The sequence below is a fragment of the Pipistrellus hanaki genome, assembly GCF_964339955.1.
Source record: "Pipistrellus hanaki genome assembly, chromosome: 8".
Lineage (NCBI taxonomy): Eukaryota > Metazoa > Chordata > Mammalia > Chiroptera > Vespertilionidae > Pipistrellus > Pipistrellus hanaki.
Window position 1 is genome coordinate 78,386,430 of NC_140510.1, and position 51,817 is coordinate 78,438,246.

The 51,817-nt window shown below is 43.9% G+C and overlaps 2 protein-coding genes across 4 annotated transcripts; one reads left to right on the plus strand and one right to left on the minus strand.

Moving 5' to 3' along the window:
- Positions 1-286: 286 nt before the first annotated feature.
- CCNYL1 (cyclin Y like 1) lies at positions 287-38,450 on the plus strand. Of its 3 annotated transcripts, XR_014795801.1 has the most exons (11): positions 290-712; positions 8,082-8,156; positions 9,648-9,682; positions 13,660-13,760; positions 16,779-16,814; positions 19,580-19,631; positions 20,700-20,819; positions 23,275-23,441; positions 27,126-27,288; positions 28,423-31,472; positions 32,748-38,450. XR_014795801.1 is itself a non-coding variant. In XM_084892974.1 (10 exons), exons 1-10 carry the CDS (start codon positions 487-489, stop codon positions 28,531-28,533), a joined length of 1,086 nt encoding a protein of 361 aa, XP_084749100.1. In that variant the 5' UTR covers positions 290-486; the 3' UTR covers positions 28,534-38,450. The 3 variants fall into 3 exon arrangements, 2 of the variants coding, with proteins under 2 accessions (XP_084749101.1, XP_084749100.1); XM_084892974.1 differs by having other exon boundaries at positions 28,423-38,450; XM_084892975.1 differs by lacking the exons at positions 13,660-13,760; positions 19,580-19,631 and having other exon boundaries at positions 287-712; positions 28,423-38,450.
- Positions 38,451-39,019: 569 nt separating this feature from the next.
- Positions 39,020-40,950, minus strand: FZD5 (frizzled class receptor 5; the record flags this gene model as incomplete). The annotated part of the gene is made up of 1 exon (XM_084892970.1): positions 39,020-40,950. The coding sequence occupies one exon, from the start codon at positions 40,948-40,950 to the stop codon at positions 39,157-39,159; it is 1,794 nt and encodes a 597-aa protein (XP_084749096.1). The 3' UTR covers positions 39,020-39,156.
- Positions 40,951-51,817: the final 10,867 nt, after the last annotated feature.

Here is a 51,817-nt window from a genome sequence, read left to right on the forward strand (position 1 = left end):
GCCGGGCCTTCTGAGCCACGCCTCCTCCGGGAGGCGGGCCGCGCGGAGAGGACTCCGGGCGCGATTGGCCCCTCGCCACCACGTGGCCGCAGGGCGCGTTCCGGTTGGCCGGCGCGGGCTCGGACAACGGCTTTCCGCGGAGAGGCGGTTGGGCGGAGGAGGAGCCTGCGCCGCGCTCTCCGCTCGCAGTGGTTGTCGCGGGGACGCCGGCCGGTCCCCACCCCTTTTAAATAAGCCGGGCCGGGCGCGCCCGCACACACTCGGCGGCTCGGGGCGGCGCGAGCGGCGCGGCGGCGGGGGTGCGGCCGGGCCCGGAGCCCTGCCCGGGGCCCGGCGGCCCGGCGGCGGCGGCGGCGGCGGCCGGCGGACGGAGCGGGCGCGGCCGAGCCTGCCCGCCCGCCTGCCTGCGCGGCGCCCGGGGTGCCGGCGGCGCCGGCCGCGCCATTGTTGGGGGAGGGGGCCCGCGGCGGCGCGGAGGCGGACCCCATGGGGAACGCGCTGACCTGTTGCGGGAAGCCCGAAGCCAGCCCCCACGTGGGCCGGCGCTCGGGGCCGGCCGAGCCCGGCTACGAGTCTGAGGTGTACGCGGCGGCGGCCGGGGACGCGGTGGCGGTGGCGCCCTCGCCGGCCGCCCTGGAGCCCGCCGAGCGGGACGTGGGCACGGGCGAGGGCCACCACCTGCAGCACATCAGCGACCGGGAGATGCCGGACGGTAAGGCGGCGGGGCGCGCCGGGTCCCCCGGGGGGAGCCGCGCCCCGGGCTCCTTCCTGCGCGGAGCCCGGCGTCCCCGGGGCGGGCGGCGGGCGGCGGGCACCGGGGCGGCGGGCCGGCCGTGCCCGGCGTCCCCGCCCCTCCTGCCGTCCCGGTCCTGCCGGGCCCATCGCCCTCCGGACGGCCCGCGCTCGGTCCTTTCCCGGTTCCCATGCCCGGCCCAGGGCGCCTGGGACCCGTCGGTGCTCCGTCCCGCCGGCTGATGGCTGTGTCTGGTGCCTGGAGGGACTTTGTAAGGACGTTTTGGGTGTATTTTCTCTCTCTCTGCTCAGTGGAAACGGCGATGCCGCAACGTGGGGGTGTCCATCCGATCTCCCCGGGCTGTACCCGCCGGGCCCGGCGGCGCCCCCGGCCTCCCGGCCTCCCGCCCTCGGAGGTCCTGGTGCCTCGGGGCAGTTCGGGCGCCAGCATTGTAGGGCTGGTGGTTGAAGTTCAGAATGGAGACTGGCACCGGAGGGTCTGTGTGCGTCAAGCACGCAGTTTTCAGCAAATAGAAGCTGCTTTATTTTTTCCAGCTGTACTTTGGATACAGAAGGCGAGAAGATGTGGGAGAGGGAACTTAAAAGGGACTGAAGGGTGTGAAATGTTAACTGCCAGTGCTGTAGAGAATATGCCCTCCCCCCTCCCCCCAATAAAGTAAAATAAAATAAAATGAAATAAAAAAGGAGGACCCAGGGCGTCTGATCACTTTAAATTCCCACTTGGATACAAATGTGCCTTGTCTCACCCCAGGGACTGTACAAGCTTCACTTTCACATTGTCTGCGCTAAGGGAGAGGGGAGAGATGGCGGGGTTCATGAGACTGTTGGTCAACGTCTCAAGAGAGAAAAAGCAAACTTAAATTCAGACTTACACTGGTGACATCAGGAAAGGGTTGGGAGTTGAGATGCCAGTTCCTGCGCAGGAGTGCTGCCTCCATGGTCCTCTCCCCTTCCTCTCCCCTCCGGCCCACAGCTCCCGTTCACCTTTCAGAATGTTGAGTATAAGTTGTCAAGATCAAACAGCTGGGTAGGGTGGAGGGCTCAGAGAGGAAATGTCTGTTTTAAAATAATTCTGGGTGGCAACAGGGCTCATAGAGACTGCTGTTTGAAGTAGAAAACAATGAGGTAAAGGAGATGTTAAAGGCCCGTTTGTGTCATTTAAATGCCAGAGGTTATTTTATTTCATAGAGAAAATGTTTTATAGATCTTACTCGGTTTAAACTTCAGTTGAGCTTTTAATTTCTTTAAAAGTTAGGATAGTAAGCCTGTGGATTTACCCTAATTTTAGTGGATTTGGGTTTGTAACTGGGAAGTACTTCCTTTTCAGAATATTCAGATGTTGTGGGGGGAAAAACCCCACAAATTATGTGAATGAATTGTACCTTTAAACACTTGTGAAAACTTCTGCTCTTAGGTGCCGTAAGGTTACGAACCAGTTGGTAGAGGGGTAGTGTTGGGTGAGAGACCAAAATAGGACCTTTATGTATTCTTTTAAGATGTATAATACAATTTCATGTATATCTCATTTGTCCCTTCTAACTGCAAATAAGACCCATGCATATGTTCTCCCTATATTACCAGTGAGGAAAGCAAGACTTAAGAGATCTGAAATGAGCCTGGCTGTGGTGGCTCCATGTTTGAGCATTGACCTGTGAACCAAGAGGTCAAGGTTCGATTCCCAGTCAGGGCACAGGCCCAGGTTGTGGGCTTGGTGCAGGAGGCTCTCTGTCCCTCTCCCTTCTTCTCTGAAATCAATAAAAATATGTTTCAAAAAAGAGATCTGAAATGACTGTGTAACACAACTACTGGACAGAAAGGCTGACATGGAGGTGAGAGATACACCAAGTTCAGTTCTTGTGGTGCTTAAAAACCTCTTTAGAATGCAGCTTATCATCATCCTATCTAATAAAAGAGTAGAATTCAGCTAGTATTCTTTATTATAATTTAACTAGAGGCCTGGTGCATGAGTCAAGGGGACAGTTTGCATATTATCCTTTTATTATATAGGATTAGGATGTCATTTTGTAGTTAAGGGATTTTAACATTAAATGTTCTTACCCCAAATTAAAGTAACCATTGATTTTCACTGGACATTAAACCCCTTTTAGGTTTTTGTGGTTCTTATGTCTTTAATTCTGAATAACGACTACTCTAAGATATGAAAGTAATGCTGATCTTAGAGGATAGCATTTGATGAAACTATAGAAGATATAGGAAAATTGGGAGAGACTTGATTGGTTTTAGGTGCACTGAAGTGGTTAGATGTCTGTTGGGCACCATTCCTGATATAGGACAAACAGTATTATACAAGACAAGCCCCTACTTAGGTCCTTACAGTCCAGAGGAGCCGCGGGGCAGACTACATGAACAGACAAGAAAGTCAGGGTGGCTAAAGACAGCGGCTCTCCTTAAGTGACATCAAGAGGGGGCCATGTGAGGATGGAGGTGAGGTTTCCATGCTGAGTTCCTCCGATGGCAATACACCCTTGTGCAGGCAAAAGGACATAAGGACATGGGGATGGCTGCAGCAGAGGCTCACCCTGATGACAGAGATGGGCACCCTGTCTTGGTCTGGCGCCCCCGCTCACCTGCTCCACCATCCTGCCGTGGCCAACGCCCGCTATGTTCCACTCTCTGCCGCCTGCTGCTGACACCCGCCATGTTCCATGTGCACCCTCTGGTGGTCAGCACACGTCATAGCAACTGGTTGTTTGGTTGTTCTGCCGTTTGGTCTATTTACATATTAGCCTTTTGTTGTATATGATAGGATTATATAGATTGTGCTTACATTTCATTTGATTCTCACAATGGTTTAGTATAGGAATTATATTCGTTTTTCATTTGAGAAGACAGGTTTTGAATTGTATAAGTTTGAGTTGTCCAAGTTTTGAAAAATGATGCTGGCTAGAGCAGGAATGTTAATTCCAGATTCATGGCACATAGGAATAGAATTTATATATCGGCACATCATGTGAGCAGCTTTGGGGATACTACCTTTTTTCTCACTCCCTTTTAAAATTTTATTAAAGTAATTAAACTGTAGGGTTACAATAGTAACATTGCATAATGTGAAATAAAATTGAGGTAAATTGCAACTCATAAATAAAGCCTGCGACACTAAGCAAAGTGCTTTTTAGACATACAAAAAAAAAAAAAAAAGAAAGATGCACTTCTCTATATGAAGTGTCACATCTTGGTCACTAAAACATGGATTGATGATTATAACAAAGTAAGACTGAGAACCAAGGTAGAGGCAGCTAAAGAAGTTGTTTGGAAGCCAGAGTTAGGGTTGTCAGAGGCTAGAAAATCAGAAGCAAGATTCAAAGAGGGGTAGACTGGGGGGGCCCAGGAGTGTGCTATATGCCCTTTTGTGCATCAGGCCAGTTCAAGCCATTGAGTGGCCATTAACCGACTGAGGTGAGAAGTGTGGATTCGATTAAAATCACCAATATCTATGATCATTGTTAGACCCCAAATTTTGTGTTTGGGCCATGAAACTAATATAATGGATAGTAAATGCAATGTGTAGTATAGGGATGATAGAGCACTTCAATAAATGCAGAAAGCCTTAAGTAAACAGGTGTCAGCTGTAGGCCCAGAAATTGCTGACATTTCTATTTAATTGGAATACATTGACATCACAGTCTTTCTGAAATATGCTGCCTCTGTCAAGTAATTCCTTGGTCACCATCCTCATATTTTGAAAAGGAAAAACAATTAATTGACAGTTAACAATTGCAAAACTTTAGTACTGTTAGCCTTTAGTAATGCATTTTATTTATTTTAAGGTTGCTTAAATCTTCATATTTTTAACATCTGTGCAATTGAAATGGATCTTAAAATTGATAGAATCTTAGGTTAAGGGGGAAAGCAGTATGCGATGTCAGTGGGGTTTTACATATTTCTTTCTTTTGGGAATATTTACATTGAGAACTTAATTTAATGTTTTAAAGTCATACTTTCCCTACATCAACCTATTATGTTGTCAAATTAAGTTGTGATTTAAATTGATAGGGTTTTAGAATTTTAATCACAACCCCTAATCATGAGTCAATAATATTTCTTCGAAAACATTCTTAGAAGTGTCTAAATAAATAATTTTGGCAAGGAGTCACAAGTAAGAGGCACAGTAATTTCTTGTGTGTGCATGCTGAGGGGGCAGTCATGATTTGCTTAATAGTTTTCAGACTTATCTTTGTGATAGTGAAAACAGTATAGTTTTGTTTATCAGTCTCCTTAGGCTTCAGGGAAAACAGTTAATGGAGAATACAGAAATACTGTGTGTGTATGAGTTTCTGTCTAAGGCTTAAATATCCTTTCTATCGAATAGTGATGCAGTATTTGTTATTAGCAAAAAGTACAAGTTATATACAAACATTGTTTTAGGCTATAAACAAAATACTTCAGAAAAGTCTCATGCGAATTGACAACATTAGGTCCCTAGTGGGTACAATACATACAGTACCAGTACATATAAATGATAGGCAACTCACCAAAGTGGAAATAGCTCTGTTAACTGTGGCCAAACTGTAATCAAAGAAATGCAGATTAGAGAGAGCCTGAGGTTCCTCATTCACGTCACTAGGATTTTTTTTTTTTTTTTTCACGTATCCAATGCTGGAGTGGGACTAAAACTGGTATGATTGGTGGCATACTCCAATATGCCGCCACCCTTTTTAGAAAGCAGCTTAGTGTTATATATTGAGCCATGAAACTGATCTAATCTTTTGGTCTAGTCATCTTATTTTGAAGGTCTCAGTTGTCACATTGACTGTGGCGGTGTCACTGTGCTGTGTTCAAGTCACCTTATTATAATTGTCTGATTTTATTATTGTTGATCTCTTACTATGGCTAATTTGTAAATTAGATGATCGTAGGTATGTATGTATAGGAAAAACATCGTGCATGAGAGAGAGAGAGAGAGAGAGAGAGAGAGAGAGAGAGAGAGAGAGTGTGTGTGTGTGTGTGTGTGTGTGTGTGTGTGTGTTTAAGCCTCCTCCTTTGATTATGGTACTTTTCCTGGACTTCCCATTAAAAATTTTAGGCCTTGGCCAGGTAGCTCAGTATCATCCCAATATATGCCAAGGTTACCAGTGTTCAATCCCCAGTCAGGGCACATACAAAAATTAAACAAAGAATGCATAAATAAGTGGAACAACAAATTGAGGTCATTGACTTCTCTCTCTCTCTCTCTCTCTCTCTCTCTCTCTCTCTCTCTCTCTCTCTCTTTCTCTCTTTCCCCCTTCTCCCCCTCCCTTCTCTTTCTTTCTCCCTTTTTTTATCCCTCTCCTCCTTCTCTTGCTCTAAAATCAATCAATCACTAAATTATTTTTTAAAATATATTTTTACTGATTTCAGAGAGGAAGGGAGAGGGAGAGATAGGAACATCCATGATGAGAGAGAATCATAGATCGCCTGCCTTCTGCACATCCCACATTAGGGATCTAGCCTGCAACCGGGGCAAGTGCCCAACCAGGAATTGAACCTGGGACCCTTTAGTCCAAGGGCCGATGCTCTATCTACCTAGCCACACTGGTTAGGGCAATCAGTCATGCAATAGGCACTGATACATGATGTGGCTACTTCCGCAAACATTTCTGCTTATTTTTTAGATTGAGATGCAATATATTTGCTTTATTTTTGGTAGGAATTAGTCTTGAATCCTTTCAGAAGCCTGAGGTTAGAGGCAGCTGTGGAATTCTCTGCCTGTCACTTTGTCAACTGAATAATTTATTTTCCAAGTAGCTAGCATTGTCTCATTTTTTAAATATGTGAAAAAAAGCCTTTAAAATAACTTTATGGGCCTTTTACAGAAAAATGTTGAATAGAAGTTCCAGAAGCAGTTTAATAAACTTGAAGGAATTTCCTTAAAAAACAAAGCAGTTGGTTTTAGCTCTATAAATTTCCAGTTTGGCAATACCAATAAAATGGATGGTTCAGATTCCTGTTAAACCAGGAAGTCCCAAATTACGTTTGTGCAAGATTATAACTGTATTCCTTGGAGGGTGAAGGGGTTCTAGTTACTAGGTAAATTGTGAAATGCTGTTAGACATTATTGGACTGATTAGTTTTTAACATAGCAATTGAATTTTGATTCCCTCAGTAACAGGGTTATAGTGTATTTAGATTTGACCACCAAACATCCTTTTAAAAAGTAGAACCGTTACTATGTGGTTAGAGAAATAGTGCCTTATCCATTCCTCTTACCAGGATGTTGGTCCACTTTCTTATAAGATTGGTTAAGTGGATGGACATTATTGAGTACCGTAGGGATTTATTTTTTGTTTGTTTTAATGATAACTTTATTATTTTGTATGGTGGCAAACTTTGTTTAATGGAAATATAAGTACCTTTTTTATATTCTTGCTGAAATAGATTATCCCACCTTGGTGCAAGGTGGACTGCAGGCAGACCTACACTTACATAGGAACAGCACAGTTTTTTTTTTTACAAGCGCCCAATGACCAGCTCCAGAAAGCATTCGTATTGAAGCCCCAAGTAATTATGTGGCATAGAAGGAAGAAGTAAAACTTTTTAGCTTTGGAAATTGAGGGCAAAATGTTTAAAAATCATTTTATAAAAGTATTAAAAATCACTATCATGAAAGTGTTCCTATTAATTAGAACATTGAACTTTTATGCTTTCCTTTTAAATCTGCCATAATGAACAGCCGCAAATAAACCCCAGCTAACTAAATAAGTTCCTTTGTTGAATAGAGTTAGAATTAGCGTAAATGTCTAACAAATATTTGCCCAAAACAACTCACTTGGTTTTAGCATATTTAACATATTAGTTGGTATCTGTAACTAGCCACAGCGTGATTTGCTTCTTGAGACTGACTGTTCCTGGAATGTGCTAGCGATATTAGCGTAAATGAGAGGACTATGTATTTTTAATGGAAGAAAGCACATATGTGTAGGAAGAAAGCACATGTGTGTAGGAAGAAAGCACATATGTGTAGGAAGAAAGCACATATATGTAGGAAGAAAGCACATATGTGTAGGAAGAAAGCACATATGTGTAGGAAGAAAGTACATATGTGTAGGAAGAAAGCACATATGATTCACGTAAAAGTTGCATAAATTATTTAGGTGCAAGTTTTTTAAAAAGTCTAAGACATAGCCTGGTTTTATTCCAATGTATAAGGAGATTCTATAATTTTGCATTTTTTCAGTAGAATTTTCATATTGTTGCCTTTACTAAAATTGGCTTGTTATCATCACTAACACTGTTAAAAGTGATTAATACTGATGTATAGCTCTTTTTAAAATCGTATGTTTTTCTACTCAACTAAATTATCATGTTTTTTTTCTCTTCTTTTTATACAGAGTTAGCTTTGGAATCAAACCCTTCTGACCATCCAAGGGCAAGCACAATTTTCTTGAATAAATCTCAAACGGATGGTAAGACAGTATTTTTTTCCTCTGAGAAGTTTGAAACTGTTTTTGTTTGCATATTAGAGAAAGTTCAGGGAGGAGAACTGGTAGGCTGTCTGTTTACACATTTGCCACCTCTTTATCAACACAGTCAATTGGCCACATGATTTAGATGTGGTCTGTTTCTCCAAACAGCTATGTCCTTTCCCCTTGCTCCAAAAGGCATGCATTTTAAAGATGAGTGATAGGATTTAGGTCCCAGTTAGGTTTTCATTTTGAACAAATGAAAAAAATCAGCTTATATATGAAGATTGAATTTGTGATTTTTGCCCTGCTTTATATAGGGCTCAACCAAATGATGCTATCTCACATCCAGATTCATGCTACTAAGAACTTTTAAGTTATTCAGAATTTTCTCATCATAATGTAATATTGTGCCAAAGTACAGCAGGGCAAACATAGCCCTCTAGGGTTGCCCAGAAGGTTAGCCTCCTCAGCAAGGGTATCCTACTAATTTTTGGATGATCAGAACTGTAGGATTTTAACACTCCTGCTTGCTTGATTATACTCCTTTTATGTTATGTTAAATCTAGTTTACTTGCTTAAAAAGCCACTTAAGACCAGTTTTTTAGTTGACTCCCACAGCAGAAGTACAATAAATGAGGTTTCTATTTTGTTTGAAGTGATACAGCACAATGAAATATGGGGGTTTCTAACCTGCCTTTTCATGGTGTGTGTGTACTTTGCCTGCCTTGAGCCAATGATTTTTGGTTAGAATTGCTGTATTTCTCAATTTCTTCCAGAGCCATGGGTTGCTCACATGAGAGAAAGTGGCAATAGTGAAGGAAAAACGATCCCATGCCCCTCTCTTCAGTCCGCAGAAGTGTGTGTCTGTGATACCCGCTCTCCAGTAAAGAAGTGGCCTTGGTTAGAGCAAATCCGTAGATTGTGGGTGTTGTAGATATGATCAGTTAGGTTAGTACACATTTTTAAATTTAAGTTTAAATAGGTTACTTCCCAACTGAGCCATGACATTTATTTTCAGTAAGGTGTTTTAATGGACTACGAATGAATGGTCCAGAACGCTCGGGGAGTGCTGGTGCAAATAGGGATTGGTGCCTGGCCAGAACTGCTTCTCAGAGCTGCCACTGTAGATCCTAGGGATTCAGGAAGGTGGGGATAAGTGTAGAATTAGAACCACTACTGGGCAGTTGTTCAGACATGTAACAAGTAAGACTTATTAGCTAACTTTCTCACCTGGCCTGATTTGCTTTGCCTATTCTTCGGTACATGGCAAGTCTCTCGTTTGTACCTAATATAGAGTATCTGTTAGGTCAGAAAATGTGGAGCTCATCTTGCCAGGTGATTTAAATTATTATTTTTGTTAAAAGTTATTTTTAAAATGGAATGGAATTTTGTCTCATTTTGTATATTGGTAATCTGTCACATAATCAGCAACTTTTATTTTCCTATGGTATTTGTATCAGAATTGATCAGTTAATTTTTTTTTATTCTTAGTGCGAGAAAAGAAGAAGAACAACTATGTAAACCATGTAAGTAAACAGTTGAAAAGTTAAGTAAGAAACTAACAGTTTGGAATAAAAATTGTGATGATTTCTAGAAAATATAATGGACCCAGTACCGTTAGTATGGACATCTCTTTGTAGATTTTATAAGTCTCTTTTGTTTTCATAATTATCAAATATGTAGCCAGGAAGTCTTTAGCTTAGTAACACTCATTTTTAAAGGGTTCTGGCATTTAACTTAAGTTTAACTTAAGTTTCAATAACATGGTTGTGGTTTAAATTTTTTGGCCTTAATTTTTAAATCTTTTTTTTTTTTAAAGTAACAAAAGTATAATAGCTAAGTTAATTTTTAGCACTATTTATTGACTTCCTGCCATAGCTTTCTCCACCATGATCTTATTTCCCTCTCTGTTCCCTCAGCATGTTACACTATTTTTATTAAACCAAAGAATCAGTGTTTACATTATTATGACTATACAAATATTTTTTTTTTTTACTATCGAGCTTTATAATTCTCTGGCTGTGCCACTTACTTTAATACCCTTCATTCTTTTTCTCAAGTATAACTGAAATCTAAGCACTTTTATACTTATCCAGGATAATCTAACCCCCCTCTTCCTAGCCAAGATTTCACATAGCCAAATGCAGTAAGTAGGCTGGATTTCCTGCTGCAAAAAAAGAAAGAAACAAAACAAAATATCCCCCCCCCCATATTTTTTGTAGCAGTTTGACAAAGATGACCATCAGACAGATATACTACATTTATGCTACATTATCTTAATACTTACTCATTTCTGTGTGTGTGGAATTAGTTTCCTGACTATATTCTCTTGCCTGTTTTCTAACAATGATTTTTCCTCCAAATGTTGTGACATTTGTCACCTACCTATCAAAAATATTTTCCATCTGTTTTACTTTTTCTTGGAAACAACCTTCCTTAGCTTTTATCATCCCACTCTAGTATAAACTGGTTTTCCCTAGACCCGCTCTGTGCCTGTCTTCCTGGCATATCTCCTTGAAGTCATCTGAGATCTCACATAACTGCAGTCTTGAGTTGAATCCCTATGTCCTAGATCTGTGTTTCCCTTTGTCTTGTTATACTCCCTTGTTTTCTGGAGCACATTTCCATGGAAAGAGTACATGGGCAGTTGTTAGAGATCTGGCCTTTCTGACATGCCTCCTATTTGAAGTATAGAAGTCTAGGTTGCAACTAATTTTTGCAGTGCCAGACCATTTCTACTGTTATTTGTGGAATTGCTCTTAAATCTGTTGACATTATGTGATACATTGCTTTTATAATTTTAATCATTTCCCCCCATTCTTTTGGAAGCTTTTATTTTTTAAAATATATATTTTATTGATTTTTTACAGAGAGGAAGAGAGAGGGATAGAGAGTTAGAAACATGGAAGAGAGAGAAACATCCATCAACTGCCTCCTGCACACCCCCTACTGGGGACGTGCCCACACCAAGGTAAATGCCGGAATTGAACCTGGGACCTTTCAGTCCACAGGCCAACGTTCTTTTCACTGAGCCAAACTGGTCAGAGCTTTTTGGAAGCTTTTAGTACCTTCTCTGTTCCTGGAATTTTGAAACTTTATAGTGGTTTGATATATACCTTTTCATTTTTTTTTAAAAAGTCCATTAAACCTGCAGATCTTCACTTAGAGCAGTGAATTTAAAAAATACATATTTTCTGTATTTTTTCTAATATTTGGAACTGAAAATACTGGTCTAAGAGTTCCAACTCAGAAGTTCATCCAGTATTCCTGCATGAATTTCTAACTTTCCCTCCTATTTTCCATTTCTTCTTCTTCTACTTCCTAGAGATTTGTTTGACTTCATACTCCAACCTTTCTATTGAATTCTTTGTTTTGTCTTTTTTACTTTATTGAGTTCTATTCTGTCATTTTTCTTATAGCATCAGTTTTTCCACCAATACAATATTTTGTCTTTCTGAGGTTAAGAATTTTTTTTTTAAAGTTTTCATTTGCTCCTTTATTTTGTCACTTCCATTAATTTCCTTCTTCCTGTTTTGATCTCTCTTGCTTGTTTGCTTTCTTCAGATGTGTGGTGGCCCCTGGCTGTATGTTAAGATGTAATTGGAAGCTCCAGGAGTGAGCAGGACTTCTGTTAACTGATAGTCCTTATTGCAGGATTTTGGGATCAAGCCTCTGAATTTGGAATGGGCCTTTGGTTCTGTCAGATACACCGGCTCTCTTATTCCTGTCCCAGCCACTCTATAAGCACCAAGTTTGTGCTTCTGTCATGTCATTTATCACTCCTTTATCTAGTCTTCAGCTTTAAAACATTAAAAATTACATGCTTTTCGACCTATATTGTGTATAACCTTTTTTTATGCCTTTAATTCTAATGAGAATCTTTGAAAGGAAGGGGGAGAGGAAATAGATTTGTTGTCAGTCCATCATGTTGAACTTAGATTTACACTTTAAATATAAGTTCTAGCCTGGCCGGTGTAAATCGGTGATTGAGTGTCAATCCATGAACCAGAAGGTTACCAGTTCAATTCATTGTCAGGACACATGCCTGGATTGTGGGTTTGATCCCCAGTAAGGAGTGTGCAGGAGACAGCCGATCGATGTTTATCCATCATCAATGTTTCTACCTCTATCCCTCTCATTTCCTTTCTTGCTAAAAAAAAAAAAAAAAAAAAAAATTACTAAAAACATTTAAAAAATATAGATTCTAAGTTTAAAGTTAAAGTTTTAACTCAATATAATGATATTCAGAATATGTTTTTCCTTTTTAAAAAATTTTCTTTATTGATTAAGCTATTACATATTTGACCTCATCCCCCCATTCCCATCCTAAATCCCTCCCCACACATGCCCCACCCCCCTGTTGTCTGTTAGGCTCATAGGCACGCACACAAGTCCTTTGGTTGATCTCTCCCCCTTATTCCCCACCCTCCCCTACCTTCCCTCTGAGGTCCGACAGTCTGATCAATACTTCCTGTCTCCGGGTCTGTTCTTGTCCATCAGTCTGTGTTGTTCATCATTTTCCCTAGATGAGTGAGCTCATGTGAGACTCATATGAACCGAAAAGGAGACAAGCAATAATGGTTGTGCTGAGAGGCAAATGAATCAGTCTGTAGTGAGTTTCTTTCTGGGCCAGCAGTTCTTTTGAGTCCCAGTTTCAATGTCAAACAGTTCCTTATATGTACATGTCAGCCATGATATTTCAGTTCTGGATGGTGGACAAATGGGGTAATGAAGGTCCGACCTACTGTGGTTTGGTCCTTGGCAACCTGCAGTGATACACAACTGCTGACTGCTAGTATAACAAGGTGTCGTCAGCGTCTTCCATCTCAGCAAATAGGGCAGCATGATAAAACTATTTTATATTGATACAAAGAAGGAAGGCTCATCTGAATTCGTTTTTTAAAATACAATAAAACCAAGAGAATTATAATTGTCACTGTTCTGTAATAGTAGGAATGCTACTTTTACTTTCAACGACTTAATAATGCCTGGGATTAGTTATTGGCTTTAAGGAAGAGAATAGTCTAACATAGTATAACCTATTTCAGTATTTGATTATTGCTCTATTGGCTTTTTACAAATCAATGGATAATTCCAAAATAAATGGATACTTCTAAAGTGTTTTGAAGATAGTTTATTCTCTAGAGGGCCTCAAAAAGTTCATTGTCACCTCTCCAATACAACTGCAGATAAATTCTAATTTGTATTTGTAGTTAAGATTTACCTTCCAGTTGTAATTAACTTTAAATACTTTTTCAAACAATAGTTGAACTTCTTTCTAATTTGTCTCAGATTCAGTGCTCAGCAGCTGGAGGTGGGAGAAGAGACGAGTCCTCTTTCCCTAGAGAAGTTTACTTTTTAATGAGGGGGATTCCCTGTCAGCAGTTCATGGATATAAGAGGAATCTTAATACTTAATTGTTTGACATTTTAACCAAGGAAAAAACACACTTTTATAGGTTTAACTTACTGTGACATTTTCTTCTATTTCCCTTCCCCTTCAGGTATCTCCAGGGCACCTTACTAAAAAATATAGCTCATGCTCAACTATATTTCTAGATGACAGCACAGTCAGCCAGCCTAATCTTAGAACCACAGTACAATGGTGAGTACAACTAGGTTGCCAAGGGCTGAGTGACAGACCCCGTTATGCTAAAAGCATTCTAGCCACACATAATTTCAGTCACTTGATTGTCCTTTTTAGTGACCAGGTTAAGGAGCTGAAGCCAACTATATATTGATTTCAAGGACCTAAATATGAATTTTCAGCCTTTAACAGAGTGGATGGAAGAAAGGAAGGCCAATTAGCAAATAAGAAATCCCAGGAAAAGTACTTATCTTTACTTGATAACATTTCTATTGTTAAGACATTATTGAACATAATAAAAAAGAGAGGTACTTTTTATTGGGTGTTTCTAGGAAAAAAAGTATTTCTTTATGAGCTATAAACCTAATACTGAGGACTACTTTGGAAGCTACTCTTGGAAGGAGGAACAGCCTGTCTCCTACTGGCACCAGAGTGTATGTGCATTTAAATTTAGTTGGATTTTGTCTGATTTTCCCCATTATACATTCCCCCTCCCCTGCACTATTTCTGTATAAAAATTCACTTCTCCTTCCTGTCCCCCAAAGAGGGGGAAATGCATCAAATCAGTATATATCTCCAAGACCCTAAATCAATCAATGTATAAGAAAATCACAACAGAAAAAATGAGAAAGGTGAAATTTTGGAAACATAGCCCCAGTCAGGTTTATACTTAAGCAAACATGATGATGAAAACTTCATCGATTTCTGGGAGTACCACATAGTCACGATTGGTGGAGATGCACTTTAAAAATACTCTAATATGAACCTTTCAAGCATATTTAAAAGGAACTAAACCAAAACAGGATATAGAGCTTCCTGACTCCCCACTGGAGCTGTCCAAGGAACATAACCAATGTCTCCTTGGGATATGAGTGTTTATTTTCCAGAACACCATTTGTTTGGAACATGCCATCTCAAAATATTGACAACCCTCATCCCTAATTTTATTTTCCAGTCTTAAAAACGTAATTAGCTCATAATTTTCATTTTGCTTCTGATGTACCAGCTTCTTTGCTAATTAACAGTATTTTTACTTTAATTAAAAATAGCAAGTTCACAATCATAATAATATAACTTTCTTCTCTTACATATAATAGTAGTTGAAATGAAATTGTGTTACAGCCTCATCTCTCTCTAGAGTCTTGAGCTTTGGCACCTATTGAGTAATCACTGAATATTTTTATTCAGCCAAGACACTAAATCATGAGCAAGAAACTCGACTTTGGCTACGTTCTGTAGATTCTTTTGAATTAAAAAGATTCTGATGTTACAGAGTAGTTTTAAAGATTAATCTTGCTCAGACAAGTAGGTTTCATGCTTATTTCTCCAAATTAGTCTAATTTTTGAAAATACAATAAGTTTTAATTTGATTTCATTCAGTTTTGAAAATGATCATTCAGTATATTCACTATTGGTGAAATAAAAATTGACTGAGAAAATTATTAGAGCTACTTGGCTTTTAGGGATGATTTTGAAAAATGTTTGTCATGGGATAGTAGCACATTATTCTCAGTGGGGTGGGTGAGCCTTATTAGAATAGAATCACTTATGCAACTTTTTCCCAAAATATATGTCTCTAAAGCATGCATCTTTCTCGACTCCCTCAACACACACTCTACAAGCCTTTTGGAAGGCTGTGAGGCATGATTATATGAACAAAAGCATCCAGGGTGATTCTGATTATTTTATTTTTTCCATCACTATCTCCTCTAGGCCCTCTTCTCCCTCCTCCCATCCCCTTCACCTTGTAACCAGTAGGGTATTTGGCATGATTATATGAACAAAAGTATCCAGGATGATTCTGATCTTAACCCTGATTTACATGTTCCCAAACTTTGATGCAGATTGCAATCACCGGGGAGTTTTAAAAAGCATCCCCAGCCATTTAAATCAGAACATCGAGAGGTGGAAACAGTTTTTAAGGCTCCTCAGATGATCCCAGTGTACAGCTAAGCTTGGGAACCTCTGCCTGGTTAGCCTGGAGGGGAAAGAACTGGTTCTAGTTATTTGTGGGACCTTGAGCAAGTCAGTTGTAAGCCTTGGTTTCCTTCTGTCAAATGGGTTGTTGAATTAAATGTTATCTAAGGTTCAGTGGTCACTTTTAGCTTTGAAATTTTATACTTTGAATTCTGTGCTTTTTCAAATCAATTTGAAGATGAAACCAAAGCACTATAGAAGTATCCATCTTTGGTGCTAACAATGGTATGGGCCTTTTTTACAAGTGCTAATATTATATCGGCCTAGTTATAAAATTCAGATTTGCCTTCCCTCAATTATTTTGAGCTTCATTTTAGACACTTGAGGACAAAGAGGAGAAGCATATAACTTAACCAGGAAAACCCCTTTGGTGTGTGGTACACAATATCTTTGAATAGCATACAGTTATTCAGTTAGGAATACAGCAACTTACATGTTATATCTGAGGATTTACATCTCAGTATTTCATTTAGGCTAACTTGGAAGTAACTTATTAAATGTTACACTGTAGTATTATGCTGCATTGTTAGCACTGCTTATTTCAGGATAGACTGTTTACTTTGTGGGTTCTTATATTTGCTCTTAGATTTTATTTGACATCGAGCATGTTATTTTCCTTTACAGAAACGATGGAAATGGGTGGGGAGGGGTATAGTGAACTAAATTAACTGAAATGCAGAGCCTAACAACCTTCTTTAAAAAGCACAAAAAACTATTATATAGCTTACACTGAAGCATGTGCACAAATGTAACTTGTACAGAATGAAGGGTTCGGTGGGTGAAAGGGCAAAGGATGGGTAATATGTAATAACATATATTATAATAATCAACCCAAACATGTCTTCTAACAGCATATTACTTAGCATTTTGGTTTTCTCATTTTTGCTAAAAACCAAAGAACTAAAACAAAGGGAAAAGTACCCATATGATAGTGTTCTGAATGAGGATTTCAAGGCCACTGGGCAGCTGGGAGGTCTTCCCCCACCCTAACCCCTTTTTAAAAATGTGTTTATACTTAACATATTAAAATCAATTGTTACGATTTTCTTCCCTCCACAGTGTGACGTTAGCAATATATTACCACATAAAGAACAGGTGAGTTAAAAAACCCGTCTCATTATTCTAGCAGTAAATTTACAAGCTATCAAGTTTAGCGTTAGGTAACAACTATAGACATTATTGGAGTGAATCATTTGTTTTTGTCTCTGAACTCTTTAACGGTTAAATTATTGTGGATCCTAAAGAATATTTGTTTGTATTAGAAATTAAAATTGAGAATTTAAAAATAAGTCCATTGTGTGTTAAAACAGGATTTTTATAGCACTCTTGAAATTTTGAATTAGACACTTTTTGTGCATAAGAGGATATTTAGCAGCATCCCTGGCCACTCTATGCCTTCTACTCAATAGATGCCAATAACAGCCTCTCCTCAGTCCACATTGTGACACCAGAAACAGATCTCCAACCATGACCCAATGTCCCCTGGGGGACAAAATCACCCCATTGAGGACCATTGTATTAACATAATTATTTTTTGCAACAAAAAAATGGACTGGAAAGGGTGTCATTTATTTACATTTTTGAAAATCTCAATGTCTGGCTTAATAGAAGACAGTGATTTTCATTTATGCTCTGTCTTCAATCATTTGTTTTGAAAAACCAACATGAAGACCCAGTCTCTTGTAGTTATATACTACAAAATTGTGTATGTCTAAAGCCTTCAAATAATTGTGGATATTCTTTGATACCATGCCAAAAGTCCGTAAGTGCTGGACTAATTCCATTAATTACAATGGAATTTAAAATTATATCCACAAACTTATAGAAGGTAATTTGTTAAATTAGTACCCATTGATCTATCTTGTATGTTTAATGAATGTTTTATTTGCACACGATTTTATTATAATATTATGTGTTGGTCATTTGGAAAGTATTGGTTCACATTTCTTTATAAAGGGCAAAAGCTCAATTTTGTTAGTATCACCACCAATCTTAAGTATTGAAAAGCTGTCAAGCTCACAAAAGAAGGTACTTATTTTCTCAAATCCTGACTTTTAGCTTAAGTGCTTGAATTGTGTCATTGGCAACAAACATACAAATTATTTTCCTTGAAGTGCCAGGCTCATTTTTTGTTTTTGAGAGAATGACAGTTGTACTATCAAATAAAGATGTTATTCTATTTAAAAAAAAAAAAAAAAAAGGCTTCTTTAGCTCACAACTAAGTCAGAAGTGCTTTTCCTTAACACAACCACATTTTATAATGCAGAAATGCTTAATGCATACTTTCTATTTATTCAGAATTTAAGAAGAATGATCAAAGTTTAATAACTATCAATTTTTACTTCTTTATCAAGGATGTTTTAAGCAAAGCAGTTTTTTTGTTTTTTCAACTCCAAGAGGCAGTGAAGAATAGAATGACTATAAGTATAGTGTGGTTCTACGTCCTTGATTCATACTCAGAAATCAGTTTTACTAACTTTTGCTTTTATACAATCACTAAAGGCCTGGTGCATGAATTCGTGCACATTGAAAGGAAATTAATCAAAAGGTGGCTGGCAAGGCAGGACTGGGCAAGATAGCTGGACACTCCCTGGAGCTAACCTCCCATGGTTCCTCTGCAGAGTGAGCAGGATCCCTCCGACAATGGGGTCCCTTGGCCTGGCCTGCAGGGATCAGGCCGAAACCGGCAGTCTGACATCCTCGGAGGGGTCCTGGAGTGTGAGAGGGCACTCTGCCAAGTTGCTGTCACTCAGCAGCTTCTGCATTGCGCGTCTGCTTCCTGGTGGTCAGTGCACACACAGCTACTGGCTGGTCACTCAGCTTTTTATGTATATAGATAGAAGATTGCAAATGTCAGGAAAAAGACAGGCACTGCCTTAATATTTCTATAAAAATGGTTTTGACCTTCTGGGCTTCCTGAGGAGGAAAGGTTCTAGGGGAACCCCAGAGGCCTACAGAATATGCTTGGAGCACCACTCTTTAAATGAGCAGAGTATTGGTGTGGTGAACATTTAAATCAAAAGTCACTTTTAAAATTAAAAGGCAAGTTTTAACTTAAACTATTTAAAAGAGACAAGAAGAAATACATAATAACAATCCTATATAATAAAAGCCTAATATGCTAAGTGCCTGACTGTTTGTTCAACTGTTCAACCAGTTGCCATGACATGCTCTGACCACCAGGAAGCAAATGCTACTTCTGGTAGGTTAGCTTGCTGCTGGGGTCCAGCCGATTGGGACTGGGTGAGACAGAAGGGACATGCCCGGAGCCCTCCCGTGCTCCTCCCGGGCCCCCATCCTGCACTGGTGGGGTCCCTCGGCCTGGCCTGCACCCTCTTGCAACCCAGAACTCCTTGGGGATGTCAGAGAGCTGGTTTTGCCCCATCCCCACAGGTCAGACTGAGGGGACCCCATTGGTGCATGAATCCATGCACCAGGCCTCTAGTATAATAAAAGAAACTAATGAGAGGAAAAGAAATGGAATAACATGAATCTCATATTCACATGAATTAAAATTTGAAGGACATTATTGTCTACTATTACCGCTTTATAAAATGTCCATATGTATTCCATCGTGAAGACAGAAGAGTGCAAATGTGTTTAGTTGACTAGCATTGCCGTTAGGGAGGGTCAGTGCTTATTAAGACAACTCCAGCTGGCCATCATAGAAATGTTCTCACAGAATTTGATATGCTGAGTAAAGAGATCAGGAAATCCTCTTCCCAGAGGAGAATTTGTAAAACTGCTTTTATCAAAGGTTAAGCTTCTCCCTCTACCCATCTCTACTCCCAGCAGTTGTGTTGCTAAGATATTATCAATTTCTGAATTAGTTTTTAAAAAAATACATTCTTATTTTTTAGAGATGCAAATAGATCCTTGGATATTTTCGATGAGAGATCACATCCACTCACAGTAAGTCAGTTTTATATTGAAGTTATATTTTTCTCTCATACAGCTGTGTTTATTTCATACCAATTTGCTTTGAAATTAATTACTAAACGAAAATTACTCCCAGGTTGAAGTCAAAGTCACCTTTTAAATCCTTTTCCCCGTCCCATGTATCTAATTATTTTAAAAAAGAAGTGTTTTATAAGGGTATGTCAGCAAGTACTGAGTTGCAGCTTTGTATAATTAGTGAGCTAAGATAAGTAAATGAATAAAAGACACCCAAAGTTTATCTTTGTAAAAGATAATTTTCAGTAGCAAAAAACAATATAAATATTTGTAAATAAACTTAATAGAGATGTTAACATCTCTATGAAGAAAATTAAACAACTATTTAAGTCTTAAGTTAATTAAAACAAATACTTTCAATTTCACTATTTCAGATGCTCTATAGCAGTATGTGGCTGGTGACAACTGTATAAGGCAGTATAACCTTAGACCTGGTGGTTACAGGAAACAAAATTATTTTCAGAGTTGATTGCAGAGAAGCATGACATGGTGATCAAGACTTTTGAACCTAAAAATAACTTACATTTAAATAAAATTCTGTAGCAGGAAGGTAGAAGGAACACAAATTATTCGAGGTTGTGCCTATATTTTCCTTTAATGAATGGTGGTAGTCAGTATTGAATCACTATTATTTTTTAAGATCCCATTGTTTATATTTAAATTACTAAAAGATGGCATGCCTTAGCTGGTTTGGTTTAATTTAATAGAGTGTTGGCCTGTGAACTGAAGGGTCCTGGGTTCAAGTCTGGTCAAGGGCACATGCCTGGGTTGTAGGCTTGATCCCCAGTTGGGGGTATGCAGTAGGCAACCAATCAGTGATTCTCTCTCCTCATTGATGTTTCTATCTCTCTCTATCCCTCTCTCTCAGAAATAAAAAATATATATATTTTAAAAAAAAAAGACATGTCACCCAATAAAAATGTTATTTTAAGGGACATGTGGGCACAAGTAGAAGACTGCTATCATAAGAGGATTTAGGTATTTTTCTTCCCTGGATACTTATATTGCATGTTTTTCTCCTTTCAGAGAGAAACAGTTCCAGAAGAATATTTTCGGCATGATCCTGAGCACAAATTTATTTACAGATTTGTTCGGACTCTCTTCAGTGCTGCACAGCTAACAGCTGAATGTGCTATAGTGACTTTGGTAAGAGAGTTTTTCTTTCAGAAAGCATTTTTTTTTTTCTGTTTTGTACACAGGGTGTGGTTCTGTTTTTTAAATAAAAGTAGGTTCTTGAAATGATCATCAAGACTTTATTAAGAGAAACCTATCAAAGGAAGTAAAATACACACATTCAAGCTAAATAGTCATGATTTAAAATGTTGCCATTGCTTTTCTCATCACAAACAATTCCTATTAAAAGCAGCAGGAGAAATTTACACCCCCCCCTCCACACCTCGGGAGACACACACGTGCAGTGCACACACTTGCACACATACAAGGTGTGCTGGTGGGTAGGATGGGGCAATACAAACCATCTGGTCCCCAAGCTGTAACTTATGAATCAGTGTAGGTCTAAGCTGAGCGCAGGTTGTATGACCCAGGCAGTTCTAATATGTCCTGCTTGAAAACTATAGCTTTAAATTCTCTGTTCCTTGGGTGATGGGTGTTTATCTATCCCTGCTGTCCTCTTGTGCCTGCCTGTGAAGTCACCCAGGATCATAGTGCCAGTAGTGCCTAAAAAGGCTTTGCTAGTTGCCTGCTAAGCTACAGCTGTGTGAGGACCTGGGTGTCATCGATACAGAATTCCTATGGTAAGATTTTATCATTTGGAGTAAGTCCTGTTCTACTGAGAAGTGGTTAGAATTATATTACCCCTTCCTACAGCAAACCCAAAGGGAAAAGTCAACATCATGGTCTGGAAGGAAAGAATACGTAGGTCAAGGCCTCTTCTTTTAGTGCCCTGTTAAAATGTTAGTGAGGCACTGGGTCAGACATATGCCTCTTCATGGAGCTATCAACTGTTTGGAGTGCATAGCACGTGCTGGAGAATGGCCGGAGCGGTGCTTCCGCATAGAGAGCTAGGTAATACAGGAGGGAGAGCATCTGGGCTAGAAGAGGAGGGGAGTTCTTTTTAGACACGTTAAGCTAGATGCACCTGTGAGACTGCGGGGTGGCAGTGTGTAGTGATCATTTGAATATATGGAATTAGAGCATGAATCTGAGCTATAAGTAGGGAATTGAGAGTAGCTGTCCAAATGCAGAGAAAGCATTAGCAGACAGAGGATTCTTCAAAAAGGTCATTGTGGGAACAGTGTTCTGCAGACGTGGGATGGGGTGGATTTCACTGATAAAAGAGTTAAGAGTTAGCCTCAGTGAGAAGGGAAATGTCTACTTCCACTGACACAGGAGGGCAAGTTTGTGAATGAATGAATAATGGCACTTCCAAGTCTGCCAGTAAAGATGACAGGAAGTTGAGAGAATGCCAGTATTGTGGAAGTGCCTCTGATACTTTCTATAAAGTAGCATTGAACCTTGCAAGGAGATTCGTTCTTAGAGTGCTGAGTTTTGGGGAATAAGTACAGAATTTCACTAAGAACATAGTTCAGTAACCATTTGTTTTTGAAAACACAGTTGAGTTTGGAGAACATTGGAAAATCTGAGCTCTCAATCTGATAACTTTCAGACAGTAAACATTCTTTAAAATTGGACTTTTTTCTTTTTGTCAAATAGCATATATACTCTTCTGCAGAGCAACCTTTGAGGAAACAACAAATCACAGCTTACCTCTATAATCTTTACTTAGCTGTTAATTTCTCTGAGTTCTTTGTAGAACAGACATGATGCATGTAAAAGAAATAAGCTACCTGGCAGGTTTAGGAGTAACAGGGATACAGAGGCTGGCAGCTCTGTTACCACCTGGAATCCAACAGAATTGACGCTAAGTTTCTGATTATGTAAGACAGAGATGAATTTCACAAAATGATCTTGGAGATGTGAGCACTGGGGGATAAAAGAAGGACTGTCCTTTATATGCATGTGTGTTCCTTATAAAGGGCCCTAAAATGGGAAGATCTGACAGTTGTACAGTCCGGCCTTAAGCACACCTACTTGTACCGCCTGTCCTGCTGCACCACACAGCAGCCACTGGGAGGCTCCATTGACCCAGTTTTTATTTTCAGCTTGTGTCACAAAAGGACTAGTTACTGTGAAAAGATCTAAATGTGCTCAGTATTATCAGGAATTCACGTGTTCAAGTATTTTTAAAATCACCATATAACTACCAGCAGGTAGGAAACATTGTATGTGGTAGACACTCCAGTATTTATCGGACAACTTGAATCTATACTGGGCCTATATGTGCTGTCCTTCACAAGTGGAGAAGTAATACACACTGCATTTCTTCAGGATGACTATTGCTAAGATGTACATTCATTTCTGTGACCAAAAATTGAGCTGGAAATTCACATAGGCAAAGTAAGCAACAGAAGTATCTGATTTGCAACTGTGACTTGGCTTCTAGCTTTGGCTGGCCAAGCAGCTTCTGAAGAACCTAAGAATAAAAGACATGTTAAAAAATAGATGAAATCTGTCATTCTAAGACTTGTTATCACACCACTTACACTGACCTGAAATCAAAGACAGTGCTCTACTTTTGCAGGTTTACTTAGAAAGACTTTTAACTTATGCTGAGATTGACATTTGTCCCACGAACTGGAAGAGAATTGTTTTGGGAGCCGTTCTTCTTGCCTCCAAGGTTTGGGATGACCAGGCTGTGTGGAATGTGGACTACTGCCAGATCCTCAAGGACATTACCGTTGAGGACATGTGAGTTCCTAAGGTTTTGGTGAATTTTCTAACCAGTTTTCAGTACCTCATTTGCTCCCATAAAGTTTATATGTTAAGAATTATTTGTAAAGGTTACTTTGTGCAGAGAACTGAAAGAGGCATAAAATTATATACTTTTTTCTGTCTATACCTTTGGTATAATAATTCATATCCCTCATTATTTACTAGGTCTTGATGTGCTATTGTAGTAATATATATATGCAAAGTGTCCCCTCAGGAGTTCTACTGGGAGACCGGGAGTTCGTCACTCACTATGACATGCACTAACCACAGGGAGCAGCGTGGAATTAAGGAAGGCCCAGGCCAGCAGCCGGGGAAGGGAGGCCCTGGCTGGCCCTGATCGCTGCCCATGCCTAGAGACCCTACCAGTGCATGAATTTTGTGCACCAGGCCTCTAGTCTGTTTGATAATTATGTCTCTAGTGGTTTTTGACAAACATTCTACAAGCTCACTACCAGAACAACAGTATAATAAATCACTGTGACTTTCTTAAAGCCACCTATTAGCTCCAGTCCATTTAAAAAATATATTTTTTATTGATTTTTCACAGAGAGGAAGGGAGAGGGATAGAACGTTAGAAACATTGATGAGAGAGAAACATCAATGAGAGAGAAGCATTGATCAGCTGCCTCCTGCGTACCCCGCACTTGGGATGTGCCTGCAACCAAGGTACATGCCCTTGACGGAATTGAACCTGGGACCTTTCAGTCCGTAGGCCGATGCTCTGTCCACTGAGCCAAACCGGTTTCGGCTAGATCCAGTCCATTTTTCAGGGGTATACATCTGACCCTTGAAAAAAATGCTTGGCCACTGTTAATGCCTTATGGCCACTAGACTATTGAGAGGTGATGGCTTAAACCCGAGTCACACTCTAATATTTGCTTTAACTGGTCTTTGCTTCCTTTTATCTGAAGTTCAGATTAACTGTGGAAAATTAGCTGTATATAAAGGCTTCATCCCTGTGCTCTTGCCTGCCCTTTTAAGAGGATGGCAAGTGTTTAAAAATAAGTCTGATGAGTTAGGAAACTCCTACCTCTCAGTCAGTTGGCAAAGCATCCCTGGGCACCACCTAGTGCCCATGCCATTTGAAAGTTTTCTGCGGCACTCAGCAACCACAGCAGTGCATTGTGGGGGGCTGTAGGTAACCCTGAGGGCGTGCTCCTCAGAGATGGCATGCTAGCATGAGAGTGAAACACTAAACTTACCATGGGCATCTGATCTGGCCACATTGAAGGGCCCTGAGGATGGTAGGCAGGATGCGCCAAAGACATACTTCCAGCAGACTGCCGACTGCCCACCTGACCGTGAGAATGTCTTTCTTTGTGGGTGGCATTTAGGAAAATGTGAAAGAACTCCTCTTAATAATATTGAACAGCATAAGAAGAGCAAGATTGTAGCAGGCAGAGGCAAGAGTTTGTTTTTGTTGCTTTTGCTTATTACTCCAGATAAGACTCATTCAGAATCACCAGAGTTCTTTTTACAACTGAATTGAGGATACTTGTGACCAAGAGGAGGGACCCCAGTGGTTGTCAGTATCTGTCAAAGTAGCTTTTGGGGTAAATGCCCACTTTGATAGTAGTGTACACTTAGTAGTTTTGGTGATATTGCTGGTAGCCTTCTTAGCAAATAGTGGCAAACAAATGGAAATACTTTAAGAAGTTGCAGAAGCTCAAGTGACTTCGATCATCATTGTCATGAGTCTTCAAACTGGCCCCTTGAAGGATGGAGGATTTGTGATCATGAACACTCGCTCTGCCATGATGATGACAGCTGAACTAGTCTCAAAGCTGTACCTCAGCTGGCTGAGGCTCTGGCTCTAGTTATAACATCAGAACACACAGGCAACGTGTGGGTTTTCATAGACTCGAGCCACAGAGGATGGTGGCAGTGTCTAGCTACCCGGTGACTAGTAGTAAACAATGCTTTTTGTATATGAACAGAAACATGAGGAGCTGTGTTTATAACAGGCTGCTTTTGTTTTTGATCTTTGAAAAGGGAAGGCATTAATTACAACAGTGTTTAGTATACACTGGTTTCATCCCCCTGCTGTTGACTACTATTTGTAATGATCTTATTTTGAGTCTAAATTGAAAAATTGGTGTCTCTGCTTTTTCTTCAACTTTCCAACATCTGTGTGTCTTTTTAAAAATATATTTCCCTTCAAAAGAATAAGTTAAACTGAGCAGCTGCTATTCAGAAAATTTGCTGTGCCTGTAAATGGTGTGCTATTCAACCATCTAGCCATTGAAAAGACAACAAAAAACCATCAGAAGTTGCATATTCTGTAGGCATAATGCTTTTCTTCCATCATTAAACCTCTATTAATAGACATTTTAATCCTATGAAGTACTGTATTTCAACACAATTAAAAGGTATTAGTGGAGAAAATATAAAAGGGATACTGAAGTGCATTTATTCCTGTAGTAAATTAAGTCCTGATTATCTTATTATCAAAACATTATCTGATTTACATTTCTATAGGCTTATGGCTATATGAATAGGAAATTAATTTTGGAATTAGGTTCAGTCAGGTTGAAAGTTCACCAAATGAGAAAACCTCATCTCTGCCCATATTCTGACTGCTCTCCATACAGGAGAACATCAAGCCTTCGTTGACTTGTCCAATGGATAAACTATTAAAGCTTTAAAAAAAGAATATATTAAAAAATAAGTCTCATTTATTTTTATATATTTAACTCTATCAAGGGATTTCTGTAGTAGTATTACTTGCTCTAATTTTATATTTAAACACTTGGCAGGGGATGGCAGTATGGTCACATAGCACAGGACTGCTCCCAGCTTCCTTCCACACTTGATTGAGCTCACCCCTGTGGTGCTGGGTGCTGAGCATTCCCAGCGTGGGAGAAACAGGTTGGAGTTGGGAGTCCAGTGCTCTGTCAGGGTTCATATCGCAGAGTGGGTTTAGTCCAGCCAAGACATCTATCAGTCATCTTTCTGCCATGCAGTTTAAAAAGTGCATCCTGACCTGTCATAGTGGCAGTTGCTCACCCATAAGATGAAGGTGAACAAAAACTTGAATTATGCCCTCTGACATTAGCCCCACACACTGGGGTAGGGGGGCGGCTTTCCTATCGAATGTGGCTTATTTTATTTATTTATTTACTTGAGATGAATTCTTGCTGCTTCAAGAGTTTCCCCCTCAGGGATAATAGCCGTGGCTCTCGATGCATCCATTTGTTGCCGTGGTGATGTGCCCACTCCTTTTGTTGGCGCCTCTCTACTTCAATAAGTCCCTTCCTGTTATCGGCCTGGTGAAAATGTCTGCAAGTTCTTCAGAGCTAATAAACAGCGTACATCATTCCTTTCATCTGAGCACTATAGTGGGGCCTGGTGAGGGAGCGGGGAGCAGGAGGCGTACAGCTGCACTAATGGAACTCTGAAGAATGAGCCCGAGTCAGCAGCACAAGTGCACAGAGGACCACCACCTCTTCCCGCTTGTCCCGAACCCAGAGTGCTGGGGTGCCGGAACGACCACAAACAGCTGTACCTTGTTTGAACATTAGTGTATTAATACAGCATGTAGCCTTTACTTGTTTCAAAACAGAATTTAGAGCCATCCTAGTAGCTCATAATGATACTTTTGAAGATAGTAGTCCAATTGACTAAAATTGTCCTGTGTTGGTTTTGTCTCCTCCCCCTCAGGAATGAGATGGAAAGGCACTTTTTAGAGCTACTTCAGTTTAATATTAATGTTCCTGCCAGTGTTTATGCCAAATACTACTTTGACCTCCGCTCCTTAGCTGATGACAACGACCTGCCTTTTGTATTCGCCCCTCTTAGCAGAGAAAGAGCCCAAAACCTAGAGGTAAGGCTGTGGAGTCACCAAGTGGGGTTTCTGTCAGTTACCAAAGCTATCTGTAGATAAATCATATTAAGCAGTGATTAGGAAAATGAAAAGCTTTTTTAAGTTAAATTGAAGAAGAGTTTATTAACCCTTTCACATCATATATCTTATGGTTTCTACAAGACTCCCACATTAAAAAAAATTATAGATCTCTTCTGTGACCATAATTCAGAATGTTTTAAATCACATTTAATCTGTTAGTTTTCCATTTGAATTTTTACCCTTCCTTATAAGGTTAATTCAGTTTGAAAATTCATGTCATATATATATATATATATATATATATATATATATATATATATATATATATATCATGGTTCAGTCCCATGAGTTTATTAGTACTAGTGGCTAACCTGGGAGACATATACTTACAATGTATAATGTGTGTTTCAAATATTGGGTGTAGAAAGTACATGGGTTTTTAATGGAAATGGTAAATTACATGGTTGCAAAGTAATATTTATAGCTTATGACTTTTGGTTAGTATACAACAAAATTATTCACAACTGAAATGGACTCTTTTAAAATGGTGGTACCTGGGAGGTACTTTAGAAAAAGATGTTTTTCTACTATAATTAATGTGCAAGTGACATAGTTCCTTTTGGTGCTTCAGTCATTAGACCTTCCCTTTCTTCTTATAAAATATAGCACACACTTGCCTCCTCAAAGTTTGCTTAGAGTATATTATAGCTAATGAAGATTGGATAGAAATTGAATAGTGAGCAAGTACCAATTTGCCCAAGGGTATGCTCTTAATGTTTAAGAAACAAGTGTACAGGCAATAGATGATATTGCTGTTAGGAGCCTAATACGTTCTTGACTTTATTGAGAATCAAATTTTTTAATGACTCTAAGTTCCCATTTGCTCAATCTAATCATAGCCCCTAAAAGACTTACCACCTTCTTGAATTAGCAGGAAGTACATCCCCATAACCTGGCAGTGTAGACCTCAGCTGCCGAAAGCAGCAGTAACGATGGATTTAGAAAGGAGTGAGAATGTGTGGCTTATCAGTGATGCTTTTTGTGAAGGTTGGAACTCTTGTTTTTTGTTTGTTTTTTAACTGTACCTGTGTTCTATTTGATTGCCTTTCCTAGGCCATTTCCAGATTGTGTGAAGACAAAGACCTGTGCAGAGCTGCTCTGAGAAGGTCTCTTAGTGCTGATAATTTTATTGGTGTTCAGCGTTCTAAAGCCATCCTCTCTTAAGGGAGAAGAGAGGGGTGGTAATATCGTAAGCCGCCCCTCATCTACAAGGACTGGAGAAATATCACCTCTGCTCAAAAACCAGCAAAATTAGTATTTTCACCTCAGACAGACGTCAACTTGAAGAGACTCGTGGGCGGCAGGGACTATGCTCATAAAGAATGGGACCTTGTCAATGTGACACACTGTCCTTCAGTTACAGAAATCACTCAAAAGCAAAGCTCCCAACCCACACAGGTATCTGCTTACAATGTAGCCTGATAGCTGTGAACCAGGTGAAGTTTTTTTTTTTTTTTTTCAAATTTAAATGTTGAGGCTTAAAAAGCACTAACTATATAACTTATGTCTTTTCTATATTTCTGAATCACCCCTCCAAAAAAAGGAATAAACTTTCCCAATATTGCTACATATTCCTTCACAATCAGTGCAGTATTACCATTAAAACATGGGACGCCTAACAACTCACAAAGCCACTTGGGGACAGACTGTAGCATTGTTAGGTATTAAAGGATTCTTCATGTTACATGGTGGAAGTTGCTAGTCATTATTGGCAAACAGTTTAAAAAAAAACCTGCTGAATAACACTTCTCATCAAATTCTTTGCAAGTACTACTTATTAGTACAGTAGCATGTTTGGGAAATTGTCAGTATTGATTATTTACTTAGACTGGGTCCACCCTGCATATCTTAAGAACTATAATGGGATTTTAAAACAACAAGTATAATGATGCTTCACATTTTGTGATGATTTTCTTTGTGAAATAGATGTATCAAAAGATATTCTCATAATTCCAACCAACATGGTGGTCCAGTGATGATAAGCAGATAATGAAATAGGCGTCCCCTGGTGCAATTCTAAGCTTGGATAACGGTGTGGTTGGCCCTCCGGGGCATTCCTATAGAAGTATAAATGCTACAGACTTTAATTTGAAAGTTTAATTAAATTTCTCATTTAGTTTTTTGTTTTTCAACAATAAGTTTATTTTCATTTTTATATAAAAAATATAGGAAGCAGGAAGACAAGAGTTGTTATGGCTATTCCATAAAATCAGCAGAGGTGTATATTCTGTATTTCTGCTCTACGCTCCTTAATAACTATTCTCAAAATCCCATAAAACTACCTGAGCTGCAGATTAAATGTCCACATTGTAGACAAAGGGAAAAAATAGAGGCAAAAAGATTTTTACAATATCCTGTTTATTTAGTTTAGCGAATTTTGAAATGACAAAGATTGGCTGAAACCAAAAAGTTTATTTAAATTTTAATTTTTTGGTTCAGCCTATCTTTGCCATCTTTAAGAGGGGATTGAAACAAAAAATTGAAACAAAAGCTTAATATTTAAAATATACAAAACTAAGTTTAAGAGACCTTTAAACTTTCAAATGTGTTGTAAGGCTGTAGCATTTATACTTCTACAAGTGCCACTGCTTAAAACTGCACTAACACTGTAGGGAGAGACCTGTGTCTTCATAGGAATGCCCTCTTTAAAAAGAATTCTTTGCAGATCTGTGCTGTATACATGCTTTGATCACCAACATTGTTTTGTTTCCTAAATTTTGGTAAAGGAAGATTATGAGGAGCAGTGTTATTCAGATGTAATGAATTGAAAGAAATTGGACCCTAATAGTAGTGTTATGAAAACAGGTGAATGAACCAGCTTTTCTATCCTACACGTTGACTTGGTTGTAGGTGTCCCATATAAGTCATGCTATTTAAGAGGAAGCATACAAACCTTAGGAACTCTTACCTCAGGCTTTAAAGGGCAGGGAGTTAAATAATCAATCTTTTAGGAGATTGGTAAAATGTCGCCTAAACTTGAAGTATTTTTAAAGATTAATGTTCTCAACTATTTGAAATACTTCTACCTTCTCAAATGTATTCCTAGAAATTTTGCCTGTAACCAAAGCATTTCTAGGCCAAGGAATACTTTTAGTATAGCAAGGCTTCACACTATATTGAGGGCTGCAGGTTCCATCACTAAAAGGATAGAAACGAGAAATAATGGCGTATAAAACGTTACAATCTACCACCTCAGAAACACTGTTCATGGAGTTCTGAGCTTGGAGATTCAAGTATTGATTGCAGTTTTATTTTAAAAAGAATGCTACAACTTATGTGGTTTTTTCTCATGTTTATATTAAAAGAAAAGCTAATAAACCCTATTTTAATTAAGACATGGCTAGTATGTTTGTAATACTTCTCCCCATTCACATAGCATCATGTCTCTGTCGAACGTACATGTTTCCATCAGCTTTGATAGTGAGTCCTTAAAGCATTTTTAACTGACCATTGATGGTTTGACCCTGCCTCTAAGATAGTTATTTATTTGTCTTTTGCTTTTTCAACCCAAAGATAATTTATTACACTTACAATCACTGGCATGGTGCATTAGATGGCATCTGTGAATAATTCATTTTTGTGCCAATACTTGGAAGGTAAAACATACCAGAGAGAAAGGAATTACATGATGGTTTCCTATCAGCAATTTCATATGGTTCGTCCTAAAACAACTTAAGGCCCAATGTTTCTGTTTAAAGAGAAATTTCTATGCTGGACCAGATTCCAGATTATTTACTCTTTTTATATCCCGTTTGTCCAGACTTTACTGAAGTCCAGCAGCACTGAATCCTGGTTTTATGACAGCTCATGGTTCATTTTTTGTTGAGTTTTTCTATGTCTATAAATACACTATTCCTTGATTTAAAAAAAAAAAAAATGCTGAAGCCAGTATTTACCAGAAAAGAAATCACTCTGTATTCGGGTTATGCAGTGATTTTGGAAATGTTTAGCTGTGACATGTAGGTTAGCTAAAATCTTTGATCACCCAAGCCTTCTCCCTGACCACATCTAAAATGACTAGCCTGTTCCCTCTCCCAGAAGCTGCATTCTCGAGTACAGAGCTACTTGGAAAAGCACTTGAGAGTGGGCAGAGAAATCTCCAGGTAAGTGTTCGTTTTAATGCAGAATCTGCAGATTACACTAGCGTCTATCAACAAGCTAAGGATTAGGTTACCTAAAGTCTTCACTTAGCCCACTCACCGCCCTGACCAGCCTGACGCTGTGTCAGTAAGCAACACAAAACATCGTGGAGCCCTTCAGCAAAGCTGCTCCCCAGGGCAGAGGGCAGTGGGTTTGGTGTCTGAGGCTCTTCCACTCAGCTGTTTTAAACGGGGCTGTCAGAAGAGACAACATGTCATGTGAAATAAATTCTAAGAAAACCAGTTTGTGGTTTAGGATCTCTAGGGTGCAGAAAGAACTAGGAAAGTGAAATCGTTTAGAAATTAAGAGGAATCCAGAGTCAAATAAAAAAAAGGTTAATACTTTTAAAAGGAACAAGTTTGGTGATTATTGTAACTGTTGTGAAGGGAGCTAAGTGATTTGAATGGTTAGAGAAATTCTGTGATAGCATCAGAAGTTACCAATAGTATTTAAAGACCAAATTATTCTGCTAGCATTTTCTTGATACATTACTTTCTCTTACTCTCCTCCCTTCTACTAACCTTTACTTTTAGGCCCCAAACGGCGGCCCCTTTGCCGCCTCACTGGATTGGACTCTCCCAAAGGCAGAGCTTCCATGTCCTGTCCCCTACCACTGCAGGTTAGGGCTCACCCTCAACCAGGCCATCTCAGCCTTTGCCCTCTGACCTCCTGCTAATGTCCACTGGGCAGCACCTATGACCCACTTCCAAAGCATTATCACCAGGTTCCAGCAAATACAAGTCTCATATGGCTCGCAGGTTATCTCCACCCTTTAATCCCCTACTTGAGTCCTCCTGTGTCCCCCAAAGCAGCTGTCCCCAATTTACTGCACTTGCTGACTCCACTGAGCTGCCCACAGCCCTAGGTGTATCTCCTCAGTCTAGGCAGCATCCCACAGTCCAAACTCCAAAACGCATTTCCTGTGGCGTTAGGAATACAAATTTTGCTTCTTAAAGTGACCCCCTCGTCTAACCGAGGGGATTCCACCTCAATTCTAAAATCAACCACAAATCCACCTCCTGCACCAACTTTTCCCCTTTTGCTTCAAAACTGCATTCAGCCTGGCTGCCGTGGTTCAGTGGTTGAGCATTGACCTATGAACCAGGAAGTCACAGTTGGATTCCTGGTCAGGGCACATGCCTTGTTGCGGGCTGGATCCCCAGTAGGGGGCATGCAGGAGCAGCCGATCAATGATTCTCATTGATGTTTCTATCTCTCCCTCTCCCTCTCTGAATTAGATGAACACTGCATTCAACTCCCATGTTGGAATGGGCCAATTTGACTTTGCTTAGTCCTTTACATCTAGCGTTTCTCAGGACGTCCCCAGACCGCCTCTCATCAACTCCAAGTGCCTATGAAAGTTTCTCTAAATGGAATGTAGAATCCTGAATCTGATGGAAATTCTGATGAAATCCTATTTAAGTCTGGAGAGTAATGAACCAATGTTGACTTGTTAGTTTTGACAAATGTACTATACTATGTTAACATTAGGGGGAAATGGGTAAGGAAGCAATATATAGGAATGCTGAATCATCTTTGCAACTATTTTGTAAACCTAAAAAAAAAGCAAGCAGCAGTTTCTTGGGCCCCAGACCCACCAAATCTCAATTCCTAGAGCTGAAGCCTAAGGAATCTAAATTTTCAATAGCCCCAAATGATTCTTACACAAACTCAAATTTGGAAACCTAGTGTTTCAATTGCCTTTGCATTCCTTGCCTGAACAGTGTCTTCTACCTTGCTTTACCTTGATCTTGCCTTACCTGATTTAATCCTTTAGATTCTCTAAATCCTAAGATTTGAGTATTATTATTATCCTTTCACAGATGAGAAAACTGAAGTACTAACAGGTTAAAATGTCCAGGATCACACAGCCCTTAAATGGTGGGACTGGGATTAGATTCCCTAGTCAGTCTAGCTCCCAAGTCTATGAACAGTCCTGTTACCATCCATGACAAACAAAAAAAATCCTATAATTAAATCACATTATGACTAGTAATGATCTGGGCCCACCTATTTCTCCAGCATCTAAATCCCAACAATCCCTTTGCTCCAGCTTGTGACTTTGCCTTTCCTCCCTTTTCATCGGAGGACGAGGGGAATGAGCAGTGAGAAAGCTTTGGGAAGAGGTGCCGACTGGAGTCCTGTGTAAGCGAGGTACAAATACTCGCATTAGAATCCAGCTCAACTACCGTATCCTCTCCTCTCCCAGTTGCCATACACGAACCAGTCTGATCATGTTCCCAGCACTCATTTTGACATTGAATTATATATACTCTTATATTGGACTTATCTCCCCTAAACAACATTATAAGCTCCTATTTACCTATCTTCCATACTTATGCCTCAATGTGCTGGGAAGAACATACCAGGCATTTGAATGAGGTAGATTGGCAGCTAATCTGTGCCTTGTCAAAATAGCAAGGAAGAAAATCTGACCACAGTATCTCAGGTTTACGGAGCATCTGCCTGGATTACGTATCAGGAAAGTGCCAACTCTAACTCAACTCTTATCTGGGTTTCCTGACTTGTATTTATGGCTTAATATCAAAATGTAGTTCTACGTGGTGAATGATGGACCAGACCCATAGAACAACAGCACAAACATCTACTCAGATGTTTGGCATAGAACAGCAATTTTCAACTGGTGAGCTATAAGAATTGTTAAAGCATTTAATACCTGACTAGTAAGGGGCACTGACCTACTGTCAAATAAAAAAAAATGACAACAGCCAACTCAATAGCTGTCTGGTGTCAATACCCTCTCTTGAACCATAAATATATAGGTCATATGTTGCATCTTATTGGTAAAATTGAATAAGGTTGCATCTGATTTGTTAATTCTTGGTACCAGAAATCCTTATATTACAAGTATAGGCATCTGATTTTTTAAAAAGTCAACTTTGGAGCAAAAAGGGTAGATTATTATGTTTGATAATCAAAGTTATATCTATTTTTGTCAGATTGGCAAAATATATATTTTTAGTGTGCCAAAAATTTTAGTAATTTATGTGTGCCATGAGATTAAAAAAAAAAATCACTGGTATTACAGTATAGATGGAGGATTGATAAAACAGAACACATTCTCAAGCAATGTCTGTTCTTCTGTGTATTTCCCTTCATTTCTTCAAGTGAGTTATGAAATAATTAACAGGATCAGCAGGAAAAACCCATGAAATATATTCAAGTAAAACAAGTATCTATTCTGTTTCTGGTGATTGGAATTTGCTTGATTTACTTATTAATAAAAACTTTACCACTTATATTGTAAGTACATTTGAGAAATCTGATTATGAAGTTAGAATCCATGTATCTCCTCAGATATTCTTAGAAAGCAGTGTGTCTCTATAGAAGCATGAGGAGAAAAAGACTTGTACAGCATCTCATTTTCTTTACCATTGCTTTAATGCACTTTAAAATTTATCTACATTAGTTGGGAACAAAGAAACAAAAATAGACATTTCTTTGTTTTTCATAAATAACTACTCTCCATATTTGATAAAAATCTCAAAGCATTATTTTACCTTCCCACAAATATAATATACACAAAATTTTTCTGAAATAATGTCAGCAAATTATCATGAGACTAACATAACCACATACACAGCTGTTCTATTGACTTCCAGGATCAAAACAAAACAAGAGAAAGAACTCAAAATGCTCTGGGTTTCCATTTGTTAATGCTATGATCTCAGAATTATAATCATCTGCCAATAATAACTTATCGATTCAAGTTGATTGTCTACAAATAAAATATCACTGGCTCTGATTCATGAGTTCTGGAGATGTCTTTGTGAAGCTACTGCATGGGATAGGCACTATACATATATGGAAATCATAAAAAGTATCAAATGCCGTTAAATGCCCTGGACTCGAACTACTGACTCGGTATGTGCCTCATTTGGCTCAGTAATAAATTCACCTGCACCAAACCCGTATCAAAAGTCACTAAATCTCTCATATATATATGTATATATATATATACACACACATATATATACACACACATATGTATTATATATTATGTATATACACACCCATATCAAATACATACTATACATACAGTTTATAACAACATGAAGAACAATATTGTCATAAAATGTACCCCAGGCATTACCCTGGCTGAAATCAATCCTGTAATTGTCATCAAGCTGCTAGAAGGTTTTTGAGTTGTGTCAGGTTACTTAGCGACTTGCCTACCCCTCACCCTGCTTTAATGTCTTCGTAGCTTTTTCTTTCAGAACCACCCTCCCCAACTCAGGCATTTCTTTGCCAAGATCACTTGATTAGACTTTGGAGGCAAGAAAGGACATGCCGAGGGAGTGGGGAATCTCAGCTCCTCTGCCTCACACCTGCCTAGATTTGTGATGTGCTCTGTCCTGTTTGCCACATTCGGTGTTAGAAAGCAGTTATTCAAAGCTTTGTCCCTTCTACCCCCCTTGGTTTTTCTGTAGAGCACAAAAGTGAAAGGAGCCTCTTTAGCAGGGGTAGCAGTTCATTAAAATATACAACTACATTTCCTAGCTCTGGGGGTCCCATTCTGTACTTGACAGTGCAGGTCACGGCTGCTGCTATTAAAGTTCGGTGTGGGATCCAGGAGGCTTGCTCCTGGCGGCCGGTGTCAGGATCAGTGCAGCCCTGGCCCAGGAGGAAACGGCCTAATGAATACCGGTTTGGAAACAGAGCTGTCGGCACATTATTTCAGCTTGTACATGCGCACAGCTACACACAACACACCTGCACAGGCCCGTCACTGGAAGTGGTCAGGTGAAAATATGACAAAAGGTTTGCCAGGATAAACCAATAAGGCACCAAGAAAAATTGTTTCAGCCAATTTAGACAACTTCAAAACGTGAGGAGGGAAATAATAGAAATGAAGGTCATGACAACTGATTCACTGAGAGGACACGTTAGTTCCTTTAGACAACCTTCTAAATCCTCACCCCCTAGCCTGGAAGAAAGACACTGCTCAAAACGGAGCTGTTAAAGGAACAGCCCCAAGGCTGCACAGGTGAGGCCCAAAGAAGTCCCCAGTCCTCTCCCATTTCACAAAGCTGGCTGGGAAGAAATTGCTAAACCACGACCTTCCATTTTATCATTGTTCTCGGGAGTACTGTTTGCATAATAAAAATGCAAACGGGGGCGGGATAATGTGCGGGATGGAAATAGGGGCTGCTCTCCCCTGGGTAGGGGTTGGGGTAGTGGATACCAGTGAGACTTCAGGGAGCAGGCGGGCTTTCTCCTGGAGGGAAAGGAGGAGAGGGAGGCAGAAAACAGGCTGGAAACAAAAGGCAGCTCTGAAAGCAGACCTCAAAGAGCATTACCTGGATTGCCTTTCCTGGGCCTCGTATGCTTTGTGTTAACTGTCTTATTTTTTAAAAGTAAATGGGTGGTTCTTTTTAAGTTTGCCAGAATGGAAAAAAAAAATTTTTTTTTAATGAATTAAATTGCTTTCATCCACTCATCCCACAACTTTTAGGTACACTGTGCACCATTTCTCCACAAAGAAAAAGAAGGGGGCAGGGAGGACAAGCCAGATTAGGCACGGTGACTGAGGACAACAGAACCACCTGCCCTTTCTGGGAAGATGTACTGAGTGTGGGAAGAGGTCAAGGTGCTCAGAAAAGGCCCTCGTTTGGGAACCAGGAGAAGAATGGGCTCTCGGGGGAACTGTCTCAGGTTCCGAGTCACCTGAGTAAGTGGAGGAACAAGATGTGCAGAGCGCTCTCTGAGCCGTGTGCACCGAGTTTTGTCAAACCCACTGAAAACCGACTCCGTTCTGAGCAGGTAGGAGCAGTGCATTTTTCTAACCGAACAGCTCCTGAGAGTCCTTAAAGCCGTAAGCCAGGCTTCCCACACCCCAGCTCAGTGTTTGAACTCACCATGGGAACTAGTCGTTTGTTTACTCAGTGCCCATGAAGTAGAAACTGAACTTGGGCTTCCATCTGACTTTTCCAACTTCGGTATAAATGAAGCATAAATCCCCTCGACGTGTTTCCCCAGGGAGACGCGCTCACGTTTTTAATTGCTTTTGCCACGTTGGCTTCCTAAATTTAGTCCCCACTCAGCCCTCGTCATTGGTGTCTTGCTGGCCAGTGTACCATCTCCCTCTTCCCCAGTCCCAGCCTCACTCTCTTCGTGAATGAATGGTTCAGCAGATTAGGAAAGCAAACAGAATCCTCTCACAGCAAAGTGTGTGTGTGTGCATGTGTGTGTTCGTCAACTCGTCGGCTTTCTCAGAAAAAGAAGAATGTGCTTGAGGGAGGGGGCAGGGGCACACCGGTTCCTCTTTAAAAACTAACGCGAGTGTGTTGTGGGCCTCCACTGTTTTCAGAGACCGCAGAGAGCACTGTCTCACCGCTTTCGGAATATCTGGCTACACACTAACCCAAAACCCAGGCACGCTCCTTCTCTCTCTTTGCTGCCAATGCTTGTTCCCAGGTAGCCAGCTTCCCTCCCCCAGCTCCAGCACCTCACCTCGGTGGAGGGTGGGTGTGGCTCCTAATCCCAGCTCCCCAGGAGGAGGCCGGAGGAAGGAGAAAGGGCCGTTTAACATGATAAAGGAGGTGGCATGGGGGTGGAGCAGGTAAGGTTGGAAATTTACGTAATTACTGGAGGGACATCCATTCTAGCGCTTCAGCCTCTCAGCAGCCCCCCTTTAGCCGCTACCCCTAAGTAGTTCCAGAAGGAGCAAGTTTACTTTGACCAAATTATAGCACAGGTTTTGTTAAAAAAGATGGGCTCGCTGAAGCCTGTGAAGAACCACCCACTCCTCTGGCGTGGAGCTGCCACCTTTTCAGTCTAGAATTCAAGCTCAACCGATTTCCACCCCGCGGGTCTTCACTGCTCCAAATATTTATGCTGGGCGCTGTGAGGCCACCTCTGGCTTATTCCAAAAGCTGGCGCTGCTAAGGATAGGAACGGTTACAAGTATTACAAGGTGGGGGGTGGAGGAGGGGGGGGAGAAACACCCCAAGCTCACTAAACAAAGCTAGAATGGACACCAAGTCGCTAACCACTCCCGAACCCTGCCACTTTGGGGAGGCCCTGACCACATGATGCTCTCGCTGGCATGACCTGGAGGGAATTTCATAAACGGACGAGCAGCTCACCTTAAGATATCTCGGACACTTGGAGCAGCAGCAGGAGACACAAGCTGGAAACGCACACCCAGCAAGCGCTCAGCCGCAGGAACCCACACGTTCACCGTTCACCTTTTTTTCCAAAAAGACACACATCATAGGAAATATATTTTTTCCAGTCCGGACCACACAGTCGAAAGAAACCTCCATCGGGTGGAACTTCATGATAATGCCAATGTCAGGATTGTAAAGCCCCCAGAGCAAAGGTAAAATTTTGTTGCCAAAAATGCAACAAAGTTTAAAAAAAAATTAAGAAAAAAAAATACATATTAAATTAAAAAAAACACACAGAGTCCTCTTAAAGAAGGCAGCGAGACACGTAAAAACAGAACAGGCGTGAGGGGAGCCCCTCTGAGCAGTCCTGGGACAGACAGACAGCTGCTCCCCGGGAAGGGCCCTCGCCCCGCTCTCTCCCGCTCGGCCAGCAGGGGGCGCCAGCAGCGGGGAAGGCAAACGGAAGTGACCTTGGCAAAGCTTCCCGACCAAACAGCCCTCCCCCTCCTCCTCCCTACACGTGCGACAGGGACACCTGCTTGTGGTAGGCGGCGGCGGCGGGGCCCGGGGGCCCGGTCCTGCCCGTGAGCGCCGCGCTGGCCTCGCCGTAGTCCCGGGCGGCCGTGGCCGAGCCGCCGCCGCCGCCGCCGCCGCCCTTGTGGCCCCTCCGCCGGCGGCAGCAGCAGTAGCGGCCGGTGAAGCGCCGCCACGACTCCACCGTCTTGCCGGACCAGATCCAGACGCCGGAGGTGATGCCCACCACCAGGCACATGAAGTACTTGAGCATGAGCACCCAGTACTCGGGCTTGGCGCGCGGCCGGCCGTCGGCGCCGGGGCAGGCGCAGGTGAGCGCGGCCTCCCAGGCCTCGCGGTAGTGCTGCTCGTACAGGTAGCAGGCCACCAGCACGCCGGCCGGCACGGTGTAGAGCAGCGTGAACACGCCGATGCGCAGCATCAGCTTCTCCAGCTTGTCCGTCTTGGTGCCGCCCTGCTTGATGACGCTGCGGATGCGGAAGAGCGACACGAAGCCGGCCAGCAGGAAGAGCGTGCCCACCAGCAGGTAGAGCACGAGCGGGCCCAGCACGAAGCCGCGCAGCGAGTTGAGGTTCTGGTTGCCCACGTAGCAGATGCCGGCCACGGGGTCGCCGTCCACGGAGCTGAGCGCCAGCGCCGTGATGGACTTGACGCTGGGGATGAGCCAGGCGGCCAGGTGGAAGTACTGCGCGTAGCCCGCGATCGCCTCGTTGCCCCACTTCATGCCGGCCGCCAGGAACCAGGTGAGCGACAGGATGACCCACCAGATGGAGCTGGCCATGCCGAAGAAGTACACCAGCAGGAAGACCACGGTGCACAGCGCCGGGCCCGTGGTCTCGTAGTGGATGTGGCTGTGCTCGCGGCTGCAGGCCACGCTGGCGTGGCCCACGGCCAGGCGCACCAGGAAGCCCAGCGACACGCACAGGTAGCAGGCCGACAGGAAGATGATGGGCCGCTCCGGGTAGCGGAAGCGCTCCATGTCGATGAGGAAGGTGGCCACGGTGGTGGAGGTGGACAGGAAGCACAGCACGGACCACAGGCCGATCCAGAAGGTGGCGAACGTGCGCTCGTCCGGGCTGAAGGAGGGCTGGTAGCAGGGCACGGCGCAGTTGGGCACCTGGCCCGTGCGCACCTTGTTGTAGAGAGGGTGCGACTCCTTGAGGATGGGCACGAAGGGCTCCCGGCACCGGCACACGGACGGGCCGCCCGAGGCGCACTCCGCGCCCCCGGAGGACGGCGCCCCCGCCGCCGCCGGGCCCGGGAGCGTGGGCCTGGCCGGGAAGGGCCGCGGGGCCGCCGTGGTGGCCTCGCTGCGGTTGTAATCCATGCACAGCACCTCGGCGTCGCGGCCCAGCACGGGCAGCCGGTCGCAGCTCATGCGCTCGGGCCAGGCGAAGCCGTACTGGCGCATGAGCGGCGAGCAGCCGGCCTTGGCGCGCTCGCACACCGAGCGGCAGGGCGGCAGCGGCTTGTGGTAGTCGGGCAGGCAGATGGGCGTGTACATGGAGCACAGGAAGAAGAGCAGGTCCGGGGAGCAGTGGATCTCCACCAGCGGCCAGAACTGGTGCACCTCCAGGCCCGCCTCCTCCTGCGTGTCGTGGTTGAACTGGTTGGGCATGTGCGTCAGGTTGTAGCCGATGCCGCGGCACATGGGCACGGTGATCCGCTGGCACACCGGCGCCTTGGAGGAGGAGGCGGCGGCCGCGCGGCCCGCCAGCTGCGCCAGCAGCAGCAGCAGCAGCGAGGGCGGCGCGGCGGGGTCAGGCCGAGCCATAGCCCCCTCCTCCCTCCGTCCGTCCGTCCCGCCCGCCCCGCGCCCCGCTCCGCCCGCCCCGGCCGCCCGGCTCCCCGCGCCGCCGGGCCCCCCGCGCCGCCGGCTCGGGCGCAGCGCCGGGGCCGGCAACCTGTTGGCTCTTCTTTTTCTTCTTCCAGAAATCCGCCCCGGACACGCTGCTTCGGGAAGGCGCTGCTGCCGGCCCTCCGCGCTCGGCTCTCCTCCTCCGGCCCGGGCTCGGGCGGGGCGGCGCGGCTCCGGCTCCGGGGAAAGTGTTCTTTAAAAAAAGAAACATCGCACCCACTCCCAGTTAGAGGGGCGTCCGCGGCTCCGGCCCCCCGGCGGGCTCCGACCTCCGGTCAAACTCTCCCTCCACCTCCCGGCGCCCCAGCCCGCCTCCCTCTCCCGGGCCCTGCAGGCTGGGACCCGGGGCCGGAGCGATCGGCGCCCCCGGAAAAGAGCAGCGGGCCGGGGGGCCGGGGGCCGGGGGGCCCGGGGCCGGGGGCCGGGGAGAAGGGGAAGCAAGGCGCGGGCTCTCACCTCCGCGGCTCCGGGCAGGAGCAGATATCCCACAGCCGGGCTGGGTCCTCCGTCCCCGGGACGCTCGGCTCCGAGGCGCGGAGACTCAGAGCCCCGCTGGCACCCGGAAAGTTTGGCGGCCGGCTGGGCGTCCGAGGCGGCGGCACATGGCAGCAGGTGGGGGGCGTCTCAGAGCGGGGGTCGCCCCCGGAGCGCGATCGCCGCAGGCCCGTCGCTCGCCCTCTCCTCCTCCGGGGCCCCCCGCATGATCCGGGCGGGGCCAGGCAGGGGCAGGCCGCCGGGGTCCCGGGCCGCACGGAGGGCGAGCGCGCCCGCCCGCTGCAGCGCCCGAGGCGAGAGGGAGGCAGCGCGGCGGCCGGAGCACCCGCCGCTCACGGCACGGCGAACGGGCGGCGCTGGCCCCGCCGGGACTGCATGGTGCGCGCCCGCCGCCGCCGCCGCGTCCCGCCCGCCCGCCCGCCCGCCGCTCGCCTCCTCCCCTGCAGGGGGCTCCGCGCTCCGCCGAGTCCGGGGGGCGGCGGCGGCGCTCCCGGGACGCGCCCGCCCCGGCTCCTCCCCCGCGCACTCGCACCCTCGCGCTCGCCCACCTCCGGCCGGCACGGAGCGGCGCGCGGCGGCGGCGGCACCGGAGTCACGGCCGCGGGCGGACTGGCCTCTCCCTCTCCGCCGGGTCACCTGCTTCTAATGCCCCCGGGAGGCCCCGCCCCGCCCCGGCCCCGCCCCCTCCGGCCGGGGCGCGGTTGGTGGGCCGCCCCGCCACGCTCCCCGCGCGGCCCCGCCCCCTCCCTGCTCCCCGCGAGGCCCCGCCCCCTCGGGCGCCCCGCGGCCCCGCCCCGAGCGGGCAGTCGAGCCACGCGGGCCAATCGCGGGGCGGGAAGCGGCGGGGGCGGGGCGTATGCTAATCACGCCTTCTTGAGACGCGGGGCGGGAAAGCCTCAGCCAGAAGTTGCAGGGAGTTGTCTGCAGCCGCCCCACCGGTGCGGGGCTCCCTTTCCTGGGACGTTGTGGCTTCGGAACCTTTGCTCCCGGGGCCCCTGCCGGTTTTCTCGGCAGCTGAGCATTATTATTACCGAGTCCAGCGCTTGTTTCCCACTAAAAGAACCGCTCAGAGAATCGCCCTTAACTGTGCACCTGTCTGCCCTCCGGGCTGTCCTCCTACGAGGTGAGCTCACGTCCAGAGAAGAGCGAATGCCACCTGAGCCCCTACTGTGTTAATCGCTTACATCTCAATACAAGACCTCAGATCCTTGCAGCAATTCCATGAGGCAGGTACTCCTTACAGGTGCAGAAGCTTACCCAAGGTATCCCAGCTAGTAATGCTGGTTCCCCAAAGAAAACCTCAGCCCCATCTTCTCCCAGAGCTTTTATTCCGAGCGCCTGGCACAATGATAGGCGCTCAAGTGGCAAACCTGTACTCGACCTGTTCCAGGGGCTGCGGCATGCATGCACAATTTTAACCACTCCCGCTGTGTGCAAAAGGTATCTCCAAGGTTTCAACCTTTACTCGCGTTTCCGAACAACATCATGCGGTGGTGACAAGAAAGTGATTTTTTCTTTCTTTCTGTTTTTGCAAGACGCGAGATGTTAATCCCTTATTAGGGGTTTAACATCCCAGGCGGTTCCCCGCGGAGAGCAGCAGCGCTGGCTCCGGGCTGTGCAGCGGGCAGGGCGCCGGGCCCCCTGGGGCTGCAGGCTGCTTAGCCGCCCAGGGCCGGGGGCGCAGGGGCAGCGCCGCCCGAGGGGAGCCCTGCTGGGCGCTCCGCCTGCGGAGACACACACACAGCGGCGCTCTGCAGATGGGTTTTTATGCTGCACGTTTTAAATGTCCTAAAAAATGCCTCTTTTTCCTACGTGTTCTAATTAGGTGGAAGAATGAGGTGTTTGGCATACTTGACATTCATTCAGACGCTTACAAAGAGGGCCTGGATTGTTTCTCTTCCCCCGGCTTCTTTCTCTGGGAAGGTGGAGGGAAAAGGCTGGACGGAGGGTCAGGGAACGTGAAGGACTCAGGACTGGAGGGGTGAGATAGGCCGCGGTCCTCGTTCTTGTGTCCTGGATTCCATTTGGTACAGATGGAGGGATTCCACGGCAGGATAACTCTCTCCCACTTATCCACAAGGCTTCTGGGGGAAACCGTGAGGCATGTGTATGAATCCCAGCCTTAGAGTTAAAAGGAATAAATACCAATAGCTTTACAAACATCAAAACGATGAGTAGATATGTTTTACATGGCCATGACATCTTTCTACAGGTGTTCCTATTTTATCTCCTTTGTGTTTTCGGAAATACTTGGCACTCTGGGCGGACACACTTGCCAGGGTTGGAAGCAGTGGGCGTGGAAGAGCTTGGGACCAGCAGTCAGAAGGAGAGGGAAACCCTCAGTGGAAAGTATGTGCGGACAGGGGACATGCCAGGGGAGGGCTGTCTCATTCTGTGCCCTTCATGCAACGTGTGTATTATCGGGGACGGACAAATGTTGGCTAATAATAAAAATTATTTCAAGTTGGAGAATGTTAATCACTCCCCCTGGAATTTAGCCAGAATACTTGTGTTATTTCACATAGTTCTGACTCAAGTGATGTTATCTGCTGGTTTGTAAAGCGATCTCTGCTTAATCAATAATAGTGAAATGTTATTTTTGCTTGGAGGTCTCTAATGATAAGTAGTCATGACAGCAGAAAACTTACCAGAAGAGATTTATTTTGCATTGCGTAACTTTTTGTACATTTGAATGTTTGCTTTTTAAAAATATATATATTGCTTCAATTTAAAGACAGTTTAAAATATGCTGACTATTTAACAAGCATTAGGCAGGGTGCTAAATAATTCCTTTATGTTAACTAATTTAATCCTTACAACAATTAGATATAACTGGCCCCATAATGACTTGTCTGAAGTTACTTATTCAGTCTTTGGAAAGCATAGAAATCAAAAATTTCTCCTGGGTCATAATTTATTATTCAACAAGCTAGATGACACTAAATTATTTTTAATATATTTTTATTGAGGAGTGAGAGAAAGAGAAAGAGCAATGTGAGAGAGATTCATTGGTTGGCTTCCTCCTGCATACCCTTCTCTGGGGATGCCCTGACTAGGAATGGAATCTTGACCTCCTGGTTCATGGGTCAACGCTCAAACACTGAGCCACGCCAGCAGGGGAACACTATTTTTAAGATGCATTTTTAAGCACCCAGAACATTGCCAAATATTCTAGTCTATTCCATCCATCCATTCATCCACCCATCCAAAAAAAATACCAGCTTCTGAGTTGAAGACATTACTGCTATATTAAACATGTTTCTACAGCCAAAACCAGTTTGGCTCAGTGGATAGAGCGTCAGCCTGTGGATTGAAAGGTCCCGGGTTTGATTCAGGTCAAGGGCATGTGCCTTGGTTGCGGGCACATCCCCAGTGGGGGGTGTGCAGGAGGCAGCTGATTGATGTTTCTCTCTATACATGTTTCTAGCTCTCTATCCCTCTCCCTTCCTCTCTGTAAAATATATATATATATATGTTTCTACAAAGCTAGTTCATGAAATTCAACTTAAATATCAACGGTTATTATTGTAGTGTTTGACTGTATTCCGTGCAGTGAGAAAACCTGAAGTCATTTTCAAGGTCCACCATTTCTTACTTCTTTTTAGTCAGGTCAAGTTTATAAACTTTCTAAATCTCCATTTTCAGCTAATGAAAGGAAAATAGGATTCTACCGAATCTCCTATCTACCTACTCCAGGACTCCGGTGAGCATCAAATGAGATGAGACACAGGAAAACGCTTCAGAGACATTTGGTTAAAGTGTGAAATGTTTGCACCTGGCTACAAAGCAAGTCATGTTCCTGGGCTGAAGAAACTCCAAGGAGGCTAGTCATCGCTAGAGAGAGGAAACCGGGCATTGCTATGTGACATCATTACCCGGCGCCCACAGCGGCTGTTTCTGGGCTGGGCTGTGGGCTGCTTTTTGTGCCATGGGGTCTTGGCAGCGTTGGCTGTGTTTTGGTGGGCTGTTGCTACAGGGTGGTGACAGAGCCTGTGTCCCACTTGGGGGAAGATGAGTGTTGCTTTGAGGGCACCAGGTCCACAGTGCCATTTCTCTGTGCGCTTCATGGCAGCTCCTGCATTAAGCATCTGCCCCTTGGTGGTCAGTGCACATCATAGCAACCAATTGGATGGTTGGACACTTAGCCTATTGGCCTTATATATATATATATATATATATATATATATATATATATATATATATATATATATATTGTTGCTGTTGTTTTCTATTATGGTTTATTGTACTTTTCTGTTTTCCCAGTCTTGTATATTTCCTTTTACATATTACTTTAATAATGAAAACACAGTTACATGTGTAAGATGTACTTTGTGTCTGAGCACACTCCCAGCTGTCACTAGCATTTAGATACCAGCCGAGTTTGATGCCAAAGCAGGGATCATTTCACTTGCCCTGGATCAAAGGGCATGCACCTGCCATTGGCAGCCAGCCCCAGAGCGTGCACGGTGCTGGCACAAGCCAGACACCTGTGAGCCAACACCGGTCCCTCACAGGTACTGTTAGGCTTGCTCCGTACACATCCTGGAGCATTTCTGATGAGTCCTCATCAGGTCAGACACCTCTAGACAAGAAACCAGGACACTAACCAGAGGATTCACATGATGAATTATTTGTCCAGGTTCATAGTGAGAATGTCTTGTTCACATTAGAAGTGGAACAATTCAACCATAATCTTTAGTTTTCTCCCCTCCCCCACGGTGTGGCGATTATAGAAAGTCAATGCTTTTTTTCTCTCCTCCCCTCATCCTCATCCTCCTCTCCCCTCCCCCCAAGGTGGGGGTAATGGAAGTGCTGACTAATCTTTCCCATATTGGGCAGTGGCTCTCAGCTTCACATTACAGTCGCCCTGGGAACTTGAAGAAGCCCTGGTACTTGGGACCTATTCAATCAGAATCTGTGGTTTAGGGCCCAGACATTGTTTTTTGGTTTCGTTTGCTTTGTTTTAACTCTATCAGCTAGTGTGGAGAGCCACTGGAATGGAAGCTTTTGTTATTTCCTCAGTGCAGCCCCACCCCTGGGCCTGGCTGCACCCTCTGCAAAAGGGGTCCATCAGCTCAGCATGTAAAACGGAACACCTCAGGAGCAGGTAGTAGAAAAGTGCATTCTAATCTAAGTGCGTGGGAATCTGTGCTGGAAGTTTATGTAGAAAAAACTACGTAGCAACAAAATTGTGGTCCAGTGATGGTACCATTAACAACAGTGACGACCGTAATAACAGCAACTGATGGGTGTGGAGCATTGCCAAAGTGCACATACTGTGCTAAGCATGTTAGACAGAGAATCCCGTTTACTTCCAAGAATTCCGTAAGGTTGATGTTATTATCACCACTTTATGTTTTTATTTTTTTTTTGTTTGTTAATCTTCACCTGAGTATATTTCCCATTGATTTTTAGAGAGAGTGGAGAGGAGGGGGAGACACACACAGAGAGAAACATCGATGTGAGAGACACATTGATCGGTTGCCTTCCACACGAGCCCTGACCAGGGCCAGGGATCGAGTCTGCAACCAAGGTTCATGCCTTTGACCGGAATCAAATCCGAACCCTCCAGTTCTCAGGCCGACACTCTATCCACTGAGCCAAACCGGCTAGGGCATTACCACCATTTTATAGACGAAGATAAGGTTCAGCCAAGTTAAATAACTTGTTACCCGCAGTTACACACCTTCCAACTTGGGTTTTCCTGACTCCGACACTTGTGTTGTCATGGCTTGCAGGTCTCATCGCAGTCCCTGTGACCCACCAGAGAGTGAACATTGAGACAAACAATGCCCCCCCTTCGTTAGCATTCCTTTCCTGGGGGCCAGGTGGGATCCAGTGCCAGTGTGTGAGGGGGGCCAAGGTGTGGGAAAGCTGCAGGCTCTGGATTCACCTGGGACCCAGCATAAGTCTAGCACCAACTTGTTCTTTGGCTTTGCTGATCAGGCATTCGGGCGGATGCTCCTGAGCCCGGATTCCAGCACCCCCCGGCGTCGTGGCAGAGGAAGTCCCGGTTCAGCCAGCACTGACGCGGTCCGTGCTGTGAGCCCGGCGCCGGTGCCAGGCATGGAAACACGCTGAGGCTCGGGCTCACAAGCCGGGCACGATGGGACAGCCCAGGGGGCACCGAGCCTAGTCTGCTGCATCCGGGGGACCCAGGCCGTGCTGGGAAGGTGGCATCGGAGCAGGGGACCTCTCAGTCAAGGTTGCGTGCAGGAAACAGAAGCCACTCGAGGTATTGTGAGCAGATGCTTACAGAATGGTTGGCACGGCCTGAGGCGCAGAAATCTGGGAGCTGCCTCTGGGCCCTTGGGTGCAGGGGCCCCTGCAGGGCTGTTCCAGGAGCCAGGAGGGTGCTGCTGCTGCAGCTGCTCTCCACCCTGTGCAAACGGCCACTGGCCCTGAGGCAGGACCCGGCTCCAACAGCATTCAGTGCCTGTGTTATTTCTCAAACGGGATTCGCCAGCAGCAGTAACGACGGGATGGTGCCTTCTCCCGGCAAACCTCACAAGAGGGCACCTGGTTGGCTGAATGTGTCTCCTACGTGGACCATCCATCGGTGCACGGGAGTCTGAGGCATTAGTATTGAGGTTCCCAGTCGTCCACCTGGCTACTAGAAGGAGAGCACTGGGCCTGGAGAGGCATCCTCAGGACCCGCTGCCTACGGACCAGCAGCGAGGAATCCCCCCAGAGGAAGCGGCCCAGGGGAAGGCCAGGAAGGAACACAGGAGGCACGACAGGTCGCAGGGCGGCCGAGGCTGTCAGGGAGTCGCAGAAGCATCGGCTCAACGTTTTACCTGAAAGAACGCTCTGTCTAATCAACATATTTCATTTATTTGCTTATTTACTTTATTTTTAAAAATTATTTATTGATTGATTAAGGTATCACATATTTGTCCTCAGCCCCCCATTTCAATCCCCCCTCCCCTATTGTCCTTGACCACTGGTTAGGCTCATATGTGTGCACATAAGTCCTTTCGTTGATCTCTCCCTTTTATCCTCACCCTCCCTCTGAGGTCCAACAGTCTGACCCATGGCTCCTTATCTCTGGGTCTGTTCTTGTTCATCAGTCTATGTTGTTCACCATTTCCCCTAGATGAGTGAGATCATATCCTACTGGAAATATACTTATAAGAATCAAAAATGAGACAAGCAATAGTTGTTATGCTGAAAGGCATATGAATCAGTCTGTAGTGAGCTTCTTTCTGGGCCACCAGTTCTTTTGAGAACCAATTTCAATGTCAAACAGTTCCTTATGTGTACATGTCAGCCATGATATTTCAGTTCTGGGTGGTGGGCAAATGGTGGTAATGCAGGTCCAACCCCCTCTGGTTTGGTCCTGGGCAACCTGCAGTGACACACAGCTGCTGACTGCTATTATTGTAAAGTGTCATCAGCGACTTCCATCTCTGGACTGCTTACTTACTTTATTTATTTATATTGATTTCAGAGAGGAGGAGGAGGGCGAGCGATAGAAAGCATCAGTGATGAGAGGGAATCATTGATCGGCTGCCTCCTGCAGGCCCCCCTGCTGGGGATGGAGCCCACAACCTGGGTGTGTGCCCCGTTATCTGTACTTCCTATGACCCGGTCCCTACAGAAGAACATAAACACCCCTCGGTGCTGACACCCACATACCGGCTCAGCCGCCGTGAGAGAATGCAACTTCTTAGACCCTCACAACGCCACCTGGCCTGGCTCCTGTTGGCGCAGACCTAAGATTTTGGTGCCAAAACCCGGATTCACCGAGGGGCCTGAAGGGACACCCCCCTCCCCCGCACTGCTGACTGCAGGCTGCTCCAGATCACGCTGAACACTCGGATTTCTGGTGACTCAGAGTTACGTCCCTTGGCCCTCCAATGTGCTGGCTTTTGCCTCACCAACGTCCTCGCCCACGGGGGGCAGAGGGCCCATGCTTCTGGGGCCAGGTCCCGGGCCACCCTGTGTGAGTGGGACACCCTAACATCGTGATGAGCCTTCTTCTCTCCGGTGCTCAGTGCAGATGGTCTGGATGCCTTCCCTTGGGACTTCTCACCTCCGGGATAGACTTCTCACTCACCTCTCCCCCGCCCACCACACCAGCCCATTGTGGGATCCAGCAACCAGAAAAGCCCGCCCTCTGGGGTGCTCCTCCCCTCCTCACAGCCCCCCAGGCTGTTTCTGCTGCCGTGGGGCCTGGCCCCAAAGGGGTCCTGAGTCCATCCGGCCTGGGAACCGCACTTTCCATTTCAGTGTCTTCGCTGCCTTAGCTACCGCCAGCCCACCGGAAGCTCCCTCCGTCCAGGCCTTCTTCCTTCCCCGCAGGCTGGACCTCTCTTTGAGTCATGCCTTCAGAAGCTACCAGGAGGAATACAGCCCTTCCCTTCGTAAAAGAATGTGGCGCTTTGAAATCCAAGTGGCTGGCAAGCCTGGAGGCCCGCTCCCTCCTCCCCACCACCTTTTCCTCCAGCCTCCTAAAGCGTTGTCAAGGTCATGTTATCCCTGCTACAAAATTTATCAAGAAAATAGCTTGGATAAGAATTGGCTGTAAAATCTCATGGAGTTGTGCCTGCTGGCATGGCTCAGTGGTTGAGTGTCAACCTATGAACGGTTCAGTTCCCAGTCAGGGCACCTGCCTGGGTTGCGGGCTCAATCTCCAGTCGGGGGCGTGCAGGAGGCAGCCGATCAATGGTTTTCTCTCAACATTGATGTTTCTATCTCTTTCTCTCTTTCCCTTCCTCTCTGAAATCAATGAAAATGTATTTTTTAAAAAATAAAATAAATAAAACCTCATAGAGCTGTTAAGGCAATAAATGTGATTGAAATAAGGGTTTTGATAAAGCTTTTCAGTTATAATCATATCTGCCTATACATAGTTTTCTGACGTCTTTAGTAATTTAAAAACTTTGAAGCATTGCTGGGTTACATGATAAAAGTCATTGAACATCTAAATATTTTAGAATAACATGAAATTCTAAAACGTCCATTGCTAGACAAGTTTAAGTTTGCCTGCTCTTAGCTTTTTATTGCAGAAGGTCAATAAGTGGACTTGGGACTGTTGATGGAATGTCTTGTGCTTTGTTGAAGGTGTGTTTCCTTTAAAATAAGAGTGTGTTTAAAGTGTGTTCATAAACATCAACTTAAGGAATGCCGGTTGTTTACTTTTGGTTATCATTGGAAGTTAAGGTTTCTAAGAATTAAGAATTCAAATTAAGAAAAAAATTGTATCGTTGTAATGATAGAAGGCATAAAGTATGAAGACACATTTTATAGGACAAGGATTGAAATTGAGTCATTCGAATGATAGTTATTTCTGAACAGATAAAAAGGTTTATACAAATTGTGAAAAGGTGTATAAAAGCTGGTGAAGGTTACAAAAGTGTGTAAAGGTTTTAAGTTTTCAGAAAAAGCAGTCAGGGTCTAGTCCCCTTCTTCCACCTAGTTTCTCCCTGGTGGACCCAGATGCTTTCATTACACGTTCTCTTGCTCTTTGTGGGTCGGGGGGGGAGAGCTTTGTGTCCAGCTTCGGAGTTAAGTCCTTTCCCAAAATGCAGCGATCCTAAGAGGAGAGGCAAACCTGCCCTCTGGGTCTGAGTCACCGGCTGGCCCTACCGCCCCCAGGCAACACCTGGGCAATGAGGTCCAGTGAACCAGGGCCTGATCACCCCTGACTTTCTTTCTCTTTTCTTTTATTATATATATTTTTTATTGATTTCAGAGAGGGAGAGGGAGAGGGAGAGGGAGAGAGAGAGAGAGAGAGAGAGAGAGAGAGAGAGAGAGAGAGAGAGAGAGGGAGAAACATCAATGATGAGAGAGAACCATTGATCTGCTGCCTCCAGCACATCCCCTACTGGGAATCTGCCTACAACCCAGGCATGTGCCCTTGGCCAGAATCAAACCTGGGACCCTTCAGTCCATAGGCCAATGCTCTATCCACTGAGCCAAACCAGCCAGGGCATGGAAGGGACTCTCCTCTCCTCGTATTTCTAACAACCCTACTCTTGTCCTGTCACATCTAGGTCACCGGGTTTCTAACCTTTTCGTGAGCCTTGCTTAAGTCCTTAGATTGGAGCCTAGACTCCCTTTGCTTCCAACACTGATTCACAGCCCGTGACACTTTCAGTGACTGTCTCCACAGGACTTCCTGCTTGGCATTTGGGAACCTTTTATAGCCTTTTATAGCCTTCTGAGAAGTCATCAAGAGCAAATGAAAAATCTTATGTCCTCCCTACAAAATGAGTAATTTGAATCGTGTATAGTCTTTATGTTTTTATCTATACATTATATGGGGTGTGTTTTCTACCTCTGG

Bases quoted from the DNA above. Each gene is read 5' to 3' on its own strand.
- CCNYL1 (XM_084892974.1), top strand. From the start codon at position 487: ATGGGGAACGCGCTGACCTGTTGCGGGAAGCCCGAAGCCAGCCCCCAC. The intron at 713-8,081 runs GTAAGGCGGCGG...CTTTTTATACAG, and splicing joins CGACCGGGAGATGCCGGACG to AGTTAGCTTTGGAATCAAAC. The intron at 23,442-27,125 runs GTGAGTTCCTAA...CCTCCCCCTCAG, and splicing joins GACATTACCGTTGAGGACAT to GAATGAGATGGAAAGGCACT.